This window comes from Haliotis cracherodii, unplaced genomic scaffold (assembly GCF_022045235.1).
Source record: "Haliotis cracherodii isolate W230 unplaced genomic scaffold, xgHalCrac1.p SCAF_9, whole genome shotgun sequence".
Lineage (NCBI taxonomy): Eukaryota > Metazoa > Mollusca > Gastropoda > Lepetellida > Haliotidae > Haliotis > Haliotis cracherodii.
The window spans coordinates 17,726,035-17,781,340 of NW_027266343.1; the positions used below are offsets into that span (position 1 = coordinate 17,726,035).

The 55,306-nt window shown below is 40.3% G+C and overlaps 2 protein-coding genes across 4 annotated transcripts; one reads left to right on the top strand and one right to left on the bottom strand.

The window, feature by feature from the left end:
• Positions 1-2,935: 2,935 nt before the first annotated feature.
• LOC139452444 (coiled-coil domain-containing protein 149-like) lies at positions 2,936-36,513 on the top strand. Of its 3 annotated transcripts, none has more exons than XM_071233920.1 (12): positions 2,936-3,101; positions 10,627-10,785; positions 12,811-12,873; positions 14,087-14,191; positions 22,011-22,133; positions 22,904-23,076; positions 24,085-24,157; positions 24,893-24,977; positions 25,603-25,741; positions 25,972-26,069; positions 29,019-29,300; positions 30,454-36,513. In XM_071233920.1, the coding sequence occupies exons 1-12, from the start codon at positions 2,985-2,987 to the stop codon at positions 30,852-30,854; spliced, it is 1,818 nt and encodes a 605-aa protein (XP_071090021.1). In that variant the 5' UTR covers positions 2,936-2,984; the 3' UTR covers positions 30,855-36,513. The 3 variants fall into 3 exon arrangements, with proteins under 3 accessions (XP_071090021.1, XP_071090023.1, XP_071090022.1); XM_071233922.1 differs by having other exon boundaries at positions 29,019-29,279; XM_071233921.1 differs by having other exon boundaries at positions 25,972-26,048.
• A 1,563-nt stretch (positions 36,514-38,076) lies between these two features.
• Positions 38,077-54,305, bottom strand: LOC139452319 (fibroblast growth factor receptor 4-like). Its single transcript, XM_071233751.1, has 11 exons — positions 54,178-54,305; positions 50,521-50,814; positions 48,907-49,025; positions 47,129-47,354; positions 45,482-45,709; positions 44,796-44,915; positions 43,252-43,382; positions 41,298-41,523; positions 40,501-40,613; positions 39,254-39,482; positions 38,077-38,504 (listed from the first exon to the last, which is right to left on the bottom strand). Coding segments are annotated over exons 1-11 (1,812 nt in total). The 5' UTR covers positions 54,302-54,305; the 3' UTR covers positions 38,077-38,502.
• Positions 54,306-55,306: the final 1,001 nt, after the last annotated feature.

The following is a 55,306-nucleotide window of genomic DNA, read 5'->3' on the forward strand; positions in this document are numbered from 1 at the left end:
GCGACTGGTCTAATGCAAGCCTTTCGGTGCGTTTAACATATTGTTTTGCATAAATATACAAATGTGCTATCACAACTGTGACAGTGAGGTGCATGACAATATATATTTATAGATCAAAGTGGCCGTATCGCTAGCTCTCCGTATGGCTTCGATGACAGCACGTGGAGCCGTACAACCAATGTAAACAAAGGATAACTACGCACATGGAAATAGTTTTTCCCGTTTTAGGATAGTTTCTCAACAAAAGTTGACATTCTATGACATATGTGTGTCAAAAATGAAACAGGTGACACACATATGCAATATCTTGAATGGACTGAGTAATGCGTGACGAGTCGTCACATGCAACGGGCCTGTGGCAGAGGTACCATGCTGGAACTCTGGGTAGGAGAATGACAGTCGGAGTGTGTTTTCTAATCATGCAGCCTCGAAAAGGTTAACACGGGGTGTTCCGAAGGATATAGTCACGGGCTGCACGTCTCTCGCTTCAGTGGGATTAATATTTGAAACAGAAGAGACTTTCCATAGCCCGTGAGAAGTACTGCCACACAATCTCGGCCATCCGTGAGACATCCCATTTTTCATACGTCCAGTTGCCAAATTTTGAAGGATGTTAATCAAAGCGCAGTCTGGAATGGTAGTCGCTAGTTTGAAACTAGTGTCGTAAAGCTCGAGAAAGTTGCTTTCTGATTGGCTAATGTCGACTTCTTGTCATTCATTTAATTGTTCGGTCAAAGTTCGCGAAAGGTCGTTCTGACGTGACCTGTAATGGGATGCCCCCAGATCTTGGTTTAGCGGTAGAGGGCACTTAGAATTAGGTCTGATTTTAAGGAGATTTCAATAATGCAGTTAATATCAAGGCGAATACAGCGGTATCAATGCCTGCTTCATGCTAGCTTCAGAACGAGTTTTGTTTGTTTGTTGTTAAACGTCGCACTCAGCAATATTTCAGCTATAAGACGACAGTGTGTACATCAGAGAGGTATATACAATGCTACAATTTATCTTTCTGACATGTTTTGATATGACATTGTAAAAGAATTGAAACAAATTCAAAATTGATAGAAAACAGCTGTTCGATTGAACGGAGTTTAGCTGGTGCTTTGTCACGTGACGTTCATTGACTCCGAAAAAGCGTGCGGCTTTTTGCTTCGAAGCAGAAAATAAGGGATTTATTCTGCATCAAAGAAATCCACGTGCAGCCTGTCTTCTGGTAAGGAGGCAATTTCAGTAATAATGCACTTGAATAAATTGACTGCGCTTAATGATATAGTCACACAAACGTGTAAAAGTGTTGGTTTTGTTGAGTGTCGACAGTTAACCTGAGGGGCAAAAGTAGGCATACCGAGTCTGTCTGTAATTGAAAGAACTGTTCTTAAATTTGATTATGTCTTTTTAACCATCGCTCATTCCTGCTACGGTTTGTAAAAGGTAATCTATGGCTGGATGAGTTTGTATAAAAAGTAATTGGTTCAAAAGACTATATATATTGTTCAATCTTACTCCACTTATTAAATTATTACTATGTTGTGCTTGAGAGTTAGAACTTTACTGTGCTTTTATATTTGGGGGATATAAGATCTCTAACGTAAGATATTTTCAACTGAAAATGAAACATATGATAAAATCAAATGAGAGGTATGGTTTCTATTGCGGCTCAGTTTATGTTAAGTATTCTTTTTAGACCCAAGATACACCGATGGCACGTGGTCCTAGTTTGCACAGAGGTCACAAATCAGACTTGTCACGACGACCGTGCTCGTCATTCCCGAGAGTTTCCGGTGCTTCGCTCCTGCCCGAAACAGAAACAAAGGTTATATGTGTCGTCGCCTCGGGCAACAGACTTTGTTCGAAAAAACGCGAAAACACACCTGGCAGTGAATAGGATGATAGGATGAGATGGACGTGTGCCTATAAACCTACCACTTCATAAGGCAGCTTGGGTTGCATACTCCTCGGGGAGCTGAAAATGAAATGTAATTACACTGAGGTTAAATAATGGCGCGTCATGAATGACGCATACTGAATGGACTTTTATTAGTGAGTGAGTGAGTATGGTTTTACGCCGCTTTTAGCAATATTCCAGCAATATCAAGGCGGGGGACACCAGAAATGGGCTTCACACATTGTACCCATGTCGGGAATCGAACCCGGGTCTTCGGCGAGACGAACGCTTAAACCACTAGGCTACCCGACCGCCCCAGGACTTTTATTATTGTGCATGTAATATTTATCATTCAGTATAGGAAAGAATCCACATACCACCTATGTTTAACCCGTGATGATGTGATTGACATAACTTTGATATGATAAGTAACAGTCACATTTGATTTTCGTGTGCATTAACATTTGGTGTTTTTTATGATTCAGGCGACACCAAAATGCACATGTACTATTTAAAAATATAGTGTGTGCATGGATGCAGTTTCCTTCCCAACATACACGACAAACAATTGATAATAATGACTACTGGTAATTTCAAGTTTTGTTCTGAATCTTGATCGGTTTTTGTTCAGACGGAAATACAACCCAGTCATATTATTTTATGGCGCTTCAGTGACCATAGGATTGAACCAAACATAAGTGACATATTTTACGAGTCTTGATTGTACTTTGTAGATTTACACAACGGATATATGAAAAATAGTGCGGTATTGCATTCTCTTCTACGAATTCAGCATTGTACAGCAGAATTCTGCAAAACACGGGCGAAAATTAGCCCAAACTAGGAAAGACGAGAACAGTAAAATGGGTTAATTTGGTTTTTGTCTCGGTTTTTGATTTACTTAGATTTCTATTTTAAAACTGAAGAACATATATTCTTGTTTTCTTTTTTCAAATGCTATTGTTTCATGAGAGATTCCGTTCCACGCGGGCGTCCTAAGCTAATCCCTCTGGAGAGTTACCTCCCTTAGTATTGGTTTCAAGATGGCCAACTCCGGTGGCAGTGACAGTGTACTTGACAGAGTTGTTGTGTCGATTTGATGTTTTGTCCTCAATTTAAAAGCCAGTATACACGGCCGAATGTACTTAATTACGCGAAAATGTCTGAATATGACCACAAAGAGTTGGTTACCAAGTATGAACTTCTGGCAAATGAGGTACGTATGTTATCTGTTGAAACATCGCTTCAGTCATTGTCCTGTTTTCGATCAAATCAATAGTGACATATTCATTTAATACGCTCCACTTTTTATCCAATCAAACACAATTATCATTGAAAGGTAGGTTGATATGAATGTTAAACTTCTCATGTAGATTGTGTTTGACATGACAGAACTTAATTTATAGAAACAATATTTGTTTTATAATTATATTGTGATATTTTCAGGGAAAAAACATGGTGAACTGAAACATTATTTCACTATCATATCTCCAATCGCTTTAGTTGTATTTAGAGCTGTTTGTGTAGACCAAAACAATTTTGCACGTTCGGAGTTCACTTTACTTAGACTTGTGGTAGTGTCTCAAAAGTTGTAAGTTGAAGTGGTACCACAGGGGCTTGTAACTCAAAAATAGCAGCTACAATATTGTCACACCTAATGTCAGTATACTATAAAAAAGGAAAGGGATGTACTGGAGACAACTCACGAAGTATGTTTGATGACAAATTCAACAATGTCAACACTAAATAGCCCATAAAACTATACACTCATTTCAAGCCAATACATTTAGCTACACAATGAGACATAAATGAAGAAAATCAAGGCCATACTTTTGTAGCTAGTGTCTTCAGAAGCTCAAATATTGTGATTTTTCTATTCCAAACCAAAATCCCTGCTCAGATTTTGTACCATTAACTTACAGATTTTTTTGTTTATTGGATTGTGGACACAAATACCACGTGCGAAACACGTTGAATCGATGGCACCTGTCAGCCCACCCATCATCATTTTTGCTGATGGTATAATGCGTTTACATACATTTATTCGTCTCATTAAGCCCTTTGCTGTGCACTGTCCTCCATAGACAACCTTGGCCCTGACATACCCCGTACTAATAAAAACCAATCTGCTCGGCTATAAATAAAATATTTTTTCACTACATCGTCTGCTAAACATGCTAAATGAATGGCGAGACTTTTTTCAGTGCGGGGTTTGTCAATGTGTAAAATGAGTCAATTTGTAAATTGCCTGATTCACTAAGACAAGTTACAAAATGCCTAAATATTTCTCTCTTTTAATAATTTGACTGAAACATCTGTCCATGTATTTGACAGTTTGACTGAAAAGTATGATAACAAATTGCAGTTGTGTTGATGTTGAATCTCATCACCCAGAGACTGAAAATATTAGGATTACAAGAAAATGATGGTCAATGTTGATTGACATAAAACAATATCAGAATCATTGCATCTTTGACATTTCTTTCTTTATTTCTAATCAGTTCTTATTGGGCACAAGTTTGACTGATTTACACATTAACTGCAGCCATGGTAACATACATGTCAAGGACGCTATCGCTATAAGCCACTATGGGTCACATTCACCTTGCTAGCCTTTATCAAGCTTCATGTACGACTTGCTGTGTCAAACTGTTTTCATTTAAATGATTGATTTCATGGGATAAAGTTTTTTTGTCCTGGGTTTACATAAGTATGTCAGTCCTCAGCATATGTACAAGTAAAGAGAAACTGGAACTATCATGTCCAGTCAAAATACTCAATACTCAATACTTTAAGTTTAAGGGTAATGACTAGAAATGAATTTTATTTTGAAAGACTCAAGGGCTCGAATCTACTATATAAAACATGCACTAGTGCAGACTATTATTGAAACATGCAACCTAATATTTATGACTACATGCACCAAGGTTCCATCTTTTTCAACCCCAGGAAGTGCTTGCATGTCTGGCATCATGATCAAGGTTCATACAAGCTTGAAAAAGTCAACCTTGAACATGTTGAAAAGCCTTGAATTTTTTGTGTCAACCTTGAAAAGTCTTCAAAATCATCAAAGTTGCTTGAAAAGCATTGAATTTTTACAAAATGACAGAAATCATGACAGACTTATTTATTTTATTTGTTGGTTGTGAAATAAATCTTGTTGGAGACTTTGTGATGTTCATACTGCTATATATAGGTCTGGTGACTAATATATAGTAAGCTGGATATAATAACCCTTCTAAAAAGCCTTGAAAATGACATTTGAAACCCTTGAAAAGCATTGAAAATGACATTTGAAACACTTGAAAAGCCTTGAAAATGACATTTGAAACTGACATTTGAAACACTTGAAAAGCATTGAAAATGACATTTGAAACACTTGAAAAGCCTTGAAAATGACATTTGAAACACTTGAAAAGCCTTGAAAATGACATTTGAAACACTTGAAAAGCCTTGAAAATGACATTTGAAACACTTGAAAAGCCTTGAAAATGACATTTGAAACACTTGAAAAGCCTTTAAAAGGCCCTGGAATGTAATGTTCCATATCTGTACAAACCTTGAATTGATGATTCTAACGGGTAATGATATGATGACATGCATGAACCAAGTCAGCAAGCCTGACCACCCGATCCCATTAGTCGCCTCTTATGACAAACATAGTCACCTTTTACCATGTTTACAGTAAGCATGGGTTGCTGAAGACCTATTCTACCCCGGATCTTCGTGGGTCATGTGTATCAGAAACTAGACTGACATTTAGTCCGTGAAATAGGCATGATAAAGATATCTTATTTAAGAATATATATCTACAAAATAAAAAGAATAAAATCCAAATGGAGCCCACAACAATCCTTAATCTCATAGAGCTGAGGCAGTGTAGACTTGCCAAATTTTAAAATTTCTCTCTCGAGCCTGGGAGACTAATCAGAAACCTCTGATTAGGTTTTATTACCATGATGTTTGACACAGCACCAATCTCATGCTCATGGGTTTCAGCATCAAGCTGAGACACCATGATATAACTGAACTATATTTCAAGGGACATAAAACATGACTCACTCAGGCTCTGACTGCCAGTGATGTTTCAGAAGGCAATGAAGATTGAAAATGTTAGGAGTGTAACAATATGTCAAACTATTGAACTATTGCAATTATTTGCCCTGTGATAGAACCATATCAATAGGAATTTACAAAATGTCAATAGTATCGTTGATAGTATGCATAACTATCAATAGTTTCAATAGTTGCAATTAGTTATAAATAATACATTTCATGCTAATATCAAACCTGTCTGTGTGGTTTGTTAGCAAGGATTACGACAACCTCAGAGCTTCTTTTCTTTGAGTTGCGACAGGGAGGAAAATGGCCATCTTTGAGATTGTCATCTATACTTACTGTATTCGACGTAATAAGCGCCCACGGCGATATTTGCTAATATATTGGCTAGTGAACAATACCAATTAGCACCCCTTCTGATTGATCAATGTACACAACACTTATTTATTTGCGTATAATACGCACTCGTGTGTTATATGCACCTTTAATTATGGGCAATTAAATTCCAGAAAAATGTATCTCTCGTATATTATACATTTCAGGTTGTCAGCATAAACCACAAAATTTATCTTTCAACTCTGTTTTTTTTTATCACCAACATGATATTCTAATAAGAGCCCCCTATTTCTAATTTTGAGAGCGCCCGGGGCGCTTATTACGTCGAATATGGTAATTCATTTCTATTACATTGATTAATATAATTGTCATGATTATCAAGCCTTAAAGTTGGTTTACTGCTACCACAATTCTATTGCAATAGTTGATAACTCCCGAAATAATACTGCAATAGCTGCCCTACTTCAATAGTGTGGGCAGCTATTGCAATACAATCGCATAGTGCAAATAGACCCAATAGCCAGCCCTAGGAAATATGGAGGATCATGCGCTAGAAACTTGGAGAATACCCTCTGATCTTTGACAAAGGATAGATTATGTCCTGAGTAAATTACCGTATTCGACATAATAAGCGCCCAGGGCGCTCTCAAAATTAGAAATAGGGGGCTCTTATCAGAATATACTTTTGGTGAAAAAAAACAGTTGAAAGATCGTAAATTTTGTGGTTTCTGCTGACAGCCTGAAATGATGCAAAAGAAAAGTCTGTGTGTATTATACACATTAGATACATTTTTCCAGAATTTAATTGCCCATAATTAAGGGTGCATATAACACACGAGTGTGTATTACACACAAATAAATAAGTCTTGTGTACATTGATCTATCGGAAGTGGTGCTAATTGGGATTGTTCACTAGCAATTATATTAGCAAATATCACGGAGGGCTCTTATCAGAGCAGGATGCTTAAAACTTCGAATACAGTAATTTTGTAAGTTCCGAGCCATGGTGAGGCACATTTAACATTATTTCATTCAGGCACAAAATGTGTAATTCTGAGTTGTAAACAGATTTCATCAGTCAAAAAACAGTAATTTAATAACATGGTAAATGGAAATACTGATTCTAATGTTGCCAATATTCCAGAACAATTCATGTAAGCTTTAGCTTCAATGTGTCCTACAAAATCAATTGGAAATACTATGTCTTTCACAGTCTGCTCCCATCTTAACCATGTTTATTGGCTATTCAACATTCTATGCATAACAATAGCAGAAACATTAGACCCTGAACATGTTGAAGAGACAGTGGTGAATATATGTATAATTATGTGCTTGACAGGTGGAACAGTATCCATGGTAACCATGCTGGGAAGTATTATAAAATATATTCTGATCAGCTTTGCTTCACACATACAATTCTCTTATCATGCTTATGGGCTTCGTACTGCTTACATTGAATTGTGCTTGGACTTCCACTGACACAGCGTCACATAGCATAATGTTTTATCTTATGTCATGTATATGTTGTAAAGGTGTAATTTGACCATGTAAAGAACATAAAAATATGTTACTTTTTACCTTCTTTTACTTACTTGTTGTGAAAATATAATCCAATATTTTGAACAGCATGCACATTGGACTGCCAACAGAAAAATAAAAAAAATGAATCAATTTTACCGTCTGTCATTTACATATTGTGAAAATATAATCCAATATTTTGAACAACAGCATGTTGCTGGACTGCCCACAGAAAGAGCTTTCAAAGATATTACTCTTTAGTTTATGTACCATGTGTACATTATGTGAAAATGTATTCCAATATGTTGAAGAAGAGCATGCTTACGTGAAGTTTTTGACCCTGTGGTAAACGTCTTAAATGTGTTGAGATTGTGAGTGGTGCCTTGATTGAGTTTCCTGGGAGGCACAGCTTGGAGGGTTGACGTGGGCCTGTGTTATTGATGATAGTGAACATCAAGGTCAGCCAGTGGAGATATCAGACCCTGCTTGTATGGATGACGACAGACAGGCTGTGATTGTCAAGGTGTTGTTCTTGATTCACATCAGATGGTTCCCTGATTGAACTGAATAGAGGAGCGGTGCATACATCGGAAGTTCCTGCATCAGACATTCTTTCTAATTGTCCTGCTAATCTAGGAAAGATTCTACAGATCAACTAAGTCAGTGATAATGGTAAAAAAGATTTATCATGTTGATGCATGATGGATCATTTCTGAAGGATTTGTGTAATTTGTGTCTGAACATGGGAATTCCACACTAAGAACTGTGAATCTCGAACAAGGAGATGACATTAACAATCACAGATTGCTGACATTAACAATCACAGATTGATGACATTAACAATCATGGAGACTTAACTCCATGACCTCAAGTGTACAGGACATCGTTTACCTGTGTACAAAAGCCGATGTTCACGCCCACTGCACGGACTGCTCCAATGGCAAGTCTACCACTACAGGACAGAGGGGAGGAGAAGAGGAGTCTCCTGGGCCCCGAGGACATGGAGAGCCTCGAGATCTACCTTGAGGTGTGGATGGGGCAGTTGTTGAAAATAATGTTTTGAAGCATGGTGCAAGGAGAATTTCCTTGAATCTCAGTGATATATTTCTCAGCATTTTGGGTCTTGCAGCATTACAAATTGGCTCTAGTCCTTGCCAAGTCCGTTTAGTGGACTAAAATGTTAGTTTCTACTGCTGGCTTGGTAGTGGTCCGTATCAGGAAATATGAAAGGGGATATAATGGCTATAGTTTGTTTGTTTGTTCTTTAACACCACATTCAGCAATATTCCAGCTATATGATGGCGGTCTGTAAAATAATCGATTCTGGACCAGACAATCCAGTGATTGACATCATGAGCATCGATCCACGCAATTGGAATCAATGACATGTATCAACCAAGTCAGCGAGTCTGACCACCCGATCCTGTTAGTCGCCTTTTACGACATGCATAGTCACCTTTTACAGCAGGTATGGGTTGCTGAAGACCTATTCTATCCCGGAATCTTCACAGGTCTATAATGGCTATAGGGTCAGTGAGGGATGTATTGGCTTGTCAAGCGAAGCACCACTGGGTTTCATGGAGAACTTAGGTCCCCTTCAATCTATGGTGGCTTAATGGTTGACTTGGTTGATTGAGAGTCAAACACCTGAACGGCATAAATTGTTGCTCATAATTTCAATCACTGGTTTGTGTGGTCTGGACTTGATTATTTACAGCTCGCCCTTATGTACCTTGAACGCTGACCATGCTGAAGGCAGCATTAAGCCAAACAAGCACATTCTTGATGTTCCTAGATATTGCAGGAGAATATGTCACCTGACATGGATTTTAGTGTTTAGTATCAGCTGTGCTTGCTAGTCTGATGGACATTTGACTAGTTTATATCGACTCCAGTTTCAGGCTCGTGGTTAAACATGCTCGAGTCACCAACTCCATTACTTTGACAAACTACTACGCAAGTCTGTTGTGTCTTGTCATGGTCCTGTGTCATGGTAGTGTGTCATGGTAGTGTGTCATGGTAGTGTGATGTGGACCTTGGGTGCATGGGTCTCATCATCCTGTATACTGCTTACTGTATTTCCTCTATTAGGCCCAAGGGTTCCAATGCAAGCCGGCCTCTGATTTGGCCATACGTTCTGTCCCAAAAATAGAAGCCATGTCTCTAATTGAGGGGGCAGTCGGGTAGCCTAGTGGTTAAAGCATTCGCGCGTCACACCGAAGACCCGGGTTCGAATCTTGACATGGGTACAATGTGTGAAGCCCATTTCTGGTGTCCCCCGCCGTGATATTGCTGGAATATTGCTAAAAGCGGCTTAAAACCATACTCACTCACTCACTCACTCTAATTTAGGCTGGGTCCATCATTTGATGATCATATTAATTTATGGCACTTCAGTTTGTAGAACTGCCTAGAATTTGGGATTCGGTAAGATAGTGCGTTGCCACTGTGCCAGCATTAAACAGGAAAGACGCCAGGTCTCTGATAGATGGTAGGTCAACGGCTTGTGTAAAATAAATAGACACACAGGCATCTAATAGGGGAAGTATGGTATATTGCACAACTACAATTATACAGTCCAGGAAGATACAGGATAGAATAGCTTCCAAGTATCAGCGTGCTTGTAATAAGGTTGTGCTCTGATGTTGACAGAGATGGCTTCACATAAGTACATTTGCTGACAAACAGGGTTCGATTCCCAACATGGGTACAATTTGTGAAGCTCTTTCTGGTGTTATATTGTGATACTGTTGGAGTATTGCTAAGAGTGGAGTAAACCCTGACTCACTCCTACATTAGGAAACCTGTCAATGGTTGCTGTATTCCAGTTCCAGATCTGCCGGCGGAAGCTGGAGAGCAAGAACGAAGCGCTGATGATCCTGAAGAAGGAGATGGACGAGTGCCGGAGTGAGCGCGACCAGTTCAAGCTGATGGCCGAGCAGCTCCGGGAACGCTACCAGGCTTTCAAGAAACAACTTGTGGGAAATGTGAGTGTCTTGAAGCTTTGTTCATTGTTGTTTATGCTTCGTGTTTTGTAGAGGTAATGTGTTCAAATTAGTATGTTTTATTCATGATTGGTTTTGTGTTTGTTACTCAACCCTTGAAAGGGGTACTTATATTTTTCTTACTATAACGCAACACAGGAAAGAACACTGATGGAATGTGTATTTATCTTTGTATGAACCTGGAATGAAGCTGTAAATGTGGCATTACTGAAAACTATTTGTATGAAAAAATCTCCAGGAAATCGGTCTCATAGGACCCCTAGCAAACATTGAATAGTATTGTATAGAATTATATATGACATGTGTACAAATAACGAAAACACAAATTCTGATAATCATGACAATTTTTCAAGGCCTGTTGCTGTTAACTGCTCTTATAGTCAACGCCATAAACTAACTGTTTTAGTCTACTAGTCCTTATAATAATAATCTATAGCAAAACCCTTAAAAATGGCAAATTTCTACTAGTCCTTATGATACCTTAACTATTGGTCAGTTTGGCAAGGACAATAGGACTAGTGACAATTTCTAACGCTGCTAGTCCTTGGCATGCTTGGCAGACTTGTTTGTGTTGCAGAGTATATACGAAGGAGAAACAAAATGCAATTAACTGAATAAAATTTTTCTATTCTTTATCGTTGTGTTCATGTAAAAGTAGAAATGAGAAAATAGCAGTAAATAACATGAGCCCAATCTGAAATACAAATTCTCATTGATAATTTTGCTAGTATTATTCATTATATTCATGATTATCATTGGTCATTGATTTATCATCTTTGATCAATCATGAAACAATTGAACATGTTAAAATTGGCAAATGAGTGGATTTCACTATTACACACATTTTACTCAGTATTTGTCTTAGTTGTTTGACATTGTAATGTATTTACCGAGTTTACAGTACAACTGTTACTTAGGAAGGAAATCTACAGGCATGATTCAGTGTGTGATGATATAACTATTATAAGTTGTAGCAGGATCACAAAGGGTGCATGGAACTCGCCTCCGGCTTGTGGTCTGAAAACTAGCGCAGGACGCATAAACATGATAAAACCACATGTACCTTGAGTGATCCTATTACAACAAACTTATCTTACTAACATGTTTTAATATGACATTGTAAAAGAATTATCCTTTTACAATGTCGTATTAGAACATGTCAGTAAGATAAGATAATTAAGAATTACAACAAATTCAAATTTGATAGAAAACAGCTGTGCGATGTCACGTGACTTTCATTGCCTTGTAAAAAGCGTGCAGCTTTTTGCTTCGAAGCGGGATATAAAGGATTTACTCTGCCTCTCAGGAATCCTTGGGCAGCCTTTCTTGTCCAATGGGGGGTATAATCTCTTTATTCTCCTGCTGAAAAATTTATTTCCCTCTATGGTTGGATTTTATCAAGATCACGTGGGCCAATCAGATCTCATCGTTCTGACGTGGAGGTATGATAAATCATTTTCTCATCCACAATTGGCTGCCATAGGAGATATGGCTTGAGTGAAATCAACTGATATCTACATTGTAGATATCGCTGCAATGAAATTGCATCACAGTGCTTTGCAGGCCATTGTTGTGTCATTGGTTACCATGACGTCAAAATCAAATGACATCACTAATGGCTCTGCTAGTGTTACTGAAGCTGTTAGCTGTACTGTTTACACTAAATACACTGATTATTACTGTCTACAAACTGAAAAAGTTGGAAGAATGATGTTGGATGATAAATATATAATTTCACTCTTGTGTCTTTCGATATGAAATATATGAACACTCGTTGATAAAACTTTTATCAACTCGTGTTCATATATTTGATATCAAAAGTCACTCGGGTGAGATTCTCTATATATACCATGGGTATATTCAAACTCTATGAATATTGTAAGATGTCTGGAGCTAGAAAGCTGTTATGTCATATATGTATAGTGACTATGGCTGACTACAGTATTTAACAATATTCCCACATATAAATTTTCTCTGTGTCTCACTGTACGTATTTCATTGTCACAGTCTCCGGCCGGCCAGGCCAACAACCACCATGACGCGGGATACTACATGGACATGCAGAATCAGGTAGTCCTCTAACTCAGCTAGGTCATGTGGCCTCAGTCAGTGTCAGTCACTGGTCAGTCTACCAGCCTGAACTTGTATTTTGTAGTTGCTGTGCATTGGCAAACTATCTGTATTGCTATTATATTGCAGTATGTTTTGTGATATGTTGGGAGCGAAAGTCTTTGACAGTGACTGACACTGATTGTACATGATGGACAATTAACCAGGGTAATAACGCAGTCGTGCATTTCAGGGTTAGAAACTAACAGTTTTTGTCCACTAGTCCTTATAATGATAACATATAGCAAAACCCTTAAAATGGGCCAATTTCTACTAGCCCTTAGGATACCTTTACTATTGGGCAGTTTGGTAAGGACTACAGGACTAGTGCCAATTTCTAACACTGCATTTTAGCATGTCCCAATGTGATCATGTTATTGAGTTGCCTGTGGATCAGATTGTGTTGTTGATTGTGTCTATCATGTCTGTGGCTATACGTGTGTCGCAGAGATTCATTATGAAATCTGATGACAAACATAACGCCTGTGAAGATCCGGGTAGACTACGTGTTCAGCAACCCATGCTTGTCGTATGACCTGACAATGCTTGTCGTAAGAGGCAACTAATAGGATAGGGTCTTCAGGCGCGCTGATTTGGTTGATGCATGTCATTGTGTCCCATTTGTGTAGATCGATGCTCACAATGTCAATCACTGGATTGTCTCGATTATTTCAGACCGTGTCATATAGCTGCAATATTGCTGAGTGCAATAAACAAAAAGACACACAGAGATAAATTACAATGAAATAAATTAGGGAAATGTAACACACATCTTTGAAACTTTTACCAAGGTTTTGCCTGTGGGGAATCACCTGTTCCATGCTTGTGACAAGAGGCAGCTGAAATAGGGGTTGGTTGCAATGGCGTGTTGTCTGTCATTATCCCCTGGCTGCAATGGTGCTCATGCCATCAACCTCTGGGTATCTGCTCCAGTCTTCATGATGTGCAGGCTGGCCATATATATACGTCCTGTACAATAGCTGATTGTGTTTTGGGATGTTCACTCACAGAACTTTCGGGGATGATTAATTTGAACCCAAGATCACCTGATATTGCTGGAACTGCCACACTCACCATTAACTCACCATGCTTACAACAATCAACTGGTTGCACCATTTGCACTCATTTTAAAAAAATGTAATGTCATTTTTTTCACGGAATGTTTTGACTGCAGAGTCTGGTGAAGTTGTTGTGTGAGACGAAGGAGAACAACAAATCGCTTCAGTTCGAGGCCGACGATCTCCGCCAGAAGCTGGCTGATGCTCAAGGTGACATCAAGGTGAGTGTACTTAATCATGTCTCTGTGTTTCTGCTGCACAAAAGATGAGGCAGTTACATTATGATGATCCCACAAAGCCATATCTGATCTAGTGAAACCCTTTCGAGGACGGAACTGTTAACAGTAATATCATCTGGATAACAAATCCAGGTTGTTCAGAATTTGGGCTGTTCTCCATAATATAACATGTTTTATGATTTCACTATCAGAGTGAAAAGTGAACCGGGTGCCTGATTTGTGTTTCATTTTTGAATTTTTCTTCTAGTGAAATTGTGTTTGCTCCTAAAATATTGTTGTCAAGTATGACATGAGGAACCGCCATTTCCTAGGATAAAGTACTTCAAGGTACATTGGCATGATTAGCCAATATAAATACAGTTATGTCTTCACAAATAAGTTTAGCAAGTAAAGCTGTTGGTGTTATTGGCAAATACATTAAGAAAAGTAATGCTATACTTAACTTATACCCTTCTCAAGGTGTTATCACATTTCTCCATCCTCATGCACATCTGACAAACGTACCGTAATTGAAAAGGATACGTCTCACATGGGATCACTCACAGGTATCCGCTCACCCAAGTCTTTTAAGAGTGGAATCTGAAGGACTTCATCGTTATGGCACTTTGTAGCTGTCACATTCATTTTGAATGATGTCTGCATATTTCAGTGTTTTGGTCCCATGACAATTGCTATGAAAGTTATATATTGTCATGTATTTTTCAACCCCACCAACTATAATCATGATAATATTTTGTGGCCATTTGGATATTTTTTGTATTGTAGTTATATTTATTTTATGACCACTGACCCTGTTATGGCAAGAAATATCTAAAATTTCGATTTAGAAAAAAGTCAAGGGTGAACATTTTGAAGTGGTTAACAAAAGAAAAAATGACAACAAGACCAGAAGGGGAATATTTATGTTTGTCACACGGAAAAATGCAGTGGAATTTATGATATTTGGTTACATAAAACAGGAATGGAAATTACCACTTGTCCTCTACCCCAGACCAGTTTCGTTGGTGTTAAAGGTATCATAAGGGCTAGTAGAACTTTGAATATTTTCGGGTTTTTTGGACTAGTAGACCTTCATTTCATGTGTTCCTCACATGTGCCCCTCATTTCATGTGCCCCTCACATGTGCCCCTCATTTTATGTGCCCCTTACATGGACACCGCCTTTTATGTGCCCCTCACACATTGGGCCCCTCATTTCATGTGCCCCTCACATTGGGCACCTCATTTTATGTGCCCCTCACATTGGGCACCTCATTTTATGTGCCCCTCACATTGTGACCCTCTTTTCATGTGCCCCTCACATGTGACCCTCTTTTCATGTGCCCCTCACATGTGACCCTCTTTTCATGTGCCCCTCACATGTGACCCTCTTTTCATGTGCCCCTCACATGTGACCCTCTTTTCATGTGCCCCTCACATGTGACCCTCTTTTCATGTGCCCCTCACATGTGCCCCTCATTTCATGTACCCCTCACATGTGACCCTCTTTTCATGTGCCCCTCACATGTGACCCTCTTTTCATGTGCCCCTCACATGTGACCCTCATTTCATGTACCCCTCACATGTGACCCTCTTTTCATGTGCCCCTCACATGTGACCCTCATTTCATGTACCCCTCACATGTGACCCTCATTTCATGTACCCCTCACATGTGCACCGCCTTTTCATGTACCCCTCACATGTGACCCTCTTTTCATGTGCCCCTCACATGTGACCCTCTTTTCATGTGCCCCTCACATGTGCCCCTCATTTCATGTACCCCTCACATGTGACCCTCTTTTCATGTGCCCCTCACATGTGCCCCTCACATGTGACCCTCTTTTCATGTGCCCCTCACATGTGCCCCTCATTTCATGTACCCCTCACATGTGCCCCTCACATGTGACCCTCATTTCATGTACCCCTCACATGTGACCCTCTTTTCATGTGCCCCTCACATGTGACCCTCTTTTCATGTGCCCCTCACATGTGACCCTCTTTTCATGTGCCCCTCACATGTGACCCTCATTTCATGCGCCCCTCACATGTGACCCTCTTTTCATGTGCCCCTCACATGTGACCCTCATTTCATGTGCCCCTCACATGTGACCCTCTTTTCATGTACCCCTCACATGTACCCCTCATTTCATGCGCCCCTCACATGTACCCCTCATTTCATGTGCCCCTCACATGTGCCCCTCATTTCATGTACCCCTCACATGTGCTCCTCATTTCATGTACCCCTCACATGTGACCCTCATTTCATGTACCCCTCACATGTGCCCCTCATTTCATGTACCCCTCACATGTGCCCCTCATTTCATGCGCCCCTCATTTCATGTACCCCTCACATGTACCCCTCACATGTACCCCTCATTTCATGTACCCCTCACATGTGCCCCTCATTTTATGTTCCCCTCACATGTGCCCCTCATTTCATGCGCCCCTCATTTCATGTACCCCTCACATGTGCCCCTCATTTCATGTACCCCTCATTTCATGTACCCCTCACATGTGCCCCTCATTTTATGTTCCCCTCACATGTGCCCCTCATTTCATGCGCCCCTCATTTCATGTACCCCTCACATGTGCCCCTCATTTCATGTACCCCTCACATGTACCCCTCATTTCATGTACCCCTCACATGTGCCCCTCATTTCATGTACCCCTCACATGTGCCCCTCATTTTATGTACCCCTCACATGTGCCCCTCATTTCATGTGCCCCTCATTTCATGCGCCCCTCATTTCATGGGCCCCTCACATGGGCAACTCAGAGTTGTCACAGCTGAGCATAACGTTCTTGAATATATTTTTACATACAATTGTCTTTAGACCTGTCAGGACTTCTCGGATAACCAGCTGCAGTTTTATCAGAATTGATAATGGGTTAGAAAATGTACAAACCAGTATCCAGGTTTAATATTATTAATAATCATTTGGATAACATCACCATAAAATACTTACAAAAAGGCACTGAATCCAAAGTTTGCAACAGTCTATGAATGGCATAAATCATTTATAATCTGCTGGTGCTATATCAATCTCGTCACAGTCCTTATTTGTTGCTAAACGCCGCATTCAGCAATATTCCAGCTATATGACGGTGGTCTGTAAATATTCGAGTCTGGACCAGACCATCCAGTGATTGACATCATGAGATATGATAACATGCATCAACCAAGTCAGTGAGTCTGACTACTTGATCCCATCAGTTACCTATTACGATACTCTCACTCTATCATAAGTCTGTGAAAGATTGTCACACAAAACTTGTCTTGATCACACAAGAGAGAGAGACTTGATACAGTTTGTCCTATCTATAAGACGGATATATATTTACAACATGATAAAGTTAGGTGTTATTACCCACCCTATTGATTTCATGGAAGCGGTGCTGTCACAGATTTCCAATCTACGTCATGTGTCAACATTGCTGTACATAATCTCTGCTCATGCACAGATGGAAGCCAATTGATTAACTGATATCAATATTTCAGACAGGCAACGTGTTGGAGTGTTGATTTGATATCATGATAAATCTGTGGCCCAGTTTTTGCCTACCAGTAGGGGTTGAACATTTATGAAAAATGTGACTTGACCAAAGGCAAGTATGACCAACATTCTTACTTGCCTTATTTTACAAGGTACTTGCCCAAAATAAAGCTAATAAACTCAGTAAAATGTTACATCTACAGAACTGACAATCAGAGATACACCTGTCCTCCATGGATTTCTCTTATAAAAGAGTGCAACTGACCCATTTGTCTTATTTATTCAACATCAATACAGTGATCCCTCGCTATTGCCCCCTTAAATACAGCTATTTATATATATTTTTAGTAAATTCAAGTTTTACACAGCTCCAGATAAGCTTTTGGTGTTGTGGGTATTTTACCCATGCATTTTAAAATCATTGGGTATCAGTAATTCTATCTGGGTATTCAAATTTCTGTTACCCACTAGTTTTTACACATGTGGGTATTTAAGTTAAATATTTAAAAACACTATTCATCTAGTCCCTGCAAATTGGTGTCTTGTGGGTTCGAGAGCTTTGTAGGACTCAAAAATACCACGATACTTCCACAAGAAAGTGTGATGGCAAATGATCATGATGTAACTGTCATCGTGGCATTTGGCAAGGTTGACGGAATGTCCGTATATAATTTCAAAATAAGTTGCTGATTTTCTAATCGAATACGCAGAATTACCTCACAATATTTTTATTCAGCACAAGTTTTATTTTTGTAGCGTATCTGTAATGTTTGTTGCGTATTTCATACGCTTGGATTTTATTTTACTGCATATTTCTGCATTTCTGAGGTGTATTTCACGCAGATACTTAGCTTATCTGGAGCACTGTTTACACTGACCGATGCTGACACAATGTTCTTTTCCTCATCGCAAAAAACCCAACATTACCAGCTGATCACTGCGAGCAGATAACACTGGAAATACTAATAAACAAATCCAAACTGAAGTCCAAAATTTAGTCCTATCATTACACTGTGGATGATATACGGTTATGAAAACATGTTCATTGTATATCTGGACTTATGTTTGTAGGATATTTTATTCAAAATTTTATTCAATGTTGTCAGATTAATTTCAACAACCACAGTCAGATCCTTATTGATGCCTTGAAAAAACTTCAGTTGACAGGGAATGGATACTTATATTATAAATGCTATAGTTTGACTCGTTGAAAGTCATATTTGTTGTCGTAAATTCCAAGAAATGTAGTCACATCCCATGTCCAAGAAGCATGTGCCACATATGGAAGTGTTTCAATGATTTATCAATGAAACAAGCCTGTTTCTCGTTGTTGACCTGCCTGACATGGAGGTACATCAGTGCACCGTTGCATCGTGAGTTTTCATGCGACGATCGATATACGATATGATACGTTTCTTCTGTATCATGTACCTGCTAAACTAAATTACTTACTTGTTAAATTACCCCCACCCCAGTATTTTTGTCATTCAAATATTACAAAATTTGTTGTAATTAGCTTTGCGAGTTCACTTCTAAAAAAAGCCACTACGAACATGTGTCTACAGCTAGCTTTTCCTTTGGAATCTGCTCTGAAATATTTATAGTCAAGAAGTTTCAACGTGATTTTATGTAAACGTGCGTATCATAATCCATATTGTATCGTGACCCATGTATCATGATACGTATTGTATCGTGACCTATGTATCATTCACCCCTACTCAAAAGGAGTAAAAGAAGTCTGGGTTTTTCGTCTGACTTGGTAATCTGTCATGGCTGGTAGGTATTAATAATAGACAGCTGTGTGTGTTCTTTAACATGTTTAACTTGTTTCGTGTAGTAGGGGTGGTGGGGTAGCCTAATGGTTAAAGCATTCACTCATCACGCCGAAGACCCGGGTTCAATTTTCCACATGGGTACAATGTGTGAAGCCCTTTGCCCATGTTCCCTGCGTAATATTCCTGGAATATTGCTAAAAGCTGCGTAAAACAATACTCACTCATTTTGCATAGTATACATGATAATAGCTGAATTGTCAAGATATGTTGAAATTTCAAGATATATATATATTTGGGCCATTCAAATATATGTATAAGAATAGCCCAAATAGGAGTCAGTAGTCTTTAGTGCAGACATATTGAGTAAGTTTTATCTATGTCCCAGGATCAGTAGAATCTGTTGTCATTTCAGCTATAGAAATAAACATAATAGCCTGACTATTTCTGTAAGTCTGCACAGGCTTTTTCTATTGTTTTACATTTATCTTCCCTCAACCATAACTAGCATTCTGTGACCTTCTGTATGATATTCTTTATTGAAACCTTAGGGACCAGTTCAAAAGTTTGATGTTAGATAAAAATCTTAATTCCTAAAGTTTAGGGAGGGGGAGGTGGTGGTTAGTGGCCCTGCAAGTTTTCAATTCCAAAAATTAACTTACCTGATTTCTCATTGTTTTATACAGTATTTGAACTAAACCAATCCCATTTTCATTCTTTGCACAAGGTAGGGTTTTATCATCACCGGCAATAGTCCATCTAGTGCAGTGCGTAATATATGATAACAGTTTTGGTCTATAAAAACCCTTTAAGTGATTATCAATACCAAATAAATGGACTTCATTCGATAAACATTCACAAAAAAACAGGACAAAACACAACAGTGCATGCCAGAAGAGGCCACAAAACTCGGAATTTCAACATTTTCCAAATCAAACTTTTGAACTGGTCCCTTAAGCATTGTAAACAGACCAAATAACAACATGTGTTACAGCTGCCACCAGCAGTGTTTCCTGAATGAAAAATAGGAAACAACCCACATTTTCAATGAGCCTAATGCAGTGTGTGAATGTTGACTGATGGTTGTCTCGGTACTTAGAATGTACCCCACAGATCAAGTCGGTTTGACTCCACCTCAAGGCTGTGTCGTTATGTGCTATTGATGTATGGGACGTGTGACAACATTTTTGAAAGGTGTAACTTCTGGCTTTGTAGATTCAAACAGCGATACGCTGATAGCCTGAACACCTGTTGCACATATTTAATTATAATAGTGTTTGAATCTTTTTTATTTGAATGGGAAATCAACACATTTGTTCGCTTTGTCTGGTTTATATGCATGAAAATGTTGATTTTTTAATTTTGTACGTATCGCCATATTTATCTGGGTAATCATGGTAATAAATTTACTAGTAATGTCTTTTTGTAATGTAATGTACATTTAGCCACAATATAATACATATCTCTATATAAGGGTCATGTAATGTACCTTCGCCTCCGTGGAGAGGAGAGCAGAAGGTCCGGGGTTCGATCCCCGACAACGTCATACCAAAAGACGTTAAAAGATGGTACTTGTTGTTACCCTGTATGGCGCTCGGCATTAAGGGCCTAAAACGAGGACTGGTCGGCTCGGAGTCAGTATACTGTGTCTGAGTGGGGTATTCATGTTAAACTGCAGCATGGTATCTCAGTGAGCTAGCACTATAAATCGGCATCAGTCCGGACTAGTACAAGCAGCCACACAAACACACACACGTACATGCTTGTCGCTATATAAGTGCAATAATCTTGGACGCGACATTAAACCCCATCTCACCTCACCTCATGTAATGTACATTTAGCCACGATATCATACTCACCTCACTAGTAGGGTCATGGTGAGATACACTTACAGGGATAGAACTTAACACAAGCCTGGGGTCAGTATAGATTTCCTAATTTTCCCATTGTTTTAACATTGCAAGGGTATTTTACCTTTACCCAGGCTAGTAGTAAAACTTTTGAGTTCAGTTCTAACCCTGACTTAGCCATGATGTGACACACATTACAGTAATCTATGAAGTTTATCTTTTCAACACGATTATTATCACCTCTGAATGATCGGCCAGTTGGTCACTGATGACAAACACCTAATCTCCACGAGTTCATTAACAAGTTCGGAAATCTCCCCCATCACGTTGATCGTGTCAAGCCATTTTGACGTCCTTTACTTGAAGTAAAAGTTTTGATGCACTGTGACTGACTTAGAGGTAGTTTGTAACCAAACTTCAAAAGATTTTACTGTGCAACAATTTGAGCATACTTTCATAAAGTTTGGCCCTCACTCTATGAAGGATCATACGTTAATAAATTCACACAAAGTGAAAGTCAATTCTCGAATAACTGCATGATATGATACTCATATGATTGCAAATGGTATGACAATGCAGGAACCTAACGTGAGTAGATTACTTACTGGATGACACAGATTACTTACTAGTTTGATCATGTTGATGCCAATCTGTTTACTGACTACAGTGTGAAATAATCACTCACTGATATGATATTTACTTTACAGTTGTTACGAGAGCAGATAGCCAGACAGCGAGTGGGCACCACGGATGAAGGTATCAACACTCGGCACTTCCCGGCGTACGAGAGAGAGGATCTGGTGGCCCAGCTAGAGGCAGCCAGAGAACAGGTCAGTTCGGGACGGTCAACTGAGAGATCAGTGACCATGGTCATGCAGTGTTTGCGATTCCTTGTGCCAATCATACAATGTAGGGTGGTGTCGGATAACTCGGGTACTCGGGCCGGTTGGTTTCTGAGATGGACCCGGGTACTCTCACGACTAACCGGAGCCCCATAATGCAGGGGGATATAGTCGACGCCTCATCTGTCTGTCCATCTGTCCGTAACTATTTCCTTTCCGGAGCGTAACTTGAAAACCGTGAAAAAATTAGCAAATATATCAAACAGATCCTGAAGTGGTGACTTTTGCTATTTTCAGATTTTTGGCATTTTTATTTTTCTTGATTTCCTTGGGAATGATTTGGACTTAATGGTGTGTTTGTGTGGACCATATCTCTAAAACTAATAGGTACTCTTTCCTGAATCTGTGAACAAACAAAGACCAGGTTGTCAACTGGTGCCTTTTGCTATTAAGGGATTTTTAGAATTTATATTTTTCTGTTTACATGGTAACAAGATTAATTTTGACTCTGTTTATAGTTGTGTGTACCTAAACATAGAAATACAAAGTTCCGTATCCCAATTCCATGATGTTGTTTTGATAGCTCAATAACTACTTCTGTATCACGAACAGATAGATTAGATAGAAATTCTCTCATCAAGTTGTACTTAAAGTAACAGTCAGATGATTTGTTCTTTCGAATTTGTGGGGGACTGGGGGGATTTGTCATTGTTCATGATGATGATGATGATGATGATGATGATGTATATTGTTGACAGTACCTGCAGCTAGAGAGAGACCTACAGCAGGTGCTTGATGAGAAGGAGGAGCAGGTGACAGAGAGGGACGCCTACAAGACCAAGTATGAGCGCCTCAACACAGAACTCAACTACATCCTCAAGGGCGATGAGAAGAAGATTGTTGACATTGATGCTTTGGTTAATGAAAACAAGTAAGTCTTTACTTAAGGAGGTGATGATTTATGTGATTATGGTGGCCAAGAAAATAATTGAGTCTTGGTCCTCAGTACTCCTTTCCTATCATCAAGTAATGATTGATGGAAGGATCATGTGGTTGTACCGGATATAAATGTGACAAATAGTTCAGATATGGGTAGCCACCTCGAAAGGACTGACTTACAGCTCCAACTTGGCTTATTGTGTTCTGGCCATTGCTTATGCTATCACTTATTTACCTAGTCCAGGCTGAGGCACTTACACAGTAAACGTTGCTGACGAGAAGATCAAGCAACATCCACTAACTATTTGCTTGCATGTTTGCTACCTCTTAGAGACAGTATTTAGCTTGTAGTGTATTTATATTTTACCATTAACATTCACTCACTCATTCCTGACTGCCTGTCCGCGTCATACCAAAAGACATTAAAAGATGGTACTTGTTGTTACCCTGTCTGGCGTTCGGCATAAGGGGTTAAAACAAGGACTGGTTGGCTCGGAGTCAGCATACAGTGTCTGAGTGGGGTATTCATGTTAAACTGCAGCATGGTATCTCAGTGGGCTTGCACTATAAATCGGCATCAGTCCGGACTAGTACAAGCAGCCACACACACACGTACATGCACGTCGCTATATAAGTGCAATAATCTTGGACCAACGTTAAACCCCATTTCACCTCACCTCATCTGAGATTTGGGTTAGAATATGTCTTCAGCAACCCATACTCTCCGTAAAAGGCGACTATGCTTGTCGTACGAGGCAACAAACAGGATCAGGGGGTCAGACTTGCTGACTTGTTGATGCATGTCATCATATTCCAATTGTGTGGATCACAATGTCAATCAGTGGATTGTCTAGTCCATGCCTCATGCCTAACCACACTCCCATGTTTTTCTTGTCTGCCATGAGCCAGTAGTGTAGGGTGGTGTAAGTTTCAAGCAGACAGTTGACTATCGCTAGCTCCACCATTGCTGTGTCACTGATTGTCTGCATGTTTGGTGCAGGTATCTCCTGGAGAGGCTGAAGCAGATGGAGGAGGAGAAGACAATGGCCATGGCTACGGTGTCCAAGTACAAGGTGATGCATAGTTAATTAGGATGGTACTCCAGTTGACAAGCATACATTATTGCCGGAGTGGTGGCACATGGTCCTGTGTACAGCACAGTTGACAGATCAGGTGAAGTTAGGCACCGTTGGTCCTGGAGAGTAGTTGGATCCACGTTTGGTAGCTTGACTCCTGAGAGCTTCTAGAACTCTGCTCCTGCCCCACACTGTTTGTTTGTTTGTTTGTTTGTTTGTTTGTTTGTTTGTTTGTTTGTTTGTTTGTTTGTGGTTTAACGCCACACTCAGCAATATTCAAGCTATATGACGGCGGTCTGTAAATAATCAAGTCTGGAAAAGACAATCCAGTTTTTGACATCATCAGCATCGATGCACCCAATTGGGATACGATGACATGATTCAACCAAGCGCTCCACACTGAAGTTGCACATATGGTGTCTCATTCTATGGCAAGTAATTCTGTTCGAAATGTGCCTCTGTTCACCCAGCAGTGAATGGGTAACAAGTAGGGTGAGATGGTAGTGTGACTGTTAACCTTCTAGCACCTCAAAGGCAGCTTGGGTTGCATACTCCCCAGGGAGCTGAGAATGAAAATGGAGTGCACAGTGATCCACTGACAAGAGTTCTAATAATGTAGCGCCATGAGCTCTTTGTGAATCTGGTGTGTCATACATGGATTTATGCATGTGTCGTCCATGTGGACTGGTTGTGATTGTTCAGTAAATAGTAACTGGGCACTGACTGTTCCAGAGCATGTTGGAGAGGAAGAAGAACAAAGGCATACTGAAGCTTGGCCAGAGTCGGAGTGGCGGCCTGGTCATCTCACAGAAACAGGGTAGGGTTGCGATGTCATGTTGCACTGGCATCAAGCCAAAGAAATCTTTAAACCCCCAGTACCAGTGCTAGTCCAGGTCAAGGGATTTCAACAGAGATGGTGGGAACGAAACTCCTAATTATGAGTTTACCAATACTTGGATGGGAAAATCTACAACATTTTCCTGAATATTGGAGAGAAATTGTACTGTTCACCAAATTTATTTCTAACAATATGCTGCATGACTTCATGAGCGAATGACATTGGAATGGTTGAGAGAATGTATGAACATCATGACTTCATATTGATTCATTGATGAATAAATATATGAGTTAGTGGATGAATTGATTGATGAATTTGATTGATGAATTAATGGATGAATTTAAAGTTTTAATAGATGAATTAATGGATATATATGAATTGATTGATGAATTAATGAATTGATTGATAAATTAATGGATAAATTAATTGGAGAATTAATAGATTAATGGATGAATATTTCGATGAATTAATGGATGAATTAGTGGATGAATTAAGGGATGAACTAGTGGATGAACTAGTGGATGAACTGATACATTGATTGATGAATTGTTCAGCCCTCAGCTGCTGTTGCACTGATGTTGATGTTGTGCCTGTGTGTCCACAGTTCAGCACATCCTGCAGAGTCAGACGGGCATCCCAGCCACGCCCCAGTCGATGGCGGACCTCCAGGGTCTGTGCAGCGCCCTGCTCGACACCATCAACGACAAGAGTCTGGCGCTGTCACATCAACGCAAGACAAACAAGTAAAGCCTTATCAAGCATTTGAAACCTGAGAAGTAGAACATTTTTTCCTAGAGAAATTGATCATTTATAAGGCGTATTACAAGGGGTCTGGGGTATTTAAAAAAAATAAAAATTTTCAGGCGAACAATTATAATTTGTTTGTAAAATCTGATTATTACTTTTTTCCAGTATTTTCAGGAACAAATTACTTTTTAAGATAAATATCCTTAAAAAACACCTTTCTGTCCAGGATTCTCGGAAACCGTGTGTCTGAACTGGAGAAGAAGCTGAAGACGCTGGAGGTGGCTGGGTTGTGGAACGTCCCAGGTAATCAGGGGTTCGAGGAAGGTGCGTAGATGACAATGTGACTAGGTGGAGGCTCTGGGATGGCCATGTAGAGCATGCCAAATCTACTTTTACCTTCTGGATGCAGAACCCTGGAACCTTGCAGTTTCTCCTGTCTTTGGTCTTTGTTTTGATGGTATTGTATGGAGGTGATGTTGGGTACAATATTATCTTGTATAGGAAATGGAGGAGAACATTGATCAAAGAAACAATAATTTCATCTTTCCTCTCTTCAATTTTAATGAATGCAGTGAAAGCCATTAGATTTTCTTTTTATTTTATGCATGGGAGGAAATATAATGGTATTTGCTCTCTCTTCTCAGAAAATGAAAATCATTAGATTTTGTTTGAATTTTGCATGATACTTGCATGGCACGATTTTCTGCATTATAGATTTTTTTAGTCCTTTTTTATCAAATTATGTCAAAGTTATTATTTCTTTGGAAACCTGGGTGCATTTTTTTCTCACTGTTCCTTGTGTAAATTCCAGGGCTGAGCGGGACTATGCCTGTTGTAAAAGGCGACTAACGGGATCGGGTGGTCAGGCTCACTGACTTGGTTGATACATGTTATCGCTCCCAATTGTGTGGATAGATGCTGATGATATCAATCACTGGATTGTCTGGTCCAGACTCGATTATTTACAGACCGCCGTCATATAGCTGGAATATTGCTGAGTGCGGCGTTAAACAACCAACCAACCCACCAACAACCAGGGCTGAGCAGGTTCCCAGTATCTAGGCTGGTTGTAGACCTGGAACAGGGAGACAGAACAGTTGAGATGTTTTCTGTGTGGCTAAATCCTGAGGCCTGAAGAAGGCCATGTAGAGACTCACTGTTCTCTTCTTACTTCAGGATAGTTAATTTCTTTTAAGCTTTTAAATTTTCTTTATTTGTTTCATTCACTGCATGCAATGCATCATTTATGTTGTTAGACTTTACCTTTCTATGTATTTACCTTGCTTGTGTTACATTAACTTTTTTTATCAAAAAAATGTTTTATTTGTCAATAACTTTATTAGACTGACAAAGTTCAAGGTTAATTTTAAATATTTTTTTTTTATCTTAACAACTTTTGTCTTTATCCAAACTTTTGAGAATCGTGATGAATAAGGAATCAGTGAATCATTAGTTGACTGGAAAATAGTGCAGCAAGTTATGCTTATCTTACGGCAAAACTTTTGGACTGCAATATAATTTTGTCTTGTTTTGGCTGCTGATGCTAGTAGTGACTGTCGTTCTCACATGTGTAGCTCACCTGACTTGAGGGCAAGTGGGGTTTTGTGGTGGTGTGTAGTCTGTCACCAGGTTGTCTGTCCATCGTTACAGTTTGGACACCTCTGTAACCACGAGTCAGTTTGGGCTATCATGTATGTGGTGTTACAAAATCATATGTACCTACGGGAAAAAGTGACTGTGTTCATATAAAGTGGTGTAAATGTTATGTTATTGAAAATGACAACAATGTATTTGATAATTTGTTTGATCAATGTTTTATTATATGAGAATTCATTGACAAAACCCATAACTCGTAACAGGAGACAGAGCGACAAACCTAAAAGATGGGTGGTGTAGCAATGCTATTATTAACAACAACATCGGAGGTGACCACCATTTGTGTTCATACAGGCAAGGCAGTGGTGTTGCATTGAAGACACCAGATGATTGTTCCAAATGTCCCAACTGAGCTTGCGTTCTTGTCCTGCCGTAGGCATCGGTCTTTCTCACCTGTCATGTTCTATGGGGTAGAGGTCTGGAGAAAATGCATGGCACTACACCAAAGCTGTGCTGCCTCAAAAAGTTTGATACAACACATGCCACGTGTGAGAGAACATTATCCTGCTGCAACGTGAAGTTACGTCCCTGCATCTGCACAAATAGTGGAAGATGATGTCAAACAGTGTCGTACCAGCAGCATACACCACTCAAATTGCCATTAACAATGATTTGTTTTCTCGTATTAGGTATGATACCATTCCATACCATAACACTTCCACCCCCAAACTGACTTCGTTGAGTAACGCTAGCATTGCTAAATCGTTGTGGACACCTGTGGGCCCTTGCACAACCATCAGAGTTGTCTGGATGTAACCTGGACTCATCTGTGAACTGTATACTGTCCCAGTCTTGTCTTCTGAACATCAGATGCTGTCTACACCATGCTAGGCAGTGCCTGACAGCCGCGTGGAAGGGAAATTGCATGTATCGCTAGACGTCAGGGCCATGTTGTGCTCCCTCAAGCAGTTGCCTACCATTCTGCCAATATGTGGTCTCAACCCAATTGTCAGAGCTGTTAATGTGGCAGTTTGGTATCGATCCTGTAGATGCACCAACTAAGTAGATCTATGGCTGTCACACTTGGACTACCGGCATCTCCAAAGAGTTGATATTTTGCTTCTTTTATTACTATAAGTGTTTGTTCAAGGCATCACTATTTGCACTCAACATCGTTGTCCTAAACAATGTTGCAAAAGTAATTTTTTATATTTTTTTTCTGGAATCATTTGCACAAATTATTCTTTAACTTGCTGCAGAAGTTTGTACCAAAATAAGCTTGAAGTATTGAATTATTTCTTCTGGACTTCTGGCTCTATGTTTGATGTCTCCTCTGAAACTAAAAGGCCCATAAAGCTACAACTTTGTATGAATGATATCGCTATGGTGTATCTAAAACAAGCTCTCCGAATTCTGAGCCTATTTTAAACATGGCTGCCATTGTAACTTCATAATTTAGGTCTCCCGCCGTTATATTGCTGGAATATTGCCCAAAGTGGCATAAAACCATATTCACTCACTCCATATTCAGGTGAGCTACAGAGTCACGTTGCTTTTTTTTTTCACTGAACAATCAGTTCATTTAGAACCAAGATTACGAGAACTGTTTCTTTATCGGTATCTTCTTGTCCTGGCTAGGTATGAGATGCTGATCAGCTGTGAATGATCTTGTTGCAGGAACTATCCAAAGTCTTGCCAAACTGAAAGCTGAATGTGAGGAGATGAAAATGCTGGTTCCCCGCCAGATGTCTCAGTCGAGTGAGAACTCTGACCAGAGAGACATCCTCGACAGCCTGGATTCTGACATCTCCTCCGTCACATCCACGCCCAACATTAGCCCTGCCCACAAAGGTCAGAGACCAGGGGGGACAACTCTGTGTATGGAGGACCTAGACTTGCTGCCCACTAAAGAAGAATGTATTCGAATAATGGACAAAGGTGAAGTGCAATCTCTCCTAGGTAGGTCAGAGAAAGAAATTCCTGAAAAATTGTTTTACTAAACAATGTATTGATTTATTAAATCATTCCCAAAGGCGGGCCCCAGGTGAGGAGTGAGAGAAATGTATGTCATTCTTGTGATTGCTAAAGTCACTTTGTTGATGTGAAGTTCATTGGTGGACCCCTCAGTGTGTTGGGACCAAGTCAGAGTAGATTCCAGAATCAACCTGATAATGATCCCTGGTTTATCAACTCCATACACATGGTTAGCACAGGCCTTAAAAAAGGCCTGAAATTTTGATGTTTGCCTCAAAAAACCTTACATGCAAACTTAGCTTGAATTCAGATGAGATACAGAGCCATGCGACTCTGTTTTGCATTCTGAACAATCAGTTCATTTAGAACCAAGATAATGAGAACTCTTTCTTTATCTGCATCCTCTTGTCGTGGCTGGGTATGAGATGCTGATTGGACTTTTGCCTTTAAAAGCCTTAAATGCAAAATTTAGCTTGAAAAGGTCTGTAATGGAGACAAAATGCCCTGAAAAGACCTGAATTGGTCATAAACAGTGTCTAAGTCCAGTATTTTGCTTTTCAAATAATTATTGTGTTTATATTTCCAAAGGGAAAAACATTGTTACATGCTTAACTGCTTAAAATGTAATATATTGACATTTGTTTTTGTTTGTTGAGTCTAATCGGTTCAAGGATCAGGCTCTGTTCCATTTTAGGTCATTAAACCTGTTAAAGCATGTTGTGTTTTTCATCATTAGGGCCTTAAATCTGTGTGCAAAAGCCTTGAAAAGGCCTGGAATTTGTGACTGAAATTCTGTATGAACCATGATATAAATGCTTGTTAGTGAACAAAAATAATGCTTGATGAAAGTTCTGGCATCTTTACCGAAATGATAGAATACAGAAGTTGAACTGAAACCTCATCTCTGTCTTCATTGAGACTACATCCTCTCAAATGCAACTTAAAGATATTTAAGTGGTAAATGTCTGCATACTTTGGGCTTTCCACCCTTTGATCTGACATGCTGAGGTATGACTGAAATATGTTCAAAGCGGCGTAAAACTGAACTCAAAGTGGCCTAAGCCCAACTCACTTTCTAGCTGTATTATGTGATTAGTAAAGCAAGAAACTAAATATATATCGACAACTGTCCTTGCAGGAGATGGAGATTGTTCCAGTTTCAACATTCAGTGCAGTGGGTCTAACGAGGATACTACTGATGAAAATCCAGAAGAGAGCATTGAAGAGGAGGTAACCCTTGAACATGTTGAAGACAAAGAAACTGCCGAAAAATTGAGAACATTAATGGAGGATGTGACAGCTAAAATCAAGGAACAGTCACACGGTGACCGAAGCTCAAGGCAATCCGCCTCCGATGAGGACTATATAGACAATTGTGAAAACCCCTTGTTGAAATCTGACACTGTTGAAAATGGTATTGATGACAGGAAGGGAGATAACTCTGATCAATCTGCTTCCCCGAGTTGTGACCAACCTTTGCTTGATGATGAAAATGACAGACAGGACAATTCAGAATCATTGCATAATGTACAAGTGTAAATCTTATTAATGTTATTTCATGTTTCCTGAATGCTAAGCTTCATGTGCAATGTTTCGTCCTGATCAGTTCAAGGATTTGTACAAAGGGTGTCAGTTGTGTTCAATAACATGTTTTGGATGTGATATAATCCGTGGATTTTATGAAACTAATGCATGGCTAAGGTTGTGGTAAGCCTCTGTTCCATTCCATTGTTTGACCCTGGTGTAGTGTTTGTTGTGTTCTAGATAACAATTGTTGTGTCAGACCCGGAACTTCTTTCTGGATGCCTGCTGTCAGGAACATCCACCTACATACCAAACACTCCCCACCCCACCCTGTTAAACGGACAATAAGGCAACAAAACTGAATTACTATATGATACATCAGAATGAAAGACCTATATATAAGTTAGAAAAACCCTGAAGATTGTGCCCAAAATGTATCCCAATTGATAAAAAAACAGCAAAAGTCTTCATAACAAATTAAAATTTATCAAGTGACATTAATATTCACCCATTCAGTATTCATCGATTGGCTCATTACGTTGATATGCAAAGATAAAATTCACTCACTAGATAAATTGTTTTTCTTTTATTGTCCGTGTCTGCCACTGTGGTGGACGAAAGCAGGCTTTCTAGCCATTAGTTTTCTTGGGTGCACAGTGTTCTGCTTGCCAATATTTTGTTGTCAACATCGCTGATATTAAGATTATAATTACGAAAGAAATACTTTGAACTGAAGTGTAAGAAGGCTTGAGAACTAATTTTGTGTCTTTCTGACTTTGTTTTTCATATTGATAAAACATGTATTTATCATCCAAAACTGGATTCCACAGGAGATATCTCTTGGGTGAGATCAAGCGATGCACTACATACCAGACAAGGGGTACTATCTACATTGACGATATCGATTGATCTCACCCCAGGGATATCTCCTGTTGGAGCCAATTTTGGATGATAATCTCTAGTTATTCCTTTTGGTTGTCCTTTGGTCCGTTTGTGGGGCCTACACATGACATCATTACTCCTTCGTCCTGATTTCAGTCCTGCACAAGGAACATGGTGTATCTGTATTTGTTTTTGTTTATTGTGTGATGATAGATTTGAAGAATCATGTGTTCCTGTTAGTCTAACATGTTTCCATTATCTGGAAATTTGCGAATCCCAACAATTTACGGGGAATGGTCCTGTCCTGATAATTGGGTTTCATTGTTGTGCAAATAAGGGCAGTTTGTTTGTGTAGGTAAGAAGGAAGGTGCCATTATATGATAATACTGTCATTGAAATCCAAAAGTTTTGTGATACGGTTGTGTTATACATGATTATTGTTGTTGCTGTTATCTGGAGTGAGGTATAAATAGTACACAGGAGATAATCGTCATTGTTCTACAGATGTTGATTTGAATCTCTGAATTATTATTTTGCATTTACTCAAGAAGTTCACTTAGGTTCTGGTATGGTTAGGGCTGAACAAATTCAGCAATCAGGCATTGACTTTCTAAAGATGTGTGTTTGGGCAAGTGGCCTCTATTTTGGGCCCAAGGCACATGTGTGTGAATGTAGTTACGAGGATGGCACTCCGTCATTTCAGTTTATTTCTGGAGCAGAAGAATAATCACCATTTGTTTGCATAAATAGCAGCATATTTTTATTTTGGTATTATTGTTTGGTATTTCCATGGAACCAATCTTGGCTTTATTCAATCTTCTGTTGAAACTATAGCTCCAAGCTTGTTTCCTAGGTCTGTTTTATTGTCTGGTTGATAGGTTTCCCTCCCGTTTTGAAAACCCATCAATAAAGTCCAGTTTACAAAGATGCAGACAAAAAGGTAATGCAGTCTTTGAAATTCACGCTAGTCTGCTAGACCAAAACTAGTGATTTGTACTGAGGACAATTAAAAGTCCAGTGACTTGGTCCTCAACGGCTTGTAACATTTGTGTGCTGTGATGTTTTTCCAGGTCTCCATGCTATGATTTGTCTACAAATCAGTCTAGCAGGACTAGCTACAAACTCAGAGGACTGATGAAGTAAGTTTGGCAAAACAAATTCTTAGGCTGCGACTGAAGGTCAGTTAACAAATTAGAATCATGAAATCATGTTTTTTATCATTATAGAATCTCTTCAACACTGAATCTCCATGTCATGTAGTGCATAATCAGTTCTTGTGAGTGACTGCCTAGTGATTGATTTCTTCATCTTTTGATTTATTTCCGGAACAATGGATTGGAGTAACCAGGTGCCATTGTAGAAAGCATTCTTAAAGCTAAGGTTATCGTAACTCTTACGACGGTTGTATCCCTATGGTTGTTTTGTACAACAGGCGCCTGTTATCTTGCCAATTCGATACTGTTAATATGTGCCAGACCTTGCTTCCTCTGTTCATCTGGTGAAGAAGAACATGGTACATCATTCATTTATCTAATTTATTCTGTGACAAGGAGCTGCTGTTTTTAAGCTGAAAACAATTATGTGTATCCTTTATATATTGTGGAAAAATTGATCTCACTGCATTCAGACATGTGATTGTAGGCTTGTATACAGTTAGGAAATTAAAACACTATTTGGAACTGAAAGAACATTTTGTCAAGACGTACTGCCTTGAAAATGTGTACAGGGAAGGGTAACGTTTACTGTTTTGTCTTGTTTTTGTTGGAATTGAATAATGATAGAACATTATGTCAGAAATTAGTCAATTTGTTCTTTTAGTTCAACTGTAAGATGTTTGACCAGTGATCCTTGATGGGATATGGGAAATAGGTAGGGCTGGGACGATACACCAACTGTGCCATCCGATACATATCGCGATACCTTGCTCACGATCTGATACGTATCACAATACTTGCATGTGATGTTATCTGTGGTGTGAAGCCATCTTTTTCATAGACAGGATGGCCAAATACCTGGCATAATGATGATTTACAGTTGGCAGTGTCAAGTATGGCACAATGGATGAAAATATTTTCGTTTTCACTACTCATTTTCACTAGTAATTAGTGTTTGATGTATCGAGAAGTAAACAATCGGTGTATCGTCCACTACTAGAAATAAGATCTGATGGATATACAGCTTGTGTGAAGTTCATCCTTAAATTACGTGTAATACTTCTTGGCATGCTCAGTGGAAGGTCACAGGTTCAAATGTCAGAGGGTATGAATGGAATTCTGCTCTATCAGATAGAACATCTTCCCAAGGCAAGAGAGTAAACTGACGATAAAAGTCCAGTTTCCACCCTTGCTGAAATAGGCTGGTATTATCGAGTTACATTTTGTCTGGACTAACGAGTCTGTGCATAGTCCAATCAAAATCGCGCACCGAAATCAAAATCTGGTTTGTAAACTATCATGCAGATTTCGATCGATTGCAGTATTTGCAAAGCATGTGCACCGCCAACTCATTGTCAGCAGATATTTTTCAAATCCTTTCGTGTTTTTAATCAAGGTGCCCACGTGATTTGATGCATTTTGTGATGTAAAACCCGTTTTATCACAATATAGATCTTGATTATCGATCAGATCGTCCTGACCGGGCGCCACCATTTTGTGTGAAGCAAAGTGATACGAGAGGAGGAATCTGATTGGTCCATAGGAGAGGCTTAGAAGGGACATAATTGGTAATAGCCACTGGTGGCACAACGATCGATCACAGTAATTCCAGCCTAGTTCAGCAAGGGTGGAAACTGGACTTTTAAAGTCAGTTAACTCCCTTGCCTCGGGAAGATGCAGATAGAATAGATAGTGGATATTCAAGAAAAACTCGTACCTCAGAAATTATTATTTTACCTTGCCATGACATGACATTCCCTAGTCAAATGATGATGTGTGAACTGTTATTTGTTTTGTGTTTTTATTATTTTATTAGCATTTATTATTGTTATTTTTCAGGTTTACTAAATTCATGTTAATTTAAAATTCAGAGATATCTGTGTTCAGTATTAAATGTTGGATTTCAACATAGAAAGTGAAAAAAGCAGTGTTGGTATGACGTGCATTCATTGCAGTGACATGATTTCACGAGTCCACCTGGCTGGAAGTCGATGGAGCTTCTGTAGTGGCATGTTTGTCCATCATGTGTCCTGTGATGTAGACATGTCCTCCTCACAAACCACTTGACCACGAAAGCTGAAACTTCACATGCTCACATGATAACACCCAATTTGTGCAAGTGGTTTGAATCTGGTTTTCAATATGGCTGCCATTTCAGACATTTTTATTCAAATGTTATAAAATTTGGAGTAGTTAGTGGTGGTGCTCAACATATCTGTACATTCCATTTTTTGCAGTATGTAAATTTTGACCTTAATTTTACCTATGCACTTTAACCTTACTGAAATTCCTTTGTTCCATTTCTCAGCCATTTTTGTTCAAAGTGACATGACATCTTTTCCATTTTGCATGATAGTTTAAATGTAGACGCTTATTTGACCATTGCCCTTCAACATGCTCATTATTTCCTGAATAGTTTTAAATCATCAGGTTTTATGCCTAAAATATTTGAATGTCATCACCTGTCTGACATTTTAAACTGTTGACTACATGTCCAGGTGAGCTAAATTGCTGTGATGCTATTTTGTCCGTTGTCTGAGGAACTGCAACTGAGTGTGCAGGTTTGATGATCCATTTGTCAACACTAAACCTGTGCCTGTGAGTGTGACCAGATACCTGCATCACTAAGGCCAGGCGTTTTATATTTTTCGGATTACGGACCCGCCGACTGGAATTGTTTAGAAAATGTTAAAAATAAATAAATCAGATTTCCATTTTTTTCCCTGCCGATAGCCGCGTAGTCAGTTATTATATTTGTTATCCTCGCCTTTTAATAAAAAACTTATGAGTTACATACATTGTAAACTAGTAAAGAGATACATAATCGATCTTTGTGGATCTCGAAGCCGAACATGAATAGCCTCCCTTGACAATTGTCCGTGTTGTAAGTGGTAGAATTTACATTATTACAAGGGGCTTTATCACCACAAATGACGGTCTTTTGAGCACAGAATATGTTCATAAAGTATGATAAAGTTTATGCAGTGATATAACTGAGGGTGGTGACGAAGCTGAGTGGACAAAGCGTTCGCTCTTCATGCCGAAGACCCGGGTTCGATTTCCCACAAGGGTACAATTTGTGAAGCCCATTTCTGGCGCCCCCGCTGTAATATTATGGAATATTGCTAAAAGCGGCGTTAAACCACTCACTTACTGACACACACACTGTAATACTGTCCAAAGCGATGTAAAATCTGACCTCCAAAATAAACTCTTGGAATACAAAGGAGACTTGTCACCAAACTATTGCTTGCCTTTACAGACGCTCCCTCATCTTTTTTCATCAACTAAACCAACATACGTGTTTAATATTTGGTACCTGAAGTTACCATTTCCTATCCGTTTCCTATTGAGTCTATGTTGCCTTTGTTCTTTGTGAAATGACCATGAAAGTATTAGAGTCTTGTTACGTCGTGTGACTGCAGCTGTGTATATATTGTTGTATAAAACTGTTCAATCTTATGTAGATTGTAGACTGTGATATATGAATTCCAGGGCCATTCGATGTTAGTGTTAGACTTCGTGTTAACATATCAGTCACTATTTACAGGCCTGAGCATGTGTGTCAAGATTGCCAGCGCCCACTGCAAACATTTCTGATTTCCATTATACACGTTGAAGACATGATGAATAAACTAATGATGGAACCTTTCATATGTCTGTTGTTGTGTCTGTACTTTACACCTGTACACGGGTGGCCAAGTTGTCAAGGGCGCCGAGATTCGCTGTGCAGTGTTTCGTCCCTCGGCCAGAAACCTATGATTGGTTCGAATCCAGGTTCGTCCCGATTATAGCATCACTTCGGGCTTTCCTCCCACATTAAGCTGACACGCCCTGATATACCTGGAATACTGTTAAAAGCGGCATTAAACCCAACTCACTCACTTACTGTACTTTGGAGCTCCCTCCATCATTTTGCTAAATAAATGGATGGTTAGGCTCTGCAACTTGGCCGATCACAGATCCGAACCATCCTGTGATTTGGCTGATATCCTTTGAAGATCTGGGTTAGAATTGGCCTTCAGCCCGGGTCTTATAGAGGAAATACAGTAAGCAGTATAGGACGATGAAACCCATGGTCCCAGGGTCCACATCACACTACCATGACACACTACCATGACACTGGACCATGACAAGACACAACAGACGTGCGTAGTAGTTTGTCAAAGTAATGTAGTTGGTGACTCGAGCATGTTTAACCACGAGCCTGAAACTGGAGTCGGTATAGACTAGTCAAATGTCCGCCAGACTAGCAAGCACAGCTAGTACCTCACACATTGTACCCATGTCGGGAATCGAACCCAGGTCTTCGGCGTGACGGGCGAACGCTTTAACCACTAGGCAACCCGACCGCCCCTAAAAACCGTTTGAGACGAACGAATATGATACAGGGTAAACGTCTGAGACCTGCATCACTTCAGGCTTTCCTCCCACATTAAGCTGACACGCCATGATATAACTAGAACACTGTTAAAGCGGCGTTAAACCCAACTCACTCACTCACTCTAAATTTTCTCGAATTTGCGACCATTTCGCGTAAGCGCCAACACTGGTATTCTCAAGGCACAATGAGCGCGTTCAATTTCCTAGAGATTACAAGTTCCTCAGGTGTGACAGACAACTGAATCACCGGTCTATTAAAGCAGTTGTATATGGTGTTCACCTGTGTCAGTTAAGTGTTGATGCTTGCTCGAAGTCTCCAGTACATGCTTTTACTTCGAGTCGTATCTCGTACTTCGAGTAACGGTAAAGTCGTATCTCGTACTTCGAGTGACGTAAAGTCGTATCTCGTACTTCGAGTGACGGTAAAGTCGTATCTCGTACTACGAGTAACGGTAAAGTTGTATCTCGTACTTCGAGTGACGGTAAAAACGTAGCTCGTACTACGAGTAACGGTAAAGTCGTATCTCGTACTTCGAGTAACGGTAAAGTCGTATCTCGTACTTCGAGTGACGGTAAAGTCGTATCTCGTACTACGAGTAACGGTAAAGTCGTATCTCGTACTTCGAGTGACGGTTAAGTCGTATCGCTGTGATGTATCATAAACATAACTTAAATTTTTCATATTTTTTGCAACTCCGACAGTAACATAGTCTGTCGTACAGAACTTGAAACAAATATATCTGATACAGTCTATAATATTTGACAATTCTAGATTACTGCAGTTTCTGAAAATAAAGAAAGTCTGTTCACTCCTTTGTATTATATTTTATTAAGATGATTTTACAACTGTTTTTTTTTTGTCTCAGAAAAATATGTTCATTTCAGAGACTAGATGTTTGTCTAACCGGTAGCGTTGTAATGTGCAAAACGCCAATGGGTGTGTCAATATACACAAACACAAAGGTAAAATGTTTGAGTATTTACTACTCCGCCCACACCTGCACGAGGGGACAACACTCAAGAATGCAAGCCGAGATTCCCGGCTACCTTGAGTGACTCCCGTGTGTTATTTTTTATTGTCGGTTGTCAAGGCAACAGAAAGACCAAACACTGAAGCCATCAGTACCCATTGCTCCAGTTCCAGGAAGGGGTGAGTAAATTCCAACAGTGAAGCAGATGTTGCCAACGTCCCTGGGTGTTGTTCCTTGATCTAATTTCCATAGCAACATACATAACATCGTTTCCTCTGAAACAGAAATGGCAGTTAATACACTTAGATGTTATAAAACTATACTTAGCAGTAGGTCCGATTAAAGTTGAAGACTGCTTGATGTCTTCAGTCAAATTATTTCAAACTGAGAGAGAAAGAGCTTATGGAATTGAGTAAAAGTTCGCGTTTGCTTTAGCTTGTTTGTTGTTTAACGCCACACTCAGCAATATTCCAGCTATATGGCGGCAGTCTGTAAATAATCGAGTCTGGACAATCAAGTGATTGACATCATGAGCATCAATGTACGCAACTGGGATACGATGACATGCATCAACCAAGTCAGCGAGCCTGACCACCCGATCCCGTTAGTCGTCTCTAACGACAAGTAAAGTCGCCACTTATGTCAAGCATTGGCTGCCGAAAATACAGTTCTCCGAACAGTGTGATTTGGGAATGTCATCGATCCACTTAATTGGGATACGTGGACATGCATTAACTAATTCTGACCACCCGATCCTGTTAGTCGTCTCTTACGACAAGCATGGGTTGCTGAAGATCATTTCTAAGCAGGATCTTCACGGGTCACGCGTTTGCATGATAGGTCTACGTTGGACAATTTATTGGTACATAGTGCATCAACTTAGTGCGGAGATACTTAGTATCATTTGGACCCAGTTCACAAAGCGATCTTAGACCACTGAGTCGGCGTGTCAGAAACACTTGTAGATGGGGTGCAGTGTGGGTACAATGGGTGTGATTTTCGAAAATATACAGACTGAACCTACATTGTCGAACTCGTAAGTAACCTTGGTCGTAGTCCTGGCCTCCTCCATCAGACCAAACACAGAGGTATTTTCCTTGATCGGAAGGCTTGACTCCATCACTGAATATATACGTGCTCAAGTAGCTTCCAGCAGTCTCCCAAACAGGGTCAGGGTAACCAAGGGAGATAACTGCCATCCCGAACAAAGACCTCGTCTCCTCGTTGTAGTCCTCTTCGACCTCTTTATACCACTGTTGGATAAACGGATAGATTTTTTTCAACAGAACCACGTTGAGAATTATACTAAATGCTACCGTCAAAACAACGATCCGTTTGTTTACACAAATAACTTCTGACAATATTTCTTGGCTGAAAAGGTACACATATATATCATGTGGTATTTTCCCGAGGTAAGGGAGATAACTGTCTATAAAAATCCAGTGTCCGGCCTTGTCGATCTAGGCTGGAATTGTGGGGAGATATTTTGGCTGGACTAACGTGTCTATGCATAGTCCATCAAAATCATGTGATGAACTTGACATCCGGCTCCCAGACATGGCGACTGCCGTGCAGAATTCGGTCGATTGCAGGATTTGCAGAGCATGTCATATTTTGCAAATCTTTCATGTTTTTATTCAACATGCTCGAGTGATTTGATGCATTTCACGAGACCCATTTTTTTTACAATATAGATCTTGATTATCAATCACATCACCTTTACTGGGCGCCGCCTTTTTGTTTGAAGCAAATGCAAGTGATATGAGAGGTGGACTCTGATTGTCAATCGTGGCTATTACGAGTTATGTCCCTTCTATGTCCCGCCTAATGACCAATCAGATTCCATCACTCTTATCACTTGCATTTGCTTAAAACAAAATGGCGGAGCCCAGTGACGACGATCTGATCGATAATCAAGATATTTATTGTAATACAGCGGGTCTCACCCCGCGAAATGCATCAAATCACGTTAGCATCTTAATTAAAAACGTGAAAAGTTTTGCAAAATATCTGTCCACGCCCAGTTGGCTGTACACATGCTTTGCAAATCCTGCAGTCGACCGAAACCAGCATGTTGAAATCCATGTTGTTTTCAAACAGGATATATAATTTGTTACGCGATTTTGATTGGACTCTGCATAGACTCGTTAGTCCAACCAAAATGTAACTCCGGAATTCCAGCCTTTTTCGGCAAGGGTGGAAACTGGACTTTTATAGTCAGTTAACATCCCTAAGATGCAGGTGAAGTCAGACTAACTATCCCAGCACTACCTGTACATTGGGTGTATTGTCGCTCTCTGCTCGACATTGCAAGACGATGTTTTCACCAGCAGCAACGCTCCTGTTGCCCATGAAAGGTGCCATGATACGTGGGCCACGATTCCCTGTAATACAGAATGCGCATGGGTAGTAGCTCTGGGGGTTATCAATACCTGTTACAGCTTCTCGATGCCATATCCGTGTGTTGTATACTTATGTGATTAAGTCCATGAAAAACGTTGTATAACCGGCTGCTGTAAAAGTCATGAAAACTTTACTCTTAAATATGGATGTGGAGAAATGTGTGAATAATATGTACGTTGGCAACCAAAATTTTTATCACATTACTCTCCATATTGGTAAGACATTCCCAAATCACACTGTTCGGAGAACTGTATTTTCAGCAGCCCATGCTTGACATAAGTGGCGACTATACTTGTCGTTACAGACGACATCGTATCCAAATTGCGTAGATTGATGCTCTTGATGTCCAGATTATTTACAGACCGCCGTCGTATAGCTTGAATATTGCTGAGTGCGGCGCTAAACAACAAATCGCTAAAGACCAATTCTAACCCAGATCTTCACGGGTCTGATACTAAAAATGTTTATTTCTCTTTAAATCCCAGTGATTGACATCATAAACATCGACCCACGCGATAGTAAAACGATGATTTGCAATAAACCATGTCACCGACTACCCTATCCATTAAGTCGCGTCTCACAACAAGCACAGATTGCTTGGGACCGATATTCTAAACAGGAATACCCATGTGTTTTCCATCTAAGGGTGCAGTTCTCGTACTCACGTGGCAGGACAGTTAGTGTTGCTTCCTCACGGGCTCCTGCGACATAGCACACATATGTCCCAGCATGCTCCGTACTGACGTCATCTATTTGAAGTATATTCAAATGGTTCATCTCATCACGTGACCATGTTTCGCCTAACCCGACCAGGCGGTATGTTATGTAATCTATGAGAAGGGCGTGTCTGATGTCACACACTGGCACACTGGTGTCTGGCTTCACTAACCACTGGAAAATGAAACAAAAGTGTGCGTTTTTTTAGTTTAAAATATCTGTTTATTTCTCCTCATCCTTCCTCTTAAAGACCTAAAGTAATGCCCAAAACACCCACTAAGATGAAAGGGTACGATTAGTGTAAGATAACAACACATCCTTCATGGGTGAGTGAGTGAGTGAGTGAGTGAGTGAGTTGGGTTTAACGCCGCTTTTAACAGTATTCCAGTTACATCACGGCGTGTCAGCTTAATGTGGGAGGAAGCCCGAATTGATGTTGGTCTCAGATGTTTACCACTTCGGGTGAAACCCACGAGCACGAGTGCTGACAAACCTAGAAACATAATCGGGGCGAACTGAGATTCGAACCCACAATCATAAGTTTCTAGCGTGCCTAAGGGACGCAATTCTGCGGCTAGGGTCATCAGAAATTGGCTTCACACATTATGACACGTAGGGGAGGGGGGGGGGGGGGGATTTTGAATCGAGCTTTCGGTATGACGAGTGAACGCTTTAATCTCTGGATTACCCTGTGAGGTCTACTTGCTGGGGTATGAACATTTGCCATTCCGTGCGACCACTGTAAAAACACGCCATTAAACGTCTTCCATGAAGTGACTGATGCTGTGACCATCTCAGTATTATATGAGTGGAATATCCAATCTTCTTCAGGAGATAACATTATGTGTTTTAAGAGATGCGTAACAGCTTCTCTCACAACCAGACAGACAGACAGACACTGTAACACAATAAATGGCATACCTCCATGGCAACTGAACCACATGTTCAGCAGAATACGGTTCAAAATCCTCAAAATCGAAGTTGATAAATATTGTTAGGACTTATTATTAAATGAAAAGTGTTTCCATTATGCCCACCTTACTGCCAGGTTTTAAACTTGTGATTAAGAGAAAGAAAACTTATCACGAGAAGTATTCATACGCAGTAAACAGTCTACAAGATGTCCGGATTCCCAGTCCCATTCAACAAATTATTTGTTTTCCATCATTTTCTTGAACACCTTATGTTCTCAAGAAGATCCAATCCCGGTCAGAATATCCCTAACCACGGGATCTATTGGAGGACCTACATTTACAACCAACATTATGTTAAATAGAGACTATCCTATATATCATATATTAGGAATAAAAAAATATATTATACGGGGTGATACATATTCCTTATTCCTAATACATGATATTCACGTTTCGAAAGCACACGTGGATAATAATCTCCATATCATGTAATGTCATTTTAAAAATATTCTACGTTTAAGACAGTGCTATCCACTTCAGTAACTTTAGAAACCGCGTAGGATTATGAAGCCTGTGTGAACCGCCCCGTTTATGATATAGTACTAAACAATTTGCAGGCGTCGTTGTTCACATAAGTACTCACACACCAGGAAACCCCTACTTAATAATTTTGGGAACGTTATGCAATTGTTTTTGATTATGTAAACCCATACTCTATGTACAGTGCTTTCTAAAAGTAGTTCCTACTAAATGACCTCATTTGCATATTTATTGGATCGTGATATTGAGTTCATCGTATTTGTTTATCGCATCGATAAAACTAACCGTTACATGATAAAGTATTGGTTGTTTCAGAGTTTCAGAGTAGATAGGATGACAGCTACCAACTGAAATGTTTCATTGTGAATGTGAAAGACTGCTTTGTATCCATCTGAAGACAAATAAACAAAACCCAAAAAACATAACTCCCTTTTCAAAGTATACGTACTGCAAACAAAGGGTTTGGTTGTCCTCTAACATGGCAATATAACGACACGCTGTCTCCTTCCTGTACCGTCATACGCCGAGGGGTCAAGGACACGATTCCAGACAGTGACTGGCTAGCCTCGTTCTCGTTTGCTAGTAATAGGAAAAATAGGAAACACGTAAAGCGGGAACTAAACTCTAATATTAGTTTATCTTTAATTATACGGAGACAACATCTCAATTTCAAACTTGGTATCAGAAGCATTTTTAATCACTTCAACTGAGGGGAGGGAGGCACTGCTGTGTTCTCATAAGACTGACAAAAGGCTGTGTTTAATTTCCACCCCTAAAGACCTGCATCAAAGGTACAAGGAGCCAACAAATAAGAAAACAAAAAATTAAAATATCACCATGGATACTGAACAGAAAACTGTTGGGGTTTGATGATATTTGTTTATAGTGAAGACTGAGTCCACAAATTCATATTTATATGAATATATACTGAACAGCATCGAAAACGCACAAGCAATAAAGCTTGAAATATTACAAAAACAACTTAAGCAATGATCGATTTTAATTAGAACAGACATAGACGGATTATTAAGAAAGACGACAAAGGAAACTGGAATACCACACAGTAATTACATTTACGTCATCGGTGTGAGGAAGACACATAGGGTTAAAATGAAAATTCAATATCTGGTATGTCCGTCATTGGCAGCAACACAGGCCATGCAACGTCTTTTCATTGATCGAATAAGTCTGCGGATAGTGTTCTGTGGGATAGTATTCCACTCTTGACGAAGTCGATGTCTGGTGGTTCTTGTCTGCTGGTATTTGCTCAGTAGCCTGAGGACTGTTGTATGATGGCATTGAAACCGTTGTGCAACGACTCTACTTGACGTACCAACTTGAAGCATGCCCAAGGCACGTTCACGATCCTCTGCTGTTTATCTTGGCATTTTTTGTGTCAGTACCCTTAACGTCTGCAGCAACAACTGATGTGGCATTTACAAGTCTGTCTTTTATAGCCCTATTCTGCATGCTTCCCGTGAAACAAAACACGTTTTCCATGATGCGCACGCAATTTGTTGCGTTTTGGCGTTGTCGCTCACATAAAATTTAGGAAAGTGTTTTGACGAGCTGTTCTTCTTCATGCTTCGTCCAGAACGTCGTATATTAGTCATTCAATTATATATTTTCATATGACATAAGCCCGGATAAAAATACATCCATTTTCATGGTGGTGCGTTTTCAATGCTGTTCAGTATATAATTATATAATAAAAAAATATAATCGAATCCATGTCTTGTGGATTCTGGCAGCTAAGGGGCGCAACTCTGCACAGCGAGTCGTAGCACTTTGTCCTACGGATCACCTGTTTTTTCCTAGTAACACTAGCAGTTACATGCCTAGGGTAAGGTAAGACATGGTTACCATTCTCGCAAACACTTAGTGTCATTCACATGACGGCCAATGGAATCTCTTTCAGCAGACAAACGAGACAGATTATTTTCTGGTGTGTACGTGGCATTACGTTGTCACAGTAATAACCCAGATACTCACCGCCTTCTTGAAAGGTCACCGTGCCTTGACCATACATAATAGTGCTTCCTGATTTGTTCTGAACCAAACAATTATACTGCCCACCTTCACGGGCAGATAACCAGTGACCCTGCACAATAGCTGAAAATTAAATACAAATAAATAAACTTTTCCAACACAAAATAAGTGAGATTTGTCTGTTGTGGCAATTATAAGATCCAACGAAACCAATGAACGAAGACTTCCAAATTGTGTGTCTACTAAACAAAAACGTTAGGGCTCGTGAATATTTGGGGTGGTGGTGTGTGCTTTTTCGTGTGTTTTTTCTTTCGGTGTTTTTTTGTGTTTTTTGTGTGTTTTTACTTTCTTTTTTGGGTTGTTTTTGTTGTTGGTGTTTTTTGTTTTTTTGTTTTTTTGGGGGGTGGGTGGGGTGTTGTAGTGAAGGCTGGGCAAAGAATTTAATAAAAAATATCCCCAAAAATAATCATGAGCCCTAACTCTTGTGTTAAGTATATATACATCACTGCACTTAAATTAAATCAAATAGTTGACAGAGAAAGGTAGCTATTGGCTGTACATTGTAAGTAGCTATTTCTTGATTGTATTGGGTGGTTCGTATGACTCTTGGGTACAGTGAGGGTTTCTTTGACGTTCTCAGCCACTGAACCTTGCCATACGACTTAAACTAAGGAGAACATTAGCCTTACGACTGAAGGTCATGGTGCTGCTTATTTCTTCTACGCAAGAGTCAACGACTCTTGATTGGTTGAGGTGATGAAACACAAACACTTCCGGGTCAATAGGTTTGCCTTCTTTCTCCCACTGGAGGTAATACCCCACGTCAAGGGGCACACGAGCTACACATTTCAGGGTGAAATTTGGTGCGTTCGTTGAAACTGATAGATCCTCCAGCTCCTCCACAAAGGCTGGTAGACCTGTCAAATACAATATGATTTGTGGTTTTTATACAATTCACAAGTTTCACATGTACATTTTTACCTGGCGAGCACCTGAATGTAATTAGAAGATAAATACTATGAGTGTGTCTATTTCCGGGATTTTATCGAGTATTTGCATCTTGGAAATTCATCTGAAAATTTCCAAGATGCAAATACTAGATTAAATCCCGGAAATAGACACACACATATTATTTATCGATATTGTAAACCTATTGTTATATTTAGAATATTAGGATTCCTATATAGTGATCGGTCGCTTGCTTCAGGGAATGCAAATCATATTTTCACCCTTTGACATTTGGTCATGTGACCCAAATTAGCCAATCACAACACCGAACACACTTTCTATTGGTTTACAATTCACAATGAACACACATAAATACTTATTCTAAAAAAAACCTTTGTAAAAGGAAGAACATTTCTACTTGTCGCCGTGCTGGCAACATTCTCAGAACACGACCACTAAAACGTTGATCGGCAACAAAGCTCCATCCGATTCAGTGCGGGCACCTGTTGTAGAAGAAAGACATTCCGCCGACTCGATTACATATGAAAGTAGTCTATATTCGGACTTCTCGAATTTCATGAAAAAAATGTTTGTAAACAAAATAGGTAGGATCGGAGCTAGACATGTGTTTACGTTTGTTCTTTCAGGGTCTTTTTGACGAACAAGTTCCACTGTAGAACCGTTTCATTCCATCAGTCTATGGATTGCGTACAAGAACTGGTCTCATGTGGAAACTAGGTGAGGTGAAATTGGGTTTAACGTCGCGTCCAAGATTATTGCACTTATATAGCGACGTGCATGCACGAGTGTGTGTGTGTGTGTGTGTGTGTGTGTGTGTGTGTGTGTGTGTGTGTGTGTGTGTGTGTGTACCCCAATCAGACACATTATACTGACGCCGAGCCGACCAGTCCTTGTTTTACCCCCTTAATGCCGCGCGCCAGACAGGGTAACAACAAGTACCATTTTGGTATGACGCGGCCGGGGATCGAACCCCGGACCTCCAGGCGGACGCTCTACCACTAGACCACGGACCATGTGGAAACTAAGCAGACGAGAGGGGCTTAACACTGTTTTGAACAATATTGTTCACAGCCTGGCAGCTTATTGAGGAAGAAAATCCCAAAGTGGCACAGGTCATGGGCGTTTGACCATTGATAAAACACATGAACACGGTATATTGCTGGCAGACCAAAGACCGCTATCATACGAATCTGGGATTTAAATCCGCAACTTTAGAAAGGAGAAAAAAATAACTGCATTTATCAGCCACTGAAGGTTTGCACTTCGCCAGGACATTCAATGTCTTACATTTGGTGGGAGCAACTCAATGATACTGACAATGGAATATCTTTGCGATTAAGAACCCAACACTGTCCCTGTCCATGTACCTGACTGAGGTTGCACTCGCACAAGAGTACTGTTGTAGCCGTAGCCGAAGGTGTTGGCAGCTAGACACACGAGTTTTCCATTGTGCACCCTTGTAACGTTTGGCAATCGAAGAACGTCATCTTCTTGTGCAGTGCTTTCGAGGACGACGTAGGACTTGGAGTGCACGGAAAGGATGCTGTTGGGGTCGAATTTGGAGCTGCTATTAGCGGGAATCTCCAACAGCCACTGACAGAAAATGTACATGAATTATTCCATTTTTGATTATCCAGTGTATCTTATATCTGTTTTTTAAATATTTTTTTTATAAATACCATGATCCCATCGCTCCTCGAAGCACAATATTTCTCTCGCTCGTTTAAGTAATTTGATTGGATGGTTATTTTTAGCGTTGTTTTATTCGAATCGGGCTCAAAACGAGTGAGTGAGTTTGGGTTTTAATCCACTGTTAGCAATATCCAAGCTATATCATGGCAGGGGACAACAGAAATGGGCTTCATACATTGCACCTATGTGGGGAATCGAACCGGGGCTTCAGCGGGGCGAGCGAAAGCTTTAACCAGTAGACTACCCACTTCCGCGCCTCAAACTGATGCTGCGGTTGATAATGGGTTGTTATCATATTAGAAGGAAGATGTAATACACTGGGTGTACAAGAATGGGGTTATACTTGTAGAAGAAAGTAAAAATGGAAGTCAGTGATCTTTCACATTACACAAATATGGAACTTTGGAAGTTAATGAGTTTTTCTGCTGTAAACATATTTAACTTGACCATTGTTATTGTTATTCAATATTTTGATATTTCACTTACTGTTACCGTATCATATTAACACTATTAAGTGAAAAAAATATTTACACCGCGGTGGGAACATTAAATAGTTTTCTGTATTTTCATTTTAGTTTTTGACCTCTTCGTTTTTGTTTTTGACATTTCCGTTTTAGTTTTTGACATTTTTGCTTCACATTTCGGCGATTCAATAGCAACTTGAAAGTACATTTTCCATGTTTTCGGTTGTTTTTATACATATTGGTATGACAAATTGTGTTCATTTGCAAAAGGTTACAATAAAAGTAAGTAAAATATCAAAAATATTGAAAATCAGATTCCATATTTCATTGTACCCATGTGGGCAATCCAACTCGGTCTTGGCTTGAAGACCAATGCTTTAATCACTAGGCTACACGATCCATAACGGAAAAGAAACAAATGTTTTGTACAAACTCACCGTTACAATAACTCTTTAATATAGCAAACGAAAACCCAGTCTTTGTTCTTTCAACACGGTGTGGGTGTGGACCGGTCGTCTAAGGCACCGCAGGATACAGTTGCGTCCTCATGCGTACCAGAAACCTATGATCGTAGGTTTGAATCCAGGTACGCCCTGATTATGTTTCTAGGTTTTTCAGCACCATATCTGTGCTCGTGGGATCTACCAAAGTGGTAAACGTAACACAAACCATCCGCCCATCCACTAACTCACTCTTAGGGGCGGTCGGGTAGTTAAGTGGTCAAAGCGTTCGCTCGTCACGCCGAAGACTCGGGTTCGATTCCCGACATTGATACAATGTGTGAAGCCCATTTCTGGTGTCCCCCGCCGTGATATTGTTGGAATATTGCGAAAAGCGGCGTAAAGCCATACTCACTCACCCACCCACCCACTTATCACGTCCCTCACTCACTCATTCATCACGTCACTCACTCACTCACCCAGTCATCACGTCACTCACTCACTCACTCACTCACTCACTCACCCACTCACTCACTACAGTTCTCCTACCTGTATGTGGCTGTTGAAGTCGGACTTGTAGTTACACTTGAACACTGCCGTGTCCCCACACCGGACGTCCAGCATGGGTGGTTCCACCGTGATGGCCCTCGGCTGCAGGGGTCGGGAATCTGTCAGGTAACAACCTACAGCTTTATTATGGTACTTTCACACAGCATACACCGACATGTGTTGTGTGTAGTTTAACACCGTACTCAGCCATAATCCAGCTATATGACGGCGGCCTGTAAATAATCGAATCCGGTGATTGATATTATGAGCAACGTCCCATGTCGTAGGGGTACGATGACACGCAAATCAACCAAGTAACCGAGTTTAACTACCGATCCATTAAGTCGTCTTTTCCGACAAGCAAAGGTTACAGGGACCTGTTCCAACCCGTATTCCCAAGGGGCCACCGATATCCAGTGGGGTCTCGGTAAACCAGTCGTTACCAATTAAAACGATGAGGATAAGGGCCTTTTCCGGTTCCGGAAAACTGAAATGTTGGCTTGAGAATTATCAGACATGTTCAAATAACTGACAGCTAGCCTTTTCCTTTCTTAAACTTGTGAGTTTGGACTTCCGACATGAGCAAGTACATAAATATGGTTAAAATGAGTGAAGGGTGCTGATTTCGAAATTAATGGGGAAAGTTGGAGACTCAAGGTGTTTATTTTTAACTTTTTAACATATGCTTATACTGTTATTATTCCCCTATCCTGCAAAATTTAGCTTGGGTCAAAGACTTGCTCATTTGTTCAAATATTAAAAACATATTTAGCAAAAACCTCTAAAACCAACCTTTTTGGCATTATTTTTTCAGCTTACTTGTGTATTTTACAACATGCACTTATGTAACGGTAATCACAGATACAGGTGTATCCTAGCTAAAGGCCCAGTCTAACGGCGTTTTTGGAAGTATATAAAAGTAGTTAAAGATAGATTGTTATCCATAGTCTTGTCGATAATTATCGTGCCTGCAGAACACGAGATATAATTATGTCGGTTGCAATGTATAACATTATAAACAAAAGTTGTCATTTAGCAATGCTGTGATGTAGTTATTATAGTTTCCAGGTAGCCACAGTCGAGCGTCTTGAGCAGAGATGTACGTATAAGGTAATTTAATGATCATTCTGTGACTGGCACGAGGAGGTCTGACAGCTAGGACACACTCACCTCGATTATAGAACTTGTCTCTAACATAACTTACCCCAACACATCCTGACATCCATGAAATGGTAAGATATCTCTTACACATTGAAATGATTTCTGCCGCGGGCACAGTATAAACTATAAACAGAGGTCTCGAAAATGCGTAGATAAATATTCGTACTCAAGACACTAGTTTGTATTGTTTACAAACTGAAACAAACGGAAGAACGATTTTGGATGACAAATAGAATTTCAACCTTGTGTGAAGATATAGCAAATTCTTCATAGGAGGTCGGGTCAGGTGAACTTCTTAATCAGCAAATTATCACGAAACAGCATACCTGATTTCTATATCTCGAAAATGTACAGTTCCGAATGTAAACAATAAAGGCCGTGCTATTATATTTTGTTATGGGTCTTTTCTAGTATCTGATATAAACTCGTTAAATATCAATCTTGGACACTTACCAACCACGGAGACTGTGTAGGTTTTGGTGATTTTTCCATATCTGTTGGTGGCACTGCAGATGTAGTCTCCGGAGTCCAGAGAATCCAAATTCCGGATGGTCAGCACGTTATGATTCAGTCCATCACGTAAACGAACCTTTTTCCTGTCTTCCACTATCTCCTCGTCATACCGGAACCACGTGACCTCAGCAGGTGGATTGGCGGACACGGAACAGCGCAAGCGCAGAATTGAACCCTTCCGACTGATGCTCGTCCTTGTGTCACTGCCGTGAATAAACTCGGGTGGCTCATGACCTACGTGAAAATGAAGCAAGCATTGTTATCGTGATGATATTTTTATTAGGTCTTTGACAATACTCGACAGTATGCATATTGCTATTCTTTGCAGTACATTAGCAAAACCTAGAACGATACATTCACCATTCATCAACGACGGTGGGCGCGAGAAAATGTCTTGGCAACAACGACCTCAGACACGCGGCCTGACATGTTGTTTGACACTCGAAGATGTCTTGGCAACAACGACCTCAGACACGCGGCCTGACATGTTGTTTGACACTCGAGGATGTCTTGGCATCAACGACCTCAGACACGCCGCCTGACATGTTGTTTGACACTCGAAGATGTCTTGGCAACAACGACCTCAGACACGCCGCCTGACATGTTGTTTGACACTCGAAGATGTCTTGGCAACAACGACCTCAGACACGCAGCCTGACATGTTGTTTGACACTCGAAGATGTCTTGGCAACAACGACCTCAGACACGCGGCCTGACATGTTGTGTGACACGTGGAGATATCTTGGCGTCAACGACCTCAGACACGCGGCCAGACATGTTGTGTGACACGTGGAGATGTCTTGGCGTCAACGACAATAGACACGCGGCCAGACATGTTGTGTGACACGTGGAGATGTCTTGGCATCAGCGGCCACTGACACGCGGATGGTCACATTGGTTGACACATGGAGATGCCTTGACATCAACGACCGTAGCCATGTGGTCGCATACGTTCTGTGATGGCGAAAGAAGTGTCTTGATATCAACAACCGTGGCTATGTGGTCTCACACGTTCTGTGATGGTGGCAGAAGTGTCTTGATATCAACGACCGTGGCCATGTTCTCACACACGTTCTGTGATGGTGGCAGAAGTGTCTGACATCAAAGACTGCAGCCATGTGGTCTCAGCACTGGGAACAGTCAAATGGTCATGCGTCGGATAAAACAAAATCTTTATTAGAATAATATGGAGCCATGCAAATCCATTCCCAAAAATCTCACCAACATCAACACACCTAAGGAAATTATTATTGTTTTTAAATTTGACTATTAGAGTTGTTATGTATAGGACATAATACATTCTCAGACCTGGTATAACACCCACGTAACGAATGAAATATTTTAACTAATTCTCTTATAAAAACGGGCGGTCGGGCAGCCAAGTGGTTAAAGCGTTCGCTCGTCACGACGAAGACCCGGGTTCGATTCCCGACATAGGTACAATGTGTGAAGCCCATTTCTTGTGTCCCCCGCCGTGATGTTGCTGGAATATTGCTTAGAGCGGCGTAAAATCAAACTCACTCACTCACTTATATAAATACCATAAGGATTCATATTGCGTGTTCTGCTTATGGTATCACAAGATCAATTTGCAAAAAAACAGAAGAATGTACGTCGTTAATGGAACAGTGGTGGTTCCGGTGAAATGGAAGAATCCATTTCTATTAAACATGGGACATGGGGTGGAGTGTGACGTCTGCACGTAGAGTTCCTCCTCGAGGTCATGTATTCGTCAATGACCACGTCGACTCGACGTTGGCACTTTCTATTTACATTCCTACTTTTATTATATCAAAACCCTCCATTTCTGTTGTGCACTCGAGCATCAAGTTTGCAACTGTTAAACAACAACAAGCAAGCCCACAACCCACCGGCCTAAGAGCAAACCGTCCACTCCTGTCGTTGTTACGACTGCATAGAATATGCACAAGAAGATAAAATCTAACGAGCCCGACCACCCAATCCAGATAGTATTCTCTTCCACAAGTATTGGTTGTTGGGTAGATAGTCTGACCTAGAATCCCCATGTGAAACAGGCTATTTGAATCAGCGAGGACATATCTAAATGTACACTTTCTGTTGTCATTGTTTCTGCATGGAATATATCAGGTGGTCAGGTTAGTTTTGTTCACCAGTAGTCATGACAACACAGACGTGAGCGAATGAATGTTGTTTTACGCACACTCAGCAACATTCCAGGATTTGACAGGGCGTCCTGCGTATAAGAGCGTCTGGATTCGGCAAACAAGTGGTTGATATCATGAGAAAAGACCATCGGGGTACGATGACACTGAATTACTGATCATCTAGTCATCATAACTATACATGAGGAATCTTAATTGCTTTTGCATATTACAAACAACTCATGCAAATCCATCTTGTCAAATTATACATATATTCATATACACAAATACAATTTGCTTATGAATAAGTGTAAACAAAACCTCAATACATTAATACCTTAACACATCCTGACCATGACATGGCATACATATAAAACATCGGTGACAGCTTCGTTTGACTAAGACGTTCAATATAGAAGCACCTATACTCAAAGTATGTGTACAAAATACTGCTGATTTTGTGACAACGATCACTCACTCACTCCAAATCTACATCAGCTTCTCCTCAGTCATCATTTTGTCACCATTTTGCTTTATGAAAACATAATAATTGGTTTGGTTGTTGTTTAATGACAAGTCTGCAATTACACCTATATGAGCGCGCCTGGTAAGACCGCCTCCGTGGTCTAGAGGTTGAGCGTCCGCCCGGAGAGCGGAAGGTCCTGGGTTCGATCCCCGGCCGCGTCATACCAAAATACGTTAAAAGATGGTACTTGTTGTTACCCTGCCTGGCGCTCGGCATTCAGGGGCTAAAACAAGGACTGCTGGGCTTGGAGTCAGTATACTGTGTATGAGTGGGGTATTCATTTTAAACCGCGGCTAGTATCTCAGTGGGCTAGACTATAAAACCGGCATCATTCCGGACTAGTACAAGCAGCCGCACGGACACACGCACGCACCAAGTCACGCACACACATCACAAACACACACACGTGTGCTCTACCACTAGACCACGGAAGCTGTCTTTCCTCTGGATGGAGGATCCACAAAATTGTTTTGGACCAACAACACACTGTTTTTCACATGTCAAGGAAATGATTTTCTTTCTTTGTAACACCTGCAGACAGGGTTTTTTCCAGCATTCAGATTACGTTTTTTTCAGGGTGCACGGACATACGTCCTATTCCAAGAATTCAATTAAAGCTCTCATCAGTTCATGGTCACAGCTAAAAGAGTATCTTTGCTCACCCCTGAATCCCGAATACATCATAACACAAATCACAAAAGCATTGAGAAAATGGTGCGATTTGAAACTAAATTACTGATAAACTATCGAAAAAGTAAAATACTATAAAGAAATTGTTTACGTGCACCATTATATAGAATCTGAGTACCAAATCCGATTTTATTTGCGTCCCCCGTACCACACAACCGAGTCCCCTCGAGTCCCCCGAATCCCGCTTACCAAACGGGGGTTCGCAGCCTTCTGAATCGTGTGTCCCTCAACGCAATTAAAGAAAGATATGACACGTACCTTTTTGTAAGACTGCTGACACTTCACATGAAGACAGAATTACATATATAACAACAATACGCAGGTCCATTTTACAGGCAGGCGATGGCGAATTGTAGTCGTCATTCGACAAAATGCGTCTCATTCAACTGAGGACATTTGACCTGATTGGGGCACTTACCGCACAGGAAATTGTGACTTTAAACTTCATGTTATAATGTTCCAGCTAACTACGTGTCGCGTTGAATATCTCACCAATACTCAGCATGGTTCGTGGGGAACGGGTTAGTTTTTGTCGCCATTGTCGACTATTGTTTGGGTTATTTGTAGTTTAGCCTGTGCTCCTGTGTCCGCGTGGTGATGAAAACGACAACAATTATGCAAATCGTTTGAAGTGCTACAACATGGGAACGGAAATACTGGAGCGAACGTCAAACGGATTGATACCACGGATCTGACTGGCTTGCTTCAAATTACTACAGTGCTTGCTAAGTTTTGGGGAATAATCGCTGTATGAAAGCTACCATTTACTATGTGCCCTCGTGGGTATGGGGAGGTAGGGTAGTCTAGTGGTTGCAGCGTTCGCTCGTCACGCGGTAGGCCCGGGTTCAATTCCCCATGGATCCAAAGTGTGAAGCCCTTTTCTGGTCCCCCCCCCCCCCCCCCCCCCCCTCCCCGATAATCCTGGAGTGACGCTTAAACCTGTGTAATCGGGTATGTCACAATTCAAGTATGTATGAATCGAGTTTACACCCGACGATAAACGATATGACTAAGCGTGTAGTAAAAATGTAATACTTGCATAATTTTGTAATAACTTGGCCTGATAACTACTCTGGCAAGCATTAACTTGTCCTCTATGGCAAAACAAAATGGTAAAATTTAACTGCATCACACTCTTAGACGTGCATGCACGTGTGTGTCTGATTGGAGTCCGGTCTTACGCCGGTTATATGGTGCTAGCTCACTGAGATACCATGCGACTGTTCAACGTGAATGCTCCACACAGACACAGTATACAGACCCAGTGCCGACCAGTTCACATCTTCTCCCCTTTATGCCGAGCGCCAGGCAGGGTAACAACAAGTACAGTCTTGTAACGCCTTTTGGTTGGTATGAGGTGGCCAAGGGATCGAATCCCCGACCTACG

Excerpts from the sequence above, each read along its gene's own strand:
- LOC139452319 (XM_071233751.1), bottom strand. The coding sequence starts at position 54,301 with ATGAGACGCATTTTGTCGAATGACGACTACAATTCGCCATCGCCTGCC. Across the intron at positions 49,026-50,520 it reads CTACACAGTCTCCGTGGTTG|ATTCCCGACCCCTGCAGCCG; the intron begins GTAAGTGTCCAA and ends GTTACCTGACAG. Across the intron at positions 41,524-43,251 it reads AACCAAACCCTTTGTTTGCA|TGGTTAGTGAAGCCAGACAC; the intron begins GTACGTATACTT and ends TTCATTTTCCAG.
- LOC139452444 (XM_071233920.1), top strand. The coding sequence starts at position 2,985 with ATGTTTTGTCCTCAATTTAAAAGCCAGTATACACGGCCGAATGTACTT. Across the intron at positions 10,786-12,810 it reads AGAAACAACTTGTGGGAAAT|TCTCCGGCCGGCCAGGCCAA; the intron begins GTGAGTGTCTTG and ends TCATTGTCACAG. Across the intron at positions 25,742-25,971 it reads CATCAACGCAAGACAAACAA|GATTCTCGGAAACCGTGTGT; the intron begins GTAAAGCCTTAT and ends CTTTCTGTCCAG.